This window comes from Vigna umbellata, chromosome 8 (genome assembly GCF_029865625.1).
Source record: "Vigna umbellata cultivar VRB3 chromosome 8, Vumbellata_1.0, whole genome shotgun sequence".
NCBI classification, from domain to species: domain Eukaryota; kingdom Viridiplantae; phylum Streptophyta; class Magnoliopsida; order Fabales; family Fabaceae; genus Vigna; species Vigna umbellata.
This window is the reverse complement of record NC_142172.1, coordinates 4,249,708-4,321,796: the sequence shown is the minus strand read 5'-3', so window position 1 is coordinate 4,321,796 and position 72,089 is coordinate 4,249,708. Positions and strand designations below refer to the sequence as shown.

Here is a 72,089-nt window from a genome sequence, read left to right as displayed (position 1 = left end):
AATTAAAATTAATTATTAAAATTAATTTTAAAAATTTATAATTTAGTAAAATGAAATATTTTTTTTAAATATAAAATTGTTGTAATATAACTTATCACGAATTAGTATTTTTTTATTTGTTACGAAAAAATAGTTTATAATCCTAACAAATAACCGTCATAACATATCTTTCCCCGCCTTAGAATGTTTTTTCTCAAACTATGAACATGTAATAAAATTATAACTTTTCTTTGAGAAAAATCTCATTAGATAATTGAATACAAGTGTGTAATAAAGAACAATAATATATTAACAAGTTCTAGAATATTGTAGAAAAACATAAGACAAAAAGAAAAATAAAAAATATTTACATAGGTAAAAAGCCTAGAACTTTCTACATAAGCTCTAGCTACAATTTTCTAGAATAGTCATGAAAGAGAGATGAGTCTATAAATATCCATGTGTATTATCATTCAAAGCATGTAAGTCAATATCTACAACAACTATAACACTTCTTCCAACTACTACTTCCACATTCCACTATCTTGATATTTTCTCTATATTTTACTATCTTTACATTTTCTCTACCCATCAGCTATTTCTTTCACAACCTCAAAATACTCACATTAAGCTTCAAACACTAACACTCTAGTTTATCTACTTTCTTCTTCATCTTCATATGCTCATCAACTTTATTATTCGTGATAGCACATTGTAGGAGAACTATGTAAAACTGTGTAATTGATTAGTGTAACATGCATGCTTCTTGGGATCGATCATGAGTGTTTAGAATCGAATAATATTAATATTATCATGTTCTTTTACAAACAGTTGAGGACACGTATGATATTTCGTTTTAATTAACTGTAAATCCCAACAATACAGCGAGATGAATAAAATCAGAGTAGCTCGTAAATCAACGCAATTTACTATTCGGAAATCAACCCAAACAAATAGAAATAATCTGGTAAATCATTCCTCCCATTTTTTTCTTCAACGGTGTTTTCCTCTCATGAACACGACTTTAAGAATCTTGAAGCTGTAAATCCTTCATTAAAACAAAAGCTGTTTGTGATCTTAAAGCAAAAGGACAAAAAAAGGAATCTCTATTAAAATAGTATGAATAAACACTAGTGCTACATTATTAGAATTTATATGAATATTTTTTATTTGCGATGTTGAGGGCGTGAGAAAAAGAGCATAAGGCAGGTACTTCCGTATTGTGCCACGTAAATCCAGGAAGGATACAAGGTTCCCACTTCGCGAAGTGTTGTGTCCCACCTTATTCTATGTGTTGGTTCCTCCCCACTTTAACCCTTCCTTCAACATCTTCTTCACAACATCACATAATGTTTCTTAACTGGCTTCTAGCCTCATGAAATCATCTCATGCCAAAAACCAGACAAGAGGGTCTTTGCTTTGCATGCCTCAAATCATCCTTTTTCCAGGTTTTACACTTTGTTTTGCATAGTTCATTGTCAGATTCTGTGTCACTGTCACTCGCATCTGTGACATCAGTTCCATGGAATCAAAGTCCTCCAAATTTCACTCTCTCACCGGTTCCTTAGCCCGTCACGTCTTCTTTCGCGCTTTGTTTCTGGCTTCTGCTGTTTCCCTTGTTTCCCTCGTTCGCTTCCTACCCACCCTCCAGTTGGGATCTTTAACCCCCAAGACCTACGTTAACTGCGTCGATCACTCAGATTTGCCTACCCAAAACACGACTTTGACCGCTGGTTCCTACTTGTTCCAGAGCCGCATCCTCAACACCTTCTGGGGTTCCTTTGACTCCATCAGATGTCAAAACCACACCGCTTTAACTTCCACTGTCATCGCCATTCTCAAGGCTAAACGTCTCTTGAACTATCGCGCCAAAACCCTCTGCACTGGACAAGGCTCTAACATCCTTGTCTCTACAATGCAACGCTTCGGATTCTCCACCGTCGTCGGTCTCAACAACAGTAAGAACTTTGCGTCCCACTTTGAGTACCAAGACTCGTCCTTTGACTTCGTTTTCTCCAAGGATGTTGACAAGGTTTCTGTCCCTGCGTTGCTGGTTCTTGAGGTCGAGCGCATTCTTAAGCCTGGTGGAATCGGGGTCTTGCTTGTTGGTTCCTCTTCTTCATCCTCGGTCTCTTCATTGATCACATCTTCCACTGTGGTGCATGTGGGTTTTGTTAATGAACTCGGCCTTCTGGTTTTCAAGAAAAGATCTGAAAACACAAACACGAACTCAACCTCCCTTTTCTATAACCGTGCACTTCCGGAAGATTGCGCTAGCGTTGCATCAACCAAGCCTTTGGTGGAGTTGATGGAGCCTCTGGCGGAGGAAAGAGCGAGGAAAGATGTGAAGTATGAGAGAAGTGTCTCCTATTTGCCAAACTTAGTGAACGTTTCTAGTAGGAAGAGGATGGTGTATATTGATATTGGGGTGAGGGAGTTGGTTAATGGAGATGTCGATGTCAGTGATTGGTTCCCACCTTCTTATCCCATTCAGCTTAAGGCTTTCAGTGTGTATTTTGTTCATTACAATGTTTCTGTGTTGTCCCATGTGAAACGGCCTCGTGTCACCTTTGTTTATCATCCGGGGTTGGCTGGGAGGGTTGCACACAATGTTGATATGGATCCGTTTTTGGGAGAGGAGGAGTTTGATTTCCTTAAGTGGTTTAAAGAAACAGTTCAGTATGCTGATTTTGTGGTTCTGAAGATGAATGTTGGAGATGTTGAAATGAAGTTCCTTGCGGACATATTTGAGAGTGGAACCATATGCTTTGTTGATGAGTTGTTTCTTGGATGCTCAGAGAGTGAAGATGGTAAAGATGGAACTTTGAGCAGCAGGGAACACTGCATGGATATTTACAAGGGTCTTAGAAGCAATGGTGTTTATGTTCATCAATGGTGGGATACCAAGTCGCATCAGGGGCCTCAAATGTCATATGTACAGTGATTGTGGCGTGAGAAATTGTATCTGCTTTGTGTGTTTAAGTTCCAAAAAGCTTTATAAATGACCTCACTTTACCATTCTCCTCTGCAAATAAAGTGTGTGTGCTGCTTGGTTTTTCTTTTTATAAGTTTTATGGAACTTTAATTGAAGCATTGCATACTTGATTCATCAGAGGTTGTAATTTGTAATTCTGTGTTTCTGTTTGGCTTTTGGTGTTCAGCTGATCGGTAATGTGGCAAAGTAATGTTATATTCTCTTGCAGATTTGGTTTAATATATTTTTATAAAGAAAATATTACATAGGAGTACCGTTTTCTATTTTAAACAAAAAGATGAGTAAGAAAAAGTTACAGAAACATTTAAAACTATTCATCTGACAAGTCATGTGCATATGATTATTGTTGGGTTATGCGACGCATGCAAAGTAGTTTAAGTAATTTAAGGAGTGCTTATGCTTAACCAATTGTTAAGGAAACATGTGAGGAGTTACCCTCATAAATCCTTAACAGACGACATTAGAAAATTGGTGGCCAGAGATGTTATCCAATGCTTTGCATAAAAAGCAATTGAGGTGAATGGTGGGTTTGAGGATAAAAGCAATTCAATAATCATTTTCTTAACAAAGGTATGATTAAAAGTGGCTAATAAAACCTTTGGCCGAAACTAGAAAAATCATACAGGAAAAGAAAAAAGTGGTTGAGAAAGTTAAAAACCATTATTGTGCCAAACTGAAAACATGGCCAGATGCATAGGGAATGCATTTCATTTTTTAGTGTCATTGATTTTCATTCCATCTCAATAATCTAAAGGTCGTTTGATGGATTTTCACCGAACTATGTCTGATTTGCATTTTATTTCCTTGTCACTTTCCTTGGGAGCTGATATCCATTTCCTTTGAGTTATTAAAACCTTCTCTTTCTCATTATGAACAGTAAAAATTTAAGCAATTTCATAATCAGATGAAAAAGTTGATGATGATGGTGGGTGCATCATTTGGTGTTTCTCCATTGATTGAAAAAGTTAATAAAGACCAATTAGCACTAGCTTTGAAGCTATATGGCAAAAAAGTGATTTGTTGTAAGTGTATATACACACCTAAATTGGAAAAAGGTGACGAGAATGCATGCATTTTTAGAAGAAAAAATGAGGGCGACATTGAAGTCAATATTGAATGTCTGGAAAGAAACTATACATGTATATGGCACCAGCACTAGATAAATTAATTGATAAGTAGAAGCCAATTGTGGAATCCATTTCCTACTGTTTGATGAAAATGCCTCCATTGAGTCAGCTTGAGTTGTTAGTCAAAATTGTTCGAGAAGTTTGTTATGTATAGGTTATGACATTGTCATTGAGAGAATTGGTGGTGATTTTTGCAACTTGCCGCGGTAATGACCTCTGAAACACAAACAAGAATAGGGACATACATTAAAAAAATGTTAAAATGTTTTGCTTCCCTTAATTACAAAGAAAATTTGAATTGTTTATTATTGAAATTTTAATTCGGTTTGTTCTACTAATTTTAGAAAAGTAATAGATTTAGTCTCTCTTTACTTAACGGGTTAAAGTGTTATTGACATGACAAACAACATTTTATGAAAGTGTGACAAATGTTGTCCATGTGACAAAATTTAATTTTGTGAATTAAACTAAAATATTTTAGAAAAATGTGTGTTGATGGGTACTTTTTTTCTTCCTCTTCATCATCTCCTCTATTCCACATATCAACCACCACTTTCATCTTCTTCACACATATTGTGTCGTATGCCCATATAAGCTAACCTCCAACAGACCAAATTCCTTCGACTAGATTATCTATCTCAAACTCCTTTATTCATCCGAGCTCTCTAGGTTGAGCTCCTTCTACCAACTTCTTCAATCAAGTTCTCCATGTTAAGCTTTCTCAATTGAGCTCTTTAAGCTGATCGCCCTAGGTCAAACTCCTTTAGTTGAGCTCTCCATGTCGAGCTCCCTTAGTCAAGTTCTTCAGGCTGAGCTCCTTAGCCAAGGTCCTTCAGCCGAGGTTCTACAAGGCAAAGCTCCTTCAACCGAGCTATTTAGATCGAGTGGTCACGACATGGCTAAAACAACATGGTCGAGCGAGATTAAAGCATGGTAAGAGCAAAATGGTCAATCGGTCTTAGCATGGTCATAATCAAACATGGTCAACAAAACAGAACATGGTTAGAATAACAACGCTAACGACGAATTAACCTCTTAATGCAGATTAAGGTATGATTGGATTGTTATTAGGCCGACAAAAGCTAAAGTGTCAGAACAATCGGTACCGTTAAGGAGTCGCGCAGCGGAATAAAATATTCGAAAAGCGTGTTACGGTCACAAATCAAGTTTTGATGGTCCGTTTTAGAAAAAACAATTTTCTTAGAGAAAATTTATCAAACAGTTGATGTGCATAAAACAAAAAAGAGTATAGGGAGTAAAAAAAAATTGACACACTGGATTTTTATCCTGGTTCGATTCAAAAGAATATACGTCCAGTTGTTAATCACTATAAAAAGTGATTAACGATTTCACTAAAATGAGTTTCAACAAATTGCAATAAAAGTGAATAAAAACAAAGAGATAAAACCTTCCTTCGACCAACGAACTGGAAGCAAGCAATCTACACTTTCCTTCGACTGACGAACCGGAACAGTGCAAAATAGTTCTTCCTTCGACCAACGAACTGGAAGAACAGTAGCGTTGCCAACTCGAAGAGAATAGCTCTGACCTTTGACCCACAAAGTGCGAGCTTCTCCTTTTCACGAGACTAGGCAGTGCAATGAACTAGCTTATGGAACTTCCTCAGATCACACTGTATTCTCAAAAGCTCAGGGTTCCTTTCTAAGAGTTTTGGAACTAACTTATATAGCCAACTGGTCTAAGTTCGCAGAGATGAATTATAACTACCACAGATAATCGATTATTGTTAGTGATAATCGATTATCGTTAGTGATAATCGATTATTTGAGTCCGTTACAGGGTTTTTCAAAAAGTAATAATCGATTATCCTAAGGAATAATCGATTATTCCAGAGACTTTGGCAGTTCTCATTAGAACTAGTGATAATCGATTATTTGGAGTAATAATCGATTATTCCAGAGCAACGAGGTTTTTCAGAAGGGCTCAGGATAATCGATTATAGCTTCTAATAATCGATTAAATGCGTAGCAGTTCTAGAAATATGAATTTTTCTAAGTATTACATGTTTAAGGCTTTTCCTAATACATTTATAATCTACAAAGTGCTTTTAAAACAACTATAACAATCTATCATCTTTCAACATCATCAAAATCATTTATCTTCAATTTTACCAATGCTCCTCATTGGTAACATAAAGACCTATCACAACTACTATATATAAAAGTCTTAGGTATGACTTTAAGATAACATGCATTGATTGTTAAACGAACGATCATCTATTAATTTTAACACCGGAAAATCTTTTATAGGTACGATCTGAGAAAAGAGTGGATAGCGTGCAAACCGAGCATTTTGGACAACATGAAAATTGAGCATTGTGGACAACATGAAAACTGAGCATTGTGGATAGCAAGGAAACCAAGCGACGCAAAAAAAAAACAATAACCTGGGAGTGACTCAACCCTTCCAATCTACAACATAACCAATCCATTCAAGGATCTCCAAAAACATTTTGGCACCCACCGTGGGTTAATCGAGTGTTTCTCATTGCAACCACAAGGAACCAGATGAGCGGTGTTGTGGAAGATGTCAATCACCTAGTCATTTAGCCCCAACCTGCTAGTTTAGTTCAACTTCAACTACATGACTTGCTTTAAGATTGGACATCTTCGCTTTGCTCATCCCCAACGTTCTAACTTCAATCAGCTTGAACTGCATGACTTGCTTCAAGACTAAACATATTTTATTTATCATAGCCTAGTGGCCTCAACTAGTTTCGACTACATGGCCTGTTGTGACACCAAAATCCTAGTTTCGTTCAGCCCAACATGCTGGCCTTGATGAACTTCAACTGCATAGCCTACTTTAGCCCCCTTTGCCTCACGTCTTGGCTTTCTCCAAGCATAAACCATTTGGCCACTTTGGCCTCAAATTCTTGACTTTGTTCAAGCATCAATCATTCAACCACCTCTACCTCAAGTCTTGGCTTTTTAGAGTGTCCACCGTTTGGCCACCTATGGCCTCAAAGTCCTGACTTTCTTAAACCTCAACAACACGGTCACATATATGGCCTCGTTCATGGATTTATTCAAGGTTTAACCATTTAGATAGTTCTTATTTTCGGTGATTTTTCTCAAATAGGTCTCTCACTTTTTATTTTGTCTCAATTAGGTCCTTATTTTTGAAAAATTAAAGCAATTAAGTCATTATGGTTAGTTCCGCACTAACACCGTTAAAGAAGGTGTCACGTGTCAACTTATGATTTTTTGGAATACTTTTTAATTTTTAATTTTTTTATATTTTTTAAAATAAAAAAATTTCATGTGTCAAGTTGATATTATGCCATGTGTCAAGGTGATATTGTGCCACGTGTTAAGATGATATTGTGCCACGTGTCAAGCTGATATTATGTCACGTGACAATACTAGTGTGACGTGACATTGATAGTGCCACATGTCACTATCAAGCCATTTGTCATTGTATTTGCCCCAAGTTATTCCTATATTTTTATTTTATCTCAAATAGGTCACTCTAGTTTTATTTTTATCTTAATTTAGCTCTATTTTTTTAAAAATTAAAGAATTTTATTCTTCTCCAAATTGAAGCAAAATTTAATTTGTATATAAATCTTTACAAAAAAATTATACAAATTGATATTTTTTTATTAGAAAAATAAAAAAATTACGAACTAACATATCACATTTTTATTTTTGTAATACTATGGAAAATAACTTAATTGCATTAAAGTTTTGAAAACAAAAACTAAATTGAGACAAATAAAAATAAAGAAACTCTTTTAAAAATTTTCTACAAAATTAAACAATAAATGAAATCATTTGACCTAAATAATAAAAATGAGCAAACTATAAAAGTTATTATTTCAATGGAAAACGTTTCTTCGACAACGCCCATTTGACTACAATTTAACAACGACACGTGGGTTGCTCTGATTTGCTGTTTTAATTGGAATTTTGAAATGGAGAACACCTGATTTGGACGGCATTTTTGGAATAACCTGTTCGCGCCTAGGAGACCCATTCTCTTTCCCGAAACTCTGTCTGTCCAAGTTATTCATTGGATTCTGTCGGTCCACCATATGAACTCCCAAACTCTGCCTCTACCATTCTGAACTCTGGCTACAGCACCGAGATCGTGTTTCTTGACCTTCGAAATCGTGTTTGCAACTATTGAAGTCCGGCATTGAAGTCCTTTGTCTCCGTCGGCCATTGAAGTGTTGGGAGGAAGTGTATTGAAGGGGCAAGCGTTGTCACATTTTCTCGAAAGGAGTGGTTTTTTGGCTGTCGCCGTAATGTACAAAGTTGGTTGGGTTGACTGTTAATCGCAAGGTATTTTGTATGCCCTTGTTCTTTTTCGTTTTTTGGAGATTTGACCATGGTTTTTTGTTGGCAAAGCCGTGTTTTCCTATTTATTCGTTTCGCCATTTATGTATGTGCTTGTTTCGTTTTCCCGTTTTTATTGTGAGTTAGATTGTGTAATCTATGTTTTAAAGCTGAGTTCAGGATTCCTGAGTCCATGGTATGGCTACTTGCGTTTTGGAAGGAGTTTGAGTAATAGTAAGTTTATCAGCCTTTGCTATTGTAGGTGAATATTTGACAGACGCTATTATTAGAGTTGAAAATGGAATCCTCTAATAATAATGTAAGTAGACAATAAACATGGATGTTTTCTTTGTTGTTTTGGAGAAGTGAATTGATTGTTATAATTTTGAACTGTTTTATAGTGGCGCCTTCGAGCTTGGATAGATACATCGTACATTGCCAACATGAATTCCTTACTGCCAGCGAGACATAACATGCGCATTTTACAAACCCCGTTTAAGTGGTGTTTAGAAATTGTAGATCCTTTAGAGGTGAACCTAAAATTGTTGAAAAAGATGGTTCGTCGATGGGTTCCCCACCATCAATCGTTTAGAGTTAGCCAACATTTGGTGCCTTTCAATGTGCAGGATGTGTTCATGAGTTTAGGGTTAGGAGTAGGGGGTTTGGATGTTCCTTTTGATGAATCAGTTGTGGGTAAAGTTTGTGAATCCTTTAATTCAAAATCTACGAAATTGAAAGACCTCATAGATATGTTCAATGTGCTTGTAGCTAATGATGATAGTGAGGTAGATGTGGTGTGTCGGTTGTATGTATTAGTTTGTTATGTGGTGTTCTTTTTTCCTAGGAAGGCAAGATATGTTTCGAACATGCCTTGTTTAGTCTTAGATGACTTAGATAGTTTGTCTAGTTATGATTGGAGTAGAGCTGTACATACATATCTTGTACATAGTCTAAATAGATGTAATAAGAAACTACTTTCTGGATCGATTGCTGATTCTTTGAGCATAAGTAGGAATGTTGTTGTTTTGCAGGTATGATTTATTGTGGTTGTTTGTTGTATTAAGTCAATCCATAGTAATAACTGTTTTGATTAGTTTCATTGGTTTAACTGTAGCTTTGGGCGTATGAACGGCTTGGTTTGCATGATGATTGTTCTCGCAAGGAATTTCCGCGCGTTAGGCGATTTTGTTCGTTAAATTATACAACCAAACAAATAGATGTTATGTTTAGGACTAGCGAGATAAGTAACTTTGTTATGAATTTATGTTGTTATTTTTTATGATTTTTGCTGTTGTTATGTGATTGTTGTATATTTATTGTTATTGTCAAAGGTACAATTTGATTGGTACCTCAGTGACAATGATTGTCTAAATCCCATCATACGTCGTGCTTTCAATTTGGATGAGGGATTGAGGCCTCAAGGTTCCAAGCGTGAAGAAGTACGACCTGAAAATGAATATGATGAAAATTGGCTATCAGCCGCTGAGGAAAAACTGAGAACAAACAACCTCAAGATAAGAAAACTCAGAGATGAAATTGCGGCTGTTAGGAAGGTACTTGGTGATCATCTCAAGTTTCGAAAGGTGGAACAATCTCCTTCAGGCCATGAACAACATGAACAACCTGCAGATGAACAACATGAACAACCTACAGATGACAAACCTGCTTCTAAAACTGTTGTAGAAGAAGAACGAGTACCCCTTGAGCATCCCCACTTTTGACTGACATTGGCGATGGTGTTCATGATGGCGAAGGAGATGTCATTGTAGAACCATTTCGTTCAGGTCCTGAAGCTGTTGGTGATGTTGAAGGTGAGGGTAATGAAGGAGGTGCACATGCAGATGAAGAAAATGAAGAACCAGCTTGTACAACGGTTGTAGAAGAAGAAGGAGTAGCCGGTGACCATCCAATACTTGTCATTGACGTTGGCGATGGTGTTGATGATGGTGAAGGAGATGTGGATGTAGAACCCTTGAATGTAGTGCCTTTGTGTTCTTTTGTTGGTGATCCAAGAACAGTGGTCCATTTGGATATGTTATACCATGCAGTTACGCGAAGAGACATTCCACGGAGGTTAGAACACAATAATTTTTTATAATTTGTTGTTATTGGTACCTGAATTTATGGTCAATGATATTGGTACCTGATTTAATAATGTTGTTTTTTCAGCTACGTGTCTGAAATTATGTCTCAACTCTTGACCATAAGTGAATGTAGCTCTTTAGGGCCAAGGTAATGTGTAGACAACATGGTAATTATACAGTTGACTTTAATTACTGTTGTCATTCAATTTAGAAAGTTCATAAATTTGATGTTGAAGTTGTTGATTGTTATGTAGGCTTTAATTTTTGCAGCAACAATGTTCATGTACTTTGAGAGAAGGTTGAGTGGAGTCATAAAGAGGATTGTATTTAGTCCTATGTTTGGGGTAAATGCTTTAATTAGATGTTGTTGGTTTTTTGTAGGGTAGAATTTAACATTGACATGGTTGTTTATTGATGGTTTAATTTTATATTGAAGACCCATGTGCTGCACGACTATAGGAAACGACCAGCGAATCAACATGTGTGGCAACTTCTTGACTACCAGCCATATTTCCGATACGATCTGGTTCGACTTGAGGCCTTATCGTCTGCTGATTGGGTGAGTAAGATGTACTTTGTAAGCAGATACTTGTTTTTTAATGTGGGTTACTATTTTGACATATTCCAAAAAATGTGTAGGTGTTCATCCCAATTGTAAGTGATGGTCATTGGTGGTGTTATGCACAGAAGGTCTGCACTTTTCAGTTTTATGTCATAGACTCACTGGCCAATGGTATCAAAGGACGTTGTCGGATTGATATAAGCATTGTAAGCTTTACCATGATTACAAATTTTTTTGGAAAATGACTAGTTAAATCGTAGTTAGTTTAAAGTGACTGTTTTGGTTATTGTAACCATACAGGCTCAAAATATTCAAAGGTTTTGGGGTTTGTTGACGGATAAACTTGAAGTTTCGAAGTGTCCTTTGTTAGTTGAGAAAGCCAACATCCCAGTCCAACCAAACACATAATTTGATATTACCAATGTGTTAAAAAATTTTGTGTTTCCATTAACAAAAGTAATGTATGTATTTTTTAATTTCAACAGATACGATTGTGGTGTAATCATGATGAAAGCTATTGAAATTTGGGATGGAGAGGAGAAATATGATTGAAAAAGCATGCCTGATTATACAAATGTATGTTAAAGTATGAATTTGTCAATATTACATTATTAGACCCTTGACATTGGTTTTGAATTCCAATATGTTAATTTCAGGAAGACTTGGCTGCGTTTAGGAAAAAGTATATATGTGACTGGATCCTGGACCAGGACAACGTCCGAAGATTGGACACGCTACAACATTTTGGATTACTATAGCATTAGAAATGTGTCCTTGGTTTAGATTCTTCATTTATAGTAAAAGAATATACATTGTAGAGAATTATACTATTGGAAGTCTATTAGTTGGATTTATGTACATGTGAACTTGTTCGACTAATAATGAATACAACTAAAGTATTCGTAATATTGATTTTCGTTGTGTTTTTTTTTGTTGGAGTGAGTTTATTGATTACCGTAATTGCATGGCTGTTCCCCTATTTTAATTGAACAACTCCCCATTTAGTACGTCGGACTAATTTATTCCATTTGATTGAGACAGCATGACCTGGTAGGTGGTTTTGTTGGGAACTTGTAGGTGTGGCTGTAGTTATAAGGCAATTGGACAGGATTAGGATGCCCCCAACAGTGTGTTTTGATGATTGCTTCCAGGTGCTTGCTGAGGCAGGGGTGGGAAGGCAGTATTGGGCTGCTGTAATCGATTACAGGCACGCTGTAATCGCTTACGAGTGAAATGTACCGAAAGTGCATGGCTGCTCCACTGTTATCACTGAGTTGCTCCCCACTTATGGGCTGCTACTAAGTACTTGCGGTTGATTGACACAGCATGACCTGGTAGGTGGTTTTGTTGGGAACTTGTACGTGTCGATGTAGTTATAAGGCAATTGGACACGATTAGGGTGCCCCCAACAGTGTGTTTTGATGATTGCTTCCAGGTGCTTGCTGAGGCAGGGGTGGGAAGGCAGTATTGGGCTGCTGTAATCGATTACAGGCACGCTGTAATCACTTACGAGTGACATGTACCGAAAGTGCATGGTTGCTCCACTGTTATCACTGAGTTGCTCCCCACTTATGGGCTGCTATTGAGTACTTGCGGTTGATTGACACAGCATGACCTGGTAGGTGGTTTTGTTGGGAACTTGTATGTGTCGCTGTAGTTATAAAATACAAGAATGCATGTTGAGGAATCATACTAATGACCAAAATGTAAGAGTGGTACAAATTTTAAACAAACCAAATCAAGAAACATTACTTGGAGAATTAAAACCAAATAGTTGATTCGAATGAATGTGATAATCATTTTGTGCAATACAAAGTAAGGTCTTATATAAACACGAATAAAAGATTTAGGATGAATTTTTAATAATTATTTGAATTTATTAAAAATTATTAATTCATTATCATTTAATGTTGTTCTGACTTTGAAGACTCATAATGAAGCAGTGTGGTGTATACTTTTTTCCACTCTCCCATGCAATTTCAAATCTTTTATCTTAATTAATCAGAGTTGCATTTAATGTGGGGAAATGGGAAGTGACTGCAACACTCCACGTCTTGCCACCTTCTACCTACTTTATGACAATGCATTAAATGCTCCTTCCTTAAACACTATAATTCGTACCTTGTGCATAACTTCTGCTCCATCTACTTTGCATTAAATGATCGTACCTTAAAGAAATGAATCCCTACCATGTGCATTACTGGTGTTTTTTCTTCCCCATTTGGACGTCGACTTTCATTTGTTTTTCTCTGAACTTTCTTAAACTACACATTAAAGGCATTCTTTCCAGGTTGGTAAGAAGCACAACAAGATCATTAAAGGAGGAGTAAATTTCTTCCAACACCTTGTCTGTAAGTATACATGGTTATAACGTCGTTTAAAGATTTCTTCATTCCTCCTTTTGAGTAGGGGTAACCCTCATTATAGGTCCTCTTTCTTACATAACCATTTATATAACACGTCTTAGTTAAATAAAACAACATGAGACAGTTCATTAACACTGTTAGTGATGTCTATAGTGTAATAAGTTTGTTTATTTATTGTAACAAAACTGATTTATTATTATAAATTTTATTGATTAACCAATGTTTCCAGGGAATAAATTATTTTGATGGCCACTTATCCCAACAACGTCAATGTGGTTGGAAAAAGCATTGACGATGATGACAATTGTAATGAGTTGGTTCCTACTTTAAACATGTGTTTTGACACAATGGAAGAAGCAAAGAAATTTTATTCGGTGTACGGGAGAAGATGTCGTTTTGGCGTCCGAACCAGAACTTCTAAAAAGGATGACAACAACGAATTGTACTACTTGAGATTGGTTTGTTCTAGGGAAGGTAAATATGTTTCCACCATTCGTCCAGAGGTGAAAACTCTGCCTAGTCAGACTAATCAATGTCCTACTGGAATAACCATTGCACGAAAAGAGGACAAATGGTTTTTAAGGACTGTGGTTGTAGAGCACAGTCATGACCTGTGTCCACAAACCTCCAATCTAATCCGTTCTAATAGACAATTAAACATGCATGCCAAACACACTTTGGGGGTGAATGATGATGCCGATGTACGTATTAATAAGAGTTTCCTTAGCATAGTTAGTGAAGCTGGTGGATATGAAAACATGGAATTTGTGGAGTGGGATGTTAGGAACTTCATTGGTCAACATAGAAGGTCACTGTGTAAGGAGGGTGATGGACAAGCATTGCTACATCACTTTTCAAAAATGAGAGAGCTCAATAATGATTTCTTCTACGACATATAAATGGATGAATATAATAGAATTACTAGTGTATTTTGGGCAGATCCTCATAGCCGAGCTGCATGTGAGGAATTTGGTGATGTCGTCTCTTTTGACACCACCTACTTGACAAACAAGTACGACATGTCATTTGCTCCATTTGTAGGAGTTAACCATCATGGACAATCCATTCTACTTGGTTGTGGATTGCTCTCATCTGAGGACACTTTGTCATTTGTATGGTTATTCAAATGTTGGCTAAGATGCATGGGAAACAAGGCGCCTTATAGTATTGTAACCGATCAATGTAAGGCGATGGCAAATGCAATTGAAGATGTCTTCTCTAAAACAAAACATAGGTGGTGTTTGTGGCACATCATGAAAAAGATACCTGAAAAATTTCAAGGGTATAACAATTATGTTGGGATCAAGTGTGATATAAAATCGCTTGTCTGTGACTCTGGTAATGCAACAGACTTTCACATTGGCTGGAAACGACTACTTACCACACATGGGTTAGAAAATAATGAATGGCTATGTAATTTGTATGAAGAGAGACAAAAATGGGTCCCTTGTTACTTGAAGAATCATTTTTGGGCTAGTATGTACACAACTCAAAGAAGTGAGGGAATGAATGCTTTCTTTGATGGATTTATCAATTCCAGTACCACACTTCAACAGTTTGTGGTTCAGTATGATAATGCTCTTAAATTCAAGGCCCAAAAAGAAATTGAAGCTGACTTCTCCTCTTTTAATACCAATGTTGCATGTGGGTCTCAATCACTAATTAAGAGACAATTTCAAGTTGAGTACACACATGCAAAATTTGAGGAAGTACAAATTGAGTTTCGGTCCAGGATGAATTGTTTCATCAAGAACACGGTCAAGGACTGTATTTTGAACAACTACACAATAAAAGAAGAGTACATGTGGGATGAGAAATGTGAGGCAAAATATTACCATGTTGAATTTGATCCTCTTACAAACGATACAAGGTGCTCTTGCCTATTGTTTGAGTTTAGAGGCATCATATGTCGCCATTCCTTATTGGTTCTCGGACAGGAAGATGTACATAATGTCCCCTCCAAATATGTTCTTCGTCGTTGGAGCAAAAATGTTCGAAGAAAGCACACACTTATTAGAGCATCTTATAGTCATTTGCAGCAGGAACCCAAGATGCAAAGATACCAATCGTTGTGTAAGTGGTTCTATGACATAGCTGAGGCTGCATGTGAATCTGAATGTGCTTCTAATGAGTTGGAAAAAGAATTGGAATGTGTAGGTAAAAAATTCGGTTTAACTTCATCACTGAAAAATAACATCATAAGTGAGGGAGGACAACTAAGGTATCAGAATCCTGTGACCGATACTCCATCGTACAATACATGTGGAAGCAGTGATGTACTTGTTTGCAGTCTAGTCGCGGTTAAGCGAAAAGGCAGACCGAGAACTAGCAGATTGAAGTCAGCCGTTGAAACTATAACTAAAAATGGAAATCGACTCCAAGGAAAAATTCCTCAACAACAACTGTTCAACCAGCGGTAAGTACTTCAAATGTTGTAATACTAATATTATTCATTACTTTTGTTACATGTTGGTAATATGTGTTCCTTTGTGCAATCAGGAAACCACAAGAACTACTGTTGCACAACTGCAAGAGCGCGTGGAATATTCAACCCAAACCCATGAAGTTTCCCAACTATCTAAAGTTGCTCCAATTGGATATATGTCATTGTTATCTGCCGTTCATAACAATTTAGATAATACACAATGTTGATATATATGGGTTTGGGATGATATGGTTCTACATTATCTGTTACTGGAATGATGTCCATAACCTCTATAGGTAAAACCTTCAATATAAAACACAGCACATGCAATGCAGTGGTAATCGATTACATATTTTCTGTAATCGATTACATCACTATGTTTGACAATTTTTTTTGCTCAAGACGGTTCATATCCTTTTTTTTTCTGTTATAGAGCACAATGCGCTGACAGTTACTGCTGTCACCTGACTGTTACTGCTGTCACCTGACTGTTACTGCTGTCACCTGACTGTTACTGCTGTCACCCACTACCACACTGCAATTAAATACAATTGTAACCTACTTCACTCCTTTCATAACCCTCTACCACAAACCATTTAAACTCCTACCCCCTTTGGAAATCGTAATAACCCAAATGGCAGATCGAGCTCACGAGAAAATCAGGGCTTCATCTTCGAGAAGGGGGCCTCCAGATCGGACACCGCCATCCCCACCACTCTCTCCACCAGTTACGAGTAATGAACTGTTCTCCAACGACGACCAATATGAAAGGTTCTCTACACATTTCTTTGAGCGTCCAATCCTGCAAGGGAAGTATCTTGATGATGAATTTTTTCGTGATGGTACATTCGAATTCTTCGAGATCTTGACAAAAGCTGGGCTAAATGATTTTGTCGCTTATAGACGCCACTACTACCCTGAATTAGTGCGTGTATTCTATAGCAATATGCGGGTTTCCGATTCGGGAGTTATTCGAACCGAGATCAAAAAGGTGAAAATCACAATCAAACCTTCACTTTTTCATAAACTAACTTCCATCCCTTGTGTTGGTGCTCGTTTTGAAGGAAATCTTGTTGACGAGTAGAAAGATGAATACAATTTTGTTAGTGTTAGGCAATTGATCTGCAAACCAGGTTCAAACATACAAGGTAGAATACTGACCGGGACTATGAAGTTTCAAACTAGGATACTACATTATGTACTTTGTCGTATATTAGTTCCTCGATCAACGAATGTTGCACATGCAACAGAGGAGGACATTATGTTGCTGTGGGCACTCATCAATTCTCTTCAGATTAATTAGGGGCATCTCATTCGAAATAAGATGAAAAGGGCTACCAGGGACAACGCCCAACTACCATATCCCCATCTAATTACCACATTCATGGAACACTTTGGTGTGCCTACAGAAACTGATCCTTTTACCCAAGTTAAGAACAAACAGAGGATTGGTTTGGAAGTTCTATCATCATTTGATTATCACAAAAATCATGAAGGAATTTGGGTTCCCAAAGTTGATGTTGGGAATATACAAGAACAAGTAGGGATTGAAGAAGATGTGGAAGTTGGTAATCAAGAACATGAAGTCCGAGAACCCTCTCAAAATCCACAACAAACCTCTTCTCAAACATTGAGTGAAGTCATCAAACAAATACAAGAACTCCACACTTTCGTGGGCCATAGATTTGACACAATTGAAAATCGTGTTGGAGTCCTTCAGGAAGAAGTCGTTAAATTCCGCAATCAATTTGAGAGACAACCACCTGCTTAGATTACATTTCTTTCTATAATGTTATGTCCCTTTTAATTTCAAAACTTGTTCTTTGATGTAATGTTCTTAAGTCATTCTATTAATGTACGTGGTTTTTATTATTGTTATAAAGTACTCCAACAAGTTCTTACGTTATTGAATACGTTATTTATTTATTTAATATTCAAGTATTCGAAGTTGAAGTTATTACTATAAAGATCCTTCCAGGAAACCTCAGAACTTTGGTAGAGAATGACATTTGTGTAATAGTAATCGATTACAAGTCCCTAGTAATCGATTACAGGATCGTTAATTTGTCCCAGGTTTCCCTGCCATGAACTCTGAACCTGGGAACACTGAAAAATACACTACCAAACACTATTGGGGAGTTATTCAACCATGTCTGGGTAGAGCAGACATACTTTTGCTACAGAATGAGACTTTTGTAATATTAATCGATTACGAGTCCCCTGTAACCGATTACAACACCCTTAATTTGTCCCAGGTTTCCCTGCCATGAACTCTGAACCTGGGAACACTGAAAAAGCACTACCAAACACTACTGCGGAGTTATTCAACCATGTCTAGGTAGAGCAGACATACTTTTGGTACAAAATGAGATTTTTGTAATATTAATCGATTACGAGTCCATTGTAATCGATTACAGCACCCTTAATTTGTACCAGGTTTCCCTGCCATGAACTTTGAACCTGGGAACACTGAAAAAACACTACCAAACACTACTGGGGAGTTATTCAACCATGTCTGGGTATAGCAGACATACTTTTGGTACCGAATGAGATTTTTGTAATATTAATCGATTATGAGTCCCCTATAATCGATTACAACACCCTTAATTTGTCCCAGGTTTCCCTGCCATGAACTCTGAACCTAGGAACACTGAAAAAACACTACCAAACACTACTGGGGAGTTATTCAACCATGTCTAGGTAGAACAGACATGCTTTTGGTACAGAATGAGATTTTTGTAATATTAATCGATTATGAGTCCCCTGTAATCGATTACAGCACCCTTAATTTGTCCCAGGTTTCCCTGCCATGAACTCTGAACCTGGGAACACTGAAAAAACACTACCAAACACTACTGGGAGTTATTCAACCATGTCTAGGTAGAGCAGACATACTTTTGGTACAGAATGAGATTTTTGTAATATTAATCGATTACGAGTCCCCTGTAATCGATTACAGTACCCTTAATTTGTCCCAGGTTTCCCTACCATGAACTCTGAACCTGGGAACACTAAAAAAACACTACCAAACACTACTGGGGAGTTATTCAACCATGTATTGGTAGCGCAGATATATTTGGTACAGAATGAGATTTTTGTTATATTAATAGATTACGAGTCCCTAGTAATCGATTACAACACCGTTAATTTGTCCCAAGTTTCCCTGCCATGATCTATGAATGTGGGAACACTGAAAAAACACTACCAAACACTATTGGGGAGTTATTCAACCATGTCTGGGTAGCGCAGACATACTTTTTGTACAGAATGAGATTTTTGTTATATTAATCGATTACGACTCCCCTATAATCGATTACAACACCCTTAATATGTCTCAGGTTTCCCTCCCATGAACTTTGAACCTAGGAACACTGAAAAAACACTACTGGGGAGTTATTCAACCATGTCTGGGTAGCGCAGACATACTTATCGTACATAATGATATATTTGTCATATTAATCGATTACGAGTCCCCTGTAATCGATTACAACACCCTTAATTTGTCCCAGGTTTCCTTGCCATAAACTCTGAACCTGGGAACACCTTGGTTTCCTCTTCCAAACGCATACACCTCGGACTATTTGAAATATGGTTCACAACATTTTGCACAATGACCAACAGGGTGCGCCCCTATTCAGAACACTGAAAAAACACTACCAAACACTACTAGGGAGTTATTTAACCATCTCTGGGTAGCGCAAACATACTTTTGGTACATAATGACATTTATGTAATAGTAATCGATTACAAGTCCCTTGTAATCGATTACAGCATCCTCACACCTGGACATTTCATATAACTACCACAATTAAAACTTCCCACTACTACCAAACAACAAATGGAATTAATATAACATTCAAAACTGAAACAACCACTTTCTTTATCACCAATACAAAAGAAAATTGTTCGAAATACAACTATCCATAATTAAACATCAACCTAATACTGGAATAATCACAAATTACATTAATCAATCCAGTGTAGGGAGTTCTACAAACTTGGCTTTTGTAACGTTTTCAACGTACTCTTTCCTTCATAACGGTTTCATGGCTGTAAACTCCTCCCTCACAGTCAAACTTATTGTAAAAATCATGTTGGTTACAGGGTGTACTGTAACCACCTTCATCTTTATTATTCTCTTGAAGCAGCTTAGCCTACAATCCAGATAACTCTTCTTCAAGTTCTTCAATTACAGCATCTTGTTCCTCTAGAGCATCATTAATAACTTTTATGAGTTTCGTATTGATTGTTGATTTTTCTTGTTTATTCAATTCCTCGCCATTTGAATTAACTGATGCTTTCACACATGTTTGACTATTTTCTGTCCTTGATGCACCATAATCATCAAGCATCTGCAATTTCATCCAATTACCATTACATAACACATTCATTCAAACAAATGTAATAAAACAATTAAGTACATACCACACCCGTCTCCATTGCACGTTTAATGAACTTGTCACCAACATTTATATTCATCCAATGCAAAAATCTTGGGTATTTATGTACACAAACATTCGAAGGAATGAAACGATCATAAAACCAAACCTGAAATACATCATATACGTCATAATTAGTCATCTCAATTCACAAACAACAAATAATCCATGTAAAAAATTTACCTGGAACACGTATTAAAAACCATCCACATAAACAGTGGTTGCACCTTTACCTCTATTCCACGCTGTACAAGCTTTGCATAGACTGCTAAGTAGATAATGGTACACTATACGACTGATGGACAAATTTATGAACACCAAAATATGATGTCACAAACTTGTTTTTCAATCGGCAAGTATGACCGAATCGTTCAAGTAATAAACTTGGTAAGACCAAGTATCGTTCTTCCCAAAGGACTCACGGCCTAGTTTAGTTGTGTGATTCGTTGATTACCTAAGACTTAAAGACGAAGTATTTGGATTTTATATGCAAAAGACGAAAATTAAATATGTATGCATGAAGTTTTGATCAATGGCAAAAATCAAAAGATAAACACTTTCAATGAAATATATGTATGAATATGTTGTTGGGGTTCAATTTCATCTTTTCCACTCTCATATTTTAGGAATTCAACATTCAAATCATCATTGTTAATGCCACTCTCTAAAGTACCTTTCAAGAAGGCTTCTCACTAATCACGAGTTCATACAATTCCTAGCATTCCTAATGATTAGTTCATAAGTGCAGGAGCTTAACGACAACCAATATGATATTGGGAGAAATTCCCCGGATCTAGACTTCCCAGTACGCGCCCGTATCGACAAAACCAATAATCATGCATCGAATGAGTTAAACAATGCAAGCATTAAGCAAAGAGGAAAAACCCTAACTAATGATGAAAGAAACCATAGATCATAAATAAAAGATGTAAAAACAAATTCCATATATGAGAGCTTCAAAAGATTACATTGATTCCCCAACAAACATACAGAGTTTAGTTCACCATATTCATGGTGAACCTAGATGAATAACAATGAAAGAATGAAAGATAAAACCCTAAAAAGGTGAAGAGGAAGCCTCAGCATCCAAGATCCTCCTTCAAAGGGGTGGAAGAGAGAGTGTTTGCTTCGTTCCAGCCAAAGATACCTAACCCTAGGAAACCCTAAAGCTTATATATTATTCATAAATTACAGAAAATTAGGTCCAAGCCCATAAAAGTGCCGCTCAACGGTAAAGTACCGCTCAGCGGTAAGTGCGTGAGACGTTTCTTCCCCTCAGCGGCCATTTTGCCCCTCAGCGGACCTCCCGTAAGCTCCTGATTGCCGCTCAGCGGTAAACTGCCGCTGAGCGGTGACTTCGGCTTCTCCTTTTGCACTTTTTGATGTCTTTTCTGATTTCATCTCTCTCCTTCTTCACTTCTTTCACTAAATTCACCTTAAAACCTGCACAAAAACACTGAAATCAAGCATAAACCTGTCCAGCTCTCTTATTTATGAAAATATAAAGAAAAGCATGATTTCAAGCTAGTTTCTAAGTGTAAAGGTTGCTTTTAGTGTCAATTTTAATCATGAAAATAACAGTTTTTCAACTGTTATCACAACCCCAAACTTAGAACTTTGCTTGTCCTCAAGCAAACAAGATGTAACTCAATCTTCAACCAATTCATATGATGGTTCACTCATTCAAAAATCCTCTTTTTAGATAAGTAAAAACTTCAATCAAACTTATGACCAAGAGTTCAATCAAGATGTGCACATGCTTTAGTGTTTCACAAAGTCAGTTAATACCCAACAAATGCTCTTTTTTCATGAATGACCAATCAATTAAGCATGGATGTTCATGTGCTAATGGAATATTTCCTCACTAGGTAAAGTATTTCACTCAACACACAAGTGTATAAAAGGTGATCACTCATTCACTCTACTATCACAATGTCACATGAATCAACTTTGCCTTTCATTTTACCACAATCAAAAACATTCACAAGCATGCATCATCACAAGGACTTTTCAATGGCTTATAATGTGGCTGGGCTAACAAGAAAATTGGTTTTTCTGGATCGCAAAATCCTTGAGTTAAGAGAATCATAACACACAATTATTCTTATTTTTCCCAACTTGCCTTTGCATTTGCATTGAGCTCTACTTCTTTTTCTTTTCTTCTTTTTTTTTTCTTTGCCTATACTTCCTTTTTGGCTCTTAGCTCAATGCTTTTCCTTTTTCATGTTTTCCCAACAACCCCAAACTTGAACATTTAACAATACCACACAAGATCTTCTACTTAACTCAAGGTAAAGATTTTCAATCAAGGGTTTCAGTGTATGTTCAAAGCTAAGGGTTCAAAGGATAGAACAATAAGTGTTCTCTTTTAGTGGGCTAACTTTATGAATTTGGCCAATAAAAAGGGTTCCAACAAACGGCCTTGATCATATGATGCAAAACAAGCAATTGATTCAATCATAGAAAACCTGGGCAAAGTCATTCATGCTTTCAAAGTAATAGTATTTAACAATAACAACTCTGGAGCTCAAAACCTCACATATAAGCTCATTCACATTTGACATACACATCCTGCTTAATTTCACAATCAAAATCATAATATCATGCATTTGTTCACAAAGTTTGTGAATCACCTGTATAAGCATTTTAATGTGCACATCATCTCAACATCAATCAATCAATAAGCATCATTCAGCATTACTTATCACACAATCACAGTTAATAGCAAACCATCATAACAAACCAGGTGTTCAATAGAGTACATCAAACCCTAATCTAAAAACAAAAACAAATAAGTTCAGAAAACTTAAACCACAAAAGCATAATCATATGATAGCATTTATCAGTAAATGCTATCTCAGCTCCTCATCAGTCTGAGCTGTCCTCTGTATCTTCTTCTTCTTCCTCATCTTCATCATCTTCAAATGCATCATCATCATCAGCTTCATCTTCTTCCATCTCTCTAGCTGAAGCTTCAGCTGCTCCAGCTCCTCCTCCATGCACTGGTTCCTCTGGCCAAGCTACCACATTATGGAATTCATCCATAGTTCACCTGTGGGCTGGAGGTGTATCATACATCCCCACAATCATCTCAGCAGTGGCCACCTGCCCTCTGTGAATGGACTGCAACTGAGCACCTATAAGAGACATATACATGTCCCTCATCTGGAATGGTTCTGCTTCATGTGTCTCAGCAGATGTTTGGCTCTGTGGTGGCCCTCTCTCTCTACGAGCACGGCGTGGTGGAACTGGCTGAGCTGCTTCCTCACCTCCATAGTACTACTTGTAATAAGCCTCATCAATAGCTTTTCTTGGCCTCTCAAATGGTGGAGCAGAAGTGTCCACCCCAGCTATCTTGCAAAGATGCGTGATCAAAGAGGGATGTCCTAGTGGTGCTTTGTTGTTTGAGGTATTAGCACACACACTAATCTCATCAGCTATCACCTGCCCAATATTAACGTTCAAGTTTCTGATAGCACAGTAGATGAAGAATGCCCTGCTGAGAGTAATATCTGACACATGTGAACATGGCTGAATGTTGGCATGAGAAAACGCCATCCAATACTTTGCAAGAGGAGTCAAATCCGTCCTCCTAATGTTAACCACTGAGCCAGATCGATTCCTTTGGAAGTGTCCTCCAGGTATACACAGTACTCTCTCCACATCCTCATAATCAGCACCTTCCTCCATGCAAAGAGCAAACTGGCACTGCTCACCAGCCCATACAGTGTCCAGGAAGTTATTAATAGAATCAGGATCATACCTGATAGCATGGCCTCTGACATAGCCCAAATAATTCTCAGCTGGATAATCACCAATCTTCTTTGCATTGGTGTAAAATTCCTTTACCACAACTATGTTGGCAGGTGCAGGATAGGTGGCTAGATTTCCCCAGTCATTCCCTAACACTTGCTCTCCAAATTGAGGAGCAAAGTTAGGTATCATTCCAACCTTTCTCTCCATCAGAAGTCTCCTGTCCTGAACCACCCTAAAGTGCTTCTCATGTTTCCTAGAGAGGAACCTGCTAGAGTGGGGTTGCTCTGGTTCCTTTTCCTTTCTCTTGGTTGCCATGGTTTTCAATCTTTTTCCTGAAGAGGATGCCATTCCTACATTCAAACACAAATACAAAACCACAGAACATGGTGTTAATCATTAGTAAAACATAGAACACAACTCCTTTCGAAGCTAAACCACCGCTGAGGGCCAGAATTTCCCCTCAGCGCCACCAGTGCCACATTCCAACACGCAAAAATTAAGAAAAACCAAATCTGGCAGAGTGCCGCTCAGCGGCAGTTTACCCCTCAGCGGTAACTCTGCAGATTTTTGAAATTCTTGTTTTAAAGCTGTCCTAACTCCACCCAAATGCAATTTTCAGTTTTCCAGTTCATAATCATGCAGTTTAATCGGTTCAATCATCAAATATATCATCAAATCATGCATAGAAATCAAAACCCCTAAATATTCATGCTTTGACAATCACATTCCAAATCAAAAACCCTAGAATGAACAAAATGCATTTTACTTACTTGGGTGGAGATACTAGATGCATTGAGAATGTTTCCAACCTAAGATACTCTCTTCCAACCCCAAACTTGAATGGAACACTAGTGAAAAAGTGAGTGGAAGAGAAATTTTCTTAAGAGGAAAGAGTGAAAAGATGTGGAAAACCTTGGAGAAGGTATGTGGAAATGTTTGTGCAGAGAAAAGCCTGAAAGTATGAGAACTTGCGCAGCTTAGGGTTTAAAAATACCCTAATGGGCTCGGGTCCCGCTAAGGGGAACTAAAGCCCATTCTGCGAGAGTACCGCTCAGCGGTAAATTACCGCTCATCGGCACTTTCGTGATGTGCTCTTCTCCTTCTTTTCTTAACCTACGTGCCTCCCATACTTGTCCCTCATTGGTTCCCTGCAATTCAATGTTTAAAATGCTTATGCAAACTCTAACTAAAATAAACAAACAGAAATATTCAATCAACTGGGTTGCTTCCCATGTAGCGCTTGTTTAACGTCACGAGCCTGACCCAAAATCCACCAACACCCATCAGTAGGTGCAAAATTTTCTTACCAACACCCATCAGTAGGTGTTACAAACATAGTATCCTTCAGTAGATACTTAACCACCTAGCATCCTTCAGTAGATGCTATCTTCAACAAAATAATTACAAAAATAATGTTTACAAATTAAAAATTACAAAACCAAATCAAAAGTCTTTAAATCCACTGGGTTGCCTCCCAGCAAGTGTAAGACCCATGAAAAAAAAAATATTTAAATTTAATAAATAGTTATTTTTTTTATTTTTTATTTTTATTTTTATAAAGTTAATAAAAGTATGGTAAAAAAAAAATAAAATTAAAATTTATGATAGGTAACAATAATAATAATTTCAAAGGAAGGAGTTTAAAAATTTGAGAATTTATTTTAAAAGTTAAAAAAAAAAAATGAATGAATAGTAAATAGTAAAATAGTGAATAGTGAATAGTGAATAGTGAATAGTTAAAAAAAAATATTAAAATAAATTGTGGAAGAGGACACTCCACGTAGAATCAATTATTCAGAGATAAGAATGGTGAATAAAAAAATAATTTTTGAATAGTAAAAATGAATAGTAAAAGTGAATAGTAAAAATGAATAGTAAAAATGAATAGTAAAATTTTTTGGCTATAAATAGCCAAGGGGGGAGGATGAAGATTTGCACCAAAATTCTAGGGAAATTGTGAGAGGAGAGAGTTGGAGGAAATTCTAGTTGAAGAGGGGAAATTCTGGAAGTTTCTGGAGAACGGTTTGAGAAGAGGAACCTAAGTCTGGAATAGAGGTAAGGGGAGTTACATTTTGTTTGATATTATTTTGAGTCTTGTATATGTTGCTTTTAGTTTATCTTAAATCTTGAATGTGAAGTATTTTGTTTCTGTATGATTTTGAATTTTGGATGAGAACATGCTTCTTTGTTTAGATCCAAGTGTGATAGTTGTAAAATGTGATGTTGATTATGTTATGCCATATGTATGCTATTAATTGTTTATTGTTGTATTTTTGGATGGATTAGAAGTTGTCTAACCGGCTCTGCCAGATTCAACTTCTTGTTTCCCCATACTTTATATTGTTTTCCTTATTCGTTTTTATTTTTGGAAGGATTAGAAGTTGTCTAACCGGCTCTGCCAGATTCAACTTCTTATTTCCCCAAACCTGTTATTATTGTTATTATTTAATTACATTGTATTCCTGGAAGGATGAGAAGTTGTCTAACCGGCTTTGCCAGATTCAACTTCTTGTTTCCCCATAACTTTTATTGTTCTATTTAATTTTTTTTGCATCTTCCTGAAAGGATGAGAAGTTGTCTAACCGGCTCTGCCAGATTCAACTTCTTGTTTCCCCAAGAAATTTTATTAAGATTATTTTAATGATCTTCAAACAATTGATTCTTCTCCGGTGACAATTTATAGTAATATTTTATTATTGTTAATTTGTTTGTAATATATTTATCTTGTATGATTTCTGTGATGAATGTATTTTATGATGTTGATATGAAATTATGCATCTGAACATGATATGAGTAGTATGAGAAGATTTTGTAATGGTATGGTATGAGTTGATAAATATGAACATGATATGAGTCTCGCGGAGAGATTTTGTAGTAGCATGGTATTGTGTACACGTTGATGTTGAGGGTCCTGTATGGAAGGTCATCCTGGATACTCTAATAACTCTCCAATCTCAAGTAGAGAAGGATGAGTTAGGTGGTGAGAGGGGCAGGAGGTCCTTGTCTATGTCCCAATTTTGGACATAGTGTTAACGGACTAACCTTGTGGTTGACAAGTTGTATCTGGCCATGATTTTTAGTATGAGGAGTGGAGGTCATCACAAGTGCACGACCATCCGAGACTTCCATCAACGTTAGCTCCGGATAATTGAGTCTAGCAAAAAAAATCATTTTCATAAATATGAGTTAGGCGTAGTAGTAGTATCATGCCTCATTTTAATAATTGGTTGCATGGTAGCTCACCCTTATTTATTTGTGCATGTACCGGAAAAATCATATTTTTGCGATGATCGTATAACGTATTTGTTATACGGGAGCAGATGAAGGAGCGTCGTCTAATCCAATACAAGTGAAGACGGAGGAGGAAGGATAGTAAAGAAAAACTCGGGTTATCTTTAAGTTGAAATCTGAGTTTAAATTTATGTAATTAATGTGAGATATTTTATATTTTCAAATGAATGACTGTAGAAATGTTACAGTTTTCATATTATTTATGTAATATCAAGTATGAGAATTTGGGATGTTACATTAGTGGTATCAGAGCAGTTCGTCCTTAGAACTTGCGGGTTGTGTGCCTTTCCGTGAAGAGTTGAGTATAAATGACATGAATTGTCATGTCTTTCGAAGTTTAAAACATAGAATGAGTGCAACCGACTTAAGGTTTTAAGAATAGAAAAGCATCTTGATAAAGAGAAATGAGGGTGCACACTCATGACTTTATCAAAGAGGAATTTCCTTTCTTAATTCTGAAGGTTTGAAGTAAGAAAGAGTTAGAGTTTTAGTGTTGTTTCCTGTAGTAATTCATGTCTTGTTCTTGCCTTTGTGGTGGTGTAATGTGCTCTATAATAGTAGAGGAATGCAGATTCAAGGACAACTTGAATTGTATACCTTTATTAGAATTAGTTTAAGCCTTTGAGACAAATTCTTGCCTCGAAGATAAGGTGTTAGAAGACTAAAAATTTAGGCTTCAAAGGAAGAGTAAAGATGTTGGTGTTTAGAAGTAATGTTTTAAGAAGTTTTCCAGAACCAAATCAGGAGATTAGATATCTTACGAAGAGTTGAGTTCAAAGGCTAGATTAAGAGAAGCTCTGGATAAGCATGAATGTAGCAAGGTTTGAGAAATCAGTTTCGTTTACTATATCAGTAACATTAAAAGTCATAAGAGAAGGAAGTGTTGGTGAGAAACGGAGTGGCATTGTGTGAGATTGGTAACATGGATCGATGTATCAGTAATGGTTGGAATCTCAATAAGATAGTGGTTAAAAAAAATAAATAAATAAATAAGTAGAAGAAGAAGATTTTGAGAAGCAGTCAGATAAGGCATAGAGTATAGAAGAAATGAAGTATTTTAAGATCTTAGTCTAAGTGAATAATTGTCATTCTTTCATAGATTTAAGGCGTGATCATAAGAGAGGTTTGATAGTTTCAATTCGATTTTAGGTGGTTATGGTTTTAAGAAGTGTTGAGTTTAAGGAAAACAAACGATTATATATATCAGAAGTTGATCAAGTTAAAAATGGGTTTAACGAAGATAAGTGGTGAAGAAAAGACAAATCTTTATGGTGTATGAATCCTTGGTTGGTGTTGTGAAGTAGGTATTAGAATTTTCACATGATATTATCTTGGATTATTAGTCTGTGTGTAATTTACATATATTATGTCTAGTATAGGGTTGTTGTAGTACCGTTCAGTTAGGTGCTGATTTAGTACTGTTTGGTTTGTTACCGTTCGGTCAAATGATTATTGGGAATCGTTCGGTCAAGTGTTGAGTTGTTACCGTTCGTTCAAATGATTATTAGGTTCCATTCGATTAAACTCGTTTTAAGATGGTCAGTTTTAGGAAATTAATTTTCTTAGATAAAATTCATCAAACAGTGGGTATGCGTAAAATGTAAAAAGTATAGAGAGCAAGAAAATTCAACACAGAATTTTTATCCTGGTTCGATTCAAAAGAATCTACATCCAGTTGATAATCACAATAAAGAGTGATTAACGTTTTCACTAAATTTTTTTAAAGATTTACAATAGAGTGAATAAAAAGAATGATAAAAACTCTCCTTCGGCAAACGAACCAGAACAGCGCAGATTAAAATCTTCCTTCGATAGACGAACCGGTAGTTGACCGTCTTGACAACTCAAAGAGAACCGCTTCGATTTTCCACACACTGTATTCTCAAAAAGCTCATAGCTATTTCCTTAGAGTTTTAGAAGAACCTTATATAGCCAACTATTCTGAAATCACAGAGATGAATTATAATTGTCATAGATAAACGATTAACCATTACCCCGAAGATGGTCTTACCCTTGTAATAAATAAAATCTATCTTACACTACTTAAACAAATTAATGCTACTAGAAAAAAAAAAAAAACTGATAGATCTGACTTACCTTACCGTGAATCAAGAGAAAGAAAAAAAAATGATAGTTAGTTAGTTTACGTTAGATTTAATTAATAATACTAATAATACTACTACTACTAATAATAAAGATGTTCTAGAGTCGATCAGAAGTGATCGTTAATTATTACACTCCAACAAAAATAAAATAAAATAAAATCATAAAGACTATTCATCGGTAGAAGGCGGTCGTAAGGAAAGCCCCGTGGAAGGAGCTTTGATGCGAAACGGCATGGGTGGAGTAACTTTCTCTTCTTCTTCATGTATAGCGGGGATGGGAAAGAGATCTAGGAGCCTTGGAGTCTGTGGAATTACCCATGAAGGATCTTCGGTAGTGAAAAAAAAAAAATTTATAATAATAATAATAGTAGTAGTCAGAGATAAATAAAGAAAATTAGAAAAAAAAAAAAAAAAAGGTTTACCATACATAAACGGCGGAAGGAGGGCATATGAAGGTTCAGATGTACCAGGGACGTTTTGCGGCAAGCGTCGATGTTTCACCCGATTTCCATGGTTTTGAAACCAACAATAGACGCTATATTCTCCAACTTCTCCGTACTCCTTGAGTCGTCCTGTAATCTCGCGAATTTGATCTCGACTAGGATTAATGATCCCATGATTGAAGATGTTCAGCAAGATTCCAACTTGTTCCGGGGTAGATCGCCATCGTTTATGAACTGTCTTGGCTTCCATATCCATTTTCTAAGTTTTTGTGCATAAAGTAAAGTAAAAGTAAAAAGATTTATTACAGTGAAGTCAGGTTCCAATTTAAGTTAAGTTTTTCATTTTGCTTCTTCTTGTTAGTTCAATTTTCATTGTCCAATTTTTGAAGTCTCAATGTCCAAAAATAGATCTGTTTCACGGTCCTCGCAAATGTTCCTAAACGGATCTACGTTCGTGTCCATTTTGTGCATACATATAAAGTTTTTTTTTCTAAAGTTTCATTTTTACGGGGTACGTGGCGTTGTTCTACCCGATTGTCTCTACCATACCTTCAAACGAAGGGAGATTAACGTCTGGTTTCCAGCCGATATACCCTTATCTTTGTTAAGACAGTGTATTCTTAGTTTTAGTTAATAAAAAATGAAAAATAGTAGAAGAAGAAAGCAAGTAAAGGAGCAGAAGTAATATAACGAGCGGAAAGTAAAGAAGAGAGTAGAATATAATTGCGAGTAATAAAAGCTCAGAAAAGAAAAAGTGCATGAAAGGAAGCAAGAAGAAGAAAGGAAAGAAAAGAAGCAAGAAGTAAAGAAGAAGGAGAAGCTGGGTAAAGGAAAGGAAAAGATAAGAGAAAAGAAGTACTTACTCGAGGCGGAGCAAAGCCCTGGAACATAAAGATTGAAGCTTGTCGAAAGGCTCTCCGATCTATCACACTCAGTCGTTCTAATCCCACAAGCTCTCACACTCAGAACTCTCAGCGCTCAGATCTCACTCACACCCAGAGGATCGCTCGAAAGCTCTCTCACTTAGAAGACCTCACACTCTCTCACACACTCAAAAATCGCAACGCCTCAAAGTGTCGCTCAACGCGGTTCGCTCCTCCTTATATAGCCAAAATCTCACTGTGCCCACAGTTCCGGTCAGGCATACCGGAGGCTTCAATAGTATCGGTTAAAAAAAAATAATAATAATAAATAAATGGTAGTAGTATCTAATCTTTTCTGCATTTTGGAAGTATAAAATATTCAAATTAGAAAGGATCTTCTAGTAAAATAATTTAACCATTCGGTATAGAAGGTCATATGATAAAATGGTTTGGAGAAATATCAACTTAGTCAGAGTGGTTTGGAATAGGAAAACAGGTGACTATACATGGGAATTAGAAGATGATGTAAAACATTCTTATCCCCATCTTTTTTTGTGAAGTGTCGAATTTTCGAGGTCGAAAATTTTTGTTGTTGGGGAGAATGTAAGACCCATGAAAAAAAAAATATTTAAATTTAATAAATAGTTATTTTTTTTATTTTTTATTTTTATTTTTATAAAGTTAATAAAAGTATGGTAAAAAAAAAAATAAAATTAAAATTTATGATAGGTAACAATAATAATAATTTCAAAGGAAGGAGTTTAAAAATTTGAGAATTTATTTTAAAAGTTAAAAAAAAAAAAAATGAATGAATAGTAAATAGTAAAATAGTGAATAGTGAATAGTGAATAGTGAATAGTTAAAAAAAAAAATATTAAAATAAATTGTGGAAGAGGACACTCCACGTAGAATCAATTATTCAGAGATAAGAATGGTGAATAAAAAAATAGTTTTTGAATAGTAAAAATGAATAGTAAAAGTGAATAGTAAAAATGAATAGTAAAAATTTTTGGCTATAAATAGCCAAGGGGGGAGGATGAAGATTTGCACCAAAATTCTAGGGAAATTGTGAGAGGAGAGAGTTGGAGGAAATTCTAGTTGAAGAGGGGAAATTCTGGAAGTTTCTGGAGAACGGTTTGAGAAGAGGAACCTAAGTCTGGAATAGAGGTAAGGGGAGTTACATTTTGTTTGATATTATTTTGAGTCTTGTATATGTTGCTTTTAGTTTATCTTAAATCTTGAATGTGAAGTATTTTGTTTCTGTATGATTTTGAATTTTGGATGAGAACATGCTTCTTTGTTTAGATCCAAGTGTGATAGTTGTAAAATGTGATGTTGATTATGTTATGCCATATGTATGCTATTAATTGTTTATTGTTGTATTTTTGGATGGATTAGAAGTTGTCTAACCGGCTCTGCCAGATTCAACTTCTTGTTTCCCCATACTTTATATTGTTTTCCTTATTCGTTTTTATTTTTGGATGGATTAGAAGTTGTCTAACCGGCTCTGCCAGATTCAACTTCTTGTTTCCCCATACTTTATATTGTTTTCCTTATTCGTTTTTATTTTTGGAAGGATTAGAAGTTGTCTAACCGGCTCTGCCAGATTCAACTTCTTATTTCCCCAAACCTGTTATTATTGTTATTATTTAATTACATTGTATTCCTGGAAGGATGAGAAGTTGTCTAACCGGCTCTGCCAGATTCAACTTCTTGTTTCCCCATAACTTTTATTGTTCTATTTAATTTTTATTGCATCTTCCTGAAAGGATGAGAAGTTGTCTAACCGGCTCTGCCAGATTCAACTTCTTGTTTCCCCAAGAAATTTTATTAAGATTATTTTAATGATCTTCAAACAATTGATTCTTCTCCGGTGACAATTTATAGTAATATTTTATTATTGTTAATTTGTTTGTAATATATTTATCTTGTATGATTTCTGTGATGAATGTATTTTATGATGTTGATATGAAATTATGCATCTGAACATGATATGAGTAGTATGAGAAGATTTTGTAATGGTATGGTATGAGTTGATAAATATGAACATGATATGAGTCTCGCGGAGAGATTTTGTAGTAGCATGGTATTGTGTACACGTTGATGTTGAGGGTCCTGTATGGAAGGTCATCCTGGATACTCTAATAACTCTCCAATCTCAAGTAGAGAAGGATGAGTTAGGTGGTGAGAGGGGCAGGAGGTCCTTGTCTATGTCCCAATTTTGGACATAGTGTTAACGGACTAACCTTGTGGTTGACAAGTTGTATCTGGCCATGATTTTTAGTATGAGGAGTGGAGGTCATCACAAGTGCACGACCATCCGAGACTTCCATCAACGTTAGATCCGGATAATTGAGTCTAGCAAAAAAAATCATTTTCATAAATATGAGTTAGGCGTAGTAGTAGTATCATGCCTCATTTTAATAATTGGTTGCATGGTAGCTCACCCTTATTTATTTGTGCATGTACCGGAAAAATCATATTTTTGCGATGATCGTATAACGTATTTGTTATACGGGAGCAGATGAAGGAGCGTCGTCTAATCCAATACAAGTGAAGACGGAGGAGGAAGGATAGTAAAGAAAAACTCGGGTTATCTTTAAGTTGAAATCTGAGTTTAAATTTATGTAATTAATGTGAGATATTTTATATTTTCAAATGAATGACTGTAGAAATGTTACAGTTTTCATATTATTTATGTAATATCAAGTATGAGAATTTGGGATGTTACAGCAAGCGCTCTTTTAACGTCATTAGCTTGACCCAATAAAGTTCAAGTTCCCTCTTCTTTATAGTTGATGTTGTCATTCCACCAACTCCTCAGCTGTTTCCTCTGAACTGTCTTGGTTCTTCTAGAATATGGAGACTCTATCTCTATCATCTCCTTCTCTTTAAAGCCCTTCACAACCCACAACTTGTTCTTGATTCTTACAGGTGAGCCAAGTTGGAGTTTTCTTTTCTCCCAGTCACTAGGAATTTCTCCTCCTCTTCCAATATTTTCTTCCTTGGGTACCTGAAACAACAAACAATGGTTACCTGAAATCTTGAGATTTTCATCTTTATGGCTAGTCATGGGTGCATCTCGAAATGCAGCTTTATAACTAGCTTCTTCCTCCCTTGCTTGCGTCTCATCTTTGAAGACGTCTACCACCACTCTCTCCTCTCTGTCCTGGAGCACCACTATACCTTCATTTACATGAATAATAGCTCTGGCCGTTTTCATAAACGGTCTTCTAAGTATGATAGGTATCTTCTCTGTCTCCATCTTCATCACCACAAAGTATGCCAAGAACTGAAATTTGCCAACACAAACTATAATGTCCTCTGCAATCCCACATGGCTCCTTTGAAGATCCATCAGCCATTACTAGGTTAACCTTTATAGGTTTCACATTAACATTGCCGATTTGCTCCAGTAAAGAGTAAGGTATCAAGTTAACACTTGAACCTAAATCAAGAAGAGCTTTCTTCACCCTTTTCTTCCCTATGGTACAAGGGATAGAAAAACTGCCTGGGTCTGTTGCTTTAGGAGGGAGTGACTCTTTTTTAACAGTTATACACTCCTTTGCTTCATCATCTCTACGTCTTTTCTTTGTAGAGATGTTTTCATCAGATTTTGTGTAAACTGTGATTTGCTGTAGAATCTGCTCCCAAGGTGCATCATTATCCACCATTCTGAATAATTCTGTGAAGTCCAGTTGTTTCCCTTGATGGATTGGAAAAGGAAAAGTACTTTTGCTCTCTATTTCTCTTCTCTCTTCTGTATCTAACTCAACTTTCTCATTATTAACACTCTCTACCACCTTGCACTCTTCTCTGGGGTTAACCTCAGTATTAGCCCCAAAATTTCTATTTGGCCTTTCTTCCACCTGTTTGGTGATCTGCCCCATCTGAGTCTCCAAATTTTTGATAGCAGCTTCAGTGCTCTTTTGGGTAGACTCAGTTTTCTGTATGAAATTGCTAAGATTTTCCTCCATCCTCATGGATTTTTCATTAAGCATAGATAACTGTTGCCATAAGGTGGGTTGCTGCTACTGCTTATTATATTGACCAGCTTGCCCAGTTTGCCCTTGACCAATACTTGGGTGTGGTTTCCACCCCTGATTGTAGCTCCCTTGACGATACTGATTGGTCATGTAGTTTACATCCTCTACGACTTCAACTGGAAAGGCACATTGACCATTGATATGGTCGCCTCCACACAATTCGCACAACTGGGTTTGTACCTGTGCAGCAGTTTTCAACTCTTTGGGTAATTGTGCAAGAGTTTTGGTCAGAGTCTCCAGCTGTTGAGTTAGAATTTTGTTTTGAGCTAGCATGGCATCATGTGTCTGTATTTGGAGAACTCCTTTTTGCATAGGAGCTCCTCTCTCACTGTGTAGCTCATTATCACTAGTAGCCATGTTTTCTATAATCTCTGTTGCTTCCTCTAGAGTTTTCCATTTAATATTGCCTCCTGCTGAGGCGTCCAGCATCATCTTGGTTTGTGAACCAAGCCCTCCAGGGAAAGTTAAGACTACTTCCTGATCTTCAAAGCCATGCGTGGGTGTTTTTCTTAGCAAGCTTTTGTATCTGTCCCATGCATGCCCCAGTGATTCTTCCATACCCTGCTTAAATGAAGAAATCTCTTGCTTGCCTTTTGTCACCTTAGATTGTGGGAAGTACTTGTTTAAAAATTTTGTGACCACTGCTTCCCACTCTGTGAAACTTTCTTCTGGGAAAGAATTCAACCAAAGCTTAGCATTGCCTCCCAATGAAGAAAGGAAACAAGCTAAGTTTGATGGCTTCATCTGGCACCCCATTAATTTTAACTGTGTTGCAAATCTCATTGAAGGTTGTGAGGTGCTCATATGGGCTTTCATGAGATGACCCATTGAATTGATTGCTTTTTACCAGTTGGATTAGTGCTGGTTTGACCTCCATGTTAGCTGCATTGACTCTAGGTTTAGCTATACTGTTAAAGTGCTGAGGTCCAGCTATATTGGTGTAGTCAGCAAGAGTTCTTCTGATATTATTGTTCTCCATATTTTCTGTGCTATGAACAGAACCTTGTGGTGATGGTTGTAACAGAGTTTCCGGAGGAAGGAAAAGTTCTCTAGATGTTCGGATTCTTCTCCTCCGTCTACTCTCGTCTAGACCTTCAAGAAGAGGTTCTGCTGTTTTCTTGCTCCTAGTTCGAATTGCCTCCTGCATACACAAGAACACAAAACCCTAGAATATTTGGTTAGCACAAAAAGATATAGGAGAAGATAAAAACAGAAAACAGAAAATAAAATAAAATAAAATAAAAACCAAAAAAATAAAAACAGAAAATAAAAACAGAAATTCAAAATTAAAGTCAAAGATAATTATTAATCACACAAATTAACCAGTTAAACCACGAGTCCCCGGCAGCGGCGCCAAAAACTTGATGAACAAATTTATGATCACCAAAATATGATGTCACAAACTTGTTGAACAATCGGCAAGTATGACCGAATCGTTTCAAGTAATAAACTCGGTAAGACCAAGTATCGTTCTCCCAAAGGACTCACGGCCTAGTTTAGTTGTGTGGTTCGTTGATTAGCTAAGACTTAAGAACGAAATATTTGAAGTTTAATATGCAAAACAGAAAATAAACATGTATGCATGAGATTTTGATCAATGGCAAAAGCAAAAGACAAGCACTTTCAATGAAATATATATATATATATATATATATGAATATGTTGTTGGGGGTCAATTTCATCTTATCCACTCTCATATATTTTAGGAATTCAACATTCAAATCATCATTGTTAATGCCACTCTCTAAAGTACCTTTCAAGAAGGCTTCTCACTAATCACGAGTTCATACAATTCCTAGCATTCCCAATGATTAGTTCATAAGTGCAGGAGCTTAACGACAACCAATATGATATTGGGAGAAATTCCCCGGATCTAGACTTCCCCGTACGCGCCCGTATCGACAAAACCAATAATCATGCATCGAATGAGTTAAACAATGCAAGCATTAAGCAAAGAGGAAAAACCCTAACTAATGATGAAAGAAAGCATAGATCTTAAATAAAAGATGTAAAAACAAATTCCATATATGAGAGCTTCAAAAGATTACATTGATTCCCCAACAAACATACAGAGTTTAGTTCACCATATTCATGGTGAACCTAGATGAATAACAATGAAAGAATGAAAGATAAAACCCTAAAAAGGTGAAGAGGAAGCCTCAGCATCCAAGATCCTCCTTCAAAGGGGTGGAAGAGAGAGTGTTTGCTTCGTTCCAGCCAAAGATACCTAACCCTAGGAAACCCTAAAGCTTATATATTATTCATAAATTACAGAAAATTAGGTCCAAGCCCATAAAAGTGCCGCTCAACGGTAAAGTACCGCTCAGCGGTAAGTGCGTGAGACGTTTCTTCCCCTCAGCGGCCATTTTGCCCCTCAGCGGACCTCCCGTAAGCTCCTGATTGCCGCTCAGCGGTAAACTGCCGCTGAGCGGTGACTTCGGCTTCTCCTTTTGCACTTTTTGATGTCTTTTCTGATTTCATCTCTCTCCTTCTTCACTTCTTTCACTAAATTCACCTTAAAACCTGCACAAAAACACTGAAATCAAGCATAAACCTGTCCAGCTCTCTTATTTATGAAAATATAAAGAAAAGCATGATTTCAAGCTAGTTTCTAAGTGTAAAGGTTGCTTTTAGTGTCAATTTTAATCATGAAAATAACAGTTTTTCAACTGTTATCAACGACCCCAACAAAAAGTTCCCAAATCACTTATTTTATCAACAATTTCAAACAAAATTGGGAATATTGTTCTACTGCGATTAGGAAACAATACCTCAATAATTGCTACCAAAATGTACAACCTACAAATATCTATTGAAGGCAACTTTTTGTGTTGCTTCAAAATAAATTCATATACCAAATCCAATTCATATTTTCCATCACCAAAGTACTTCCGACAATGACTTTCACTAAGTTTGTTTTCATTCAATTTAATCTGCTCACCGACCAAACCCAACCCTAGGCTTAAGCTAACATCTATTTCCTTGAATTCAACAAATTTATCTCCAAAACTAAAACCACCTCTGTCATCATCCCATCTAATCAATAAATCGCTAAAACATTCCTTCCAATCTTAATATTATCACGTAATTCTAAAAGCCATTGAAAGTGAGTCTTCGAGATTATGGACTTCTGCTCCTCACTCAAAATGTCATTCAAAGAAGCAATACGTTTCGTTTTCAATGAGTGACGAACAAACAACTGCAAAAAAAAATGTATTTTGGTACAAATAACCAACGTAAGTCACAACCCAAAAGCAAGACACCAAAAAAATTACCAACACCAAAAAAATTACCAACACATGCAACACCAAAATCCCCTCCCCAAAATACGAATACGGAGACACGAAAAAGTTCATACCTTGTTCGAACAACCATTGTCACCGGACGAACCCATTGCATAAAAAGGTAACAACTTCCACCAAATCCACACCGAACGACACAACGTTAATCTCTAACTCAAACAAAGAAGACGAGTTCACAGAGACACCGAAGGAGACAACCATAATCTACAAGTCAAAGAAACAAACCCAATGTCCACAGAGATTCAAACGAAAACAATGGTGACAGGGAAGCAGGAGAGAGAGATGTTGAAAACAAACGAAACCCTCAAAATGGAGGAGGAACAACACTGCTATGAAGAGAGAAGTTGAAATGAAATTCAAATCCCTAAAATGGAGAGAGAAGAGGTTGATAAGGACAGAAGATAGAGTTCGAAAATGAAGAGGGCAGTTTCAGAATCCTAACTTCTGGCCCCTCCAAATCAGATTTTTAATTACAAAAAACATTCAAATTCGACCAATTAAAAGTTGACACGTGGCGTTGTCAAATTTTTGTCAAATTGGCGTTCTTAGAATATCGCGATCCTATTTCAATAATACTTAAAAAAGTAAACTACTCACATTTATGACCATTTTATTATAAAACACAATAATATTAGTTATTTTGTTAGTTATTTCTTTACAAATTCTACATTAGTTGGGATTTTCAAAAAAAAATTTCAATTTGTTAAAAATATTTAATAAAAATATTTGTATATATTTATATACAAATTAAATTTTGTCTGAATTTGGGGAGGAACAAAACTGTATAATTTTTAAAAAAAGTTAGAACTAATACAAAATAAAAATACAGGGACCAAATTGAAACAAAATAAAAATACAAGGACTAAATTGAGACAAATGCAATGACATATGTCTTGACATTGACACATGGCACTGCCAATGTCATGTCACACTGTCATTGCCACGTGGTACAATATTAGCTTGACACGTGACATCTTTTTAAAATTAAAATAAAAATAAAAAAAATAAAAAAATATTTAAAAAATTCAAAAAAACTACGAGTTGATATGTGGCACATCTTTAACGGTATTAGTATAAAACTAACGACAATGATCTAATTACTTCAATTTTTCAAAAATAGAGTCTCGTGAGACAAAAAACAAATAAGGGACTTATTTTAGAAAAATCACCAAAAATAGAGACTACCTGAATGATTAAACCTTTATTCAACATAAACCAAACATCTCAGCTTCTCAACCCCATTTGGCTCCATAACTGATCGTTCATCCTATCCTGAACGATCTCAGTCAATATAAGCCTCATTTGGCTTCTTCTCAACCTTCTTTGGCTTCATCATCATAGAATCTTTATGCTTCATCATGTTGGCCAATCAGCCTCTCCAGTACGACTACATCCAACCTTAGTAAAATAGCTGAATTTGTTTGGACGTATAGCTTCATTTCAACCTAATTTGGCTTCAACACATATTGTGCACACTTGGCTCTCGCTTAGACTATTGAAATGTGCGACCATGTTTGGGCTCAAGTCATGGCTCTTGATTCAACCTCAATTGAATGGCCACATACAACTTCTTTGTGAATGAATGTTCGACCTCTCTTAAAAGGGCTTGGTCAATCAGTACCGTAGCCTAATTTGGGTTCTTCCGAGCCTTACTCGACTTTATCATCAACCTAATAATATGGTTTGTTTTAACCATGCAATTTGACCATTCAGTTTCCTCTTTTTAGGTTTCAAGAACAAGTATAGCTCGGTCAGGTTTGTGAAGAAAGATTTCACCCAAATGAACCCTTGTCACACCTCCAACAACTCGGGGAAGGAAGAGTTCACCTAGGTGAACCCCTATCAATCACACGCCGAGTTGGTGAAGGAAGAGTTATGCAAAAAACCCTTGCCACTTGGTCCAAATCACCATAGGTCGATGAAGTAAGAGTTCACCCAAGTGAACTCTTGCCACACCTTCAACAACTCGGTGAGAAAAGAGTTCACATAGGTGAATCCCTACCGATCAAATGTCGATTTGGTGAAAGAAGAGTTCTACAAAGAACCTATACCGCTTGGTCCAAATTGCCGTAGCTCGATCGAATGAGCTTTTGTTCAAAACTAAAGGCCTCTACTGCACGGTCTCGGTCAAAGATCGCCAACTTCGGCATATTGACAGATTGACCTCTGTTGCACGGTCTTAGCAAACATTCATCTTCAACATGTTGGCAGACTGACCTCTACCGCACAATCTCAACCAACATCTGTCAATCTAACTTCAACACGTTGGTCGTCCATCCTTTAATGTATGGTTTCAATCAATGACCATTAGTATTTGGCAATTTGAGCTCTACGGCACGACCTCAACCAACGCTCGTCAAGCCTACTTCCCCATGTTGGCAGATCAACTACCATACGGTCTCGGCCAACGTTCATCACCTTCAGCACATTGGGAAACCGACCTCTATCACATAATCTTAGCCAATGTCCATTATTCTCTTTTGGCTTCAAACGCGTTGACCGATAGCCTGTTATCCCCATATACAACGCCAAACCTGAATAGGCAGAGAAAGTTTTGAAACATGTTTACAATGTTTCTAGGAGCAAAACCAAAGGAAAGGAACTGAAATTTGTGCAATGTATGATATAATTAATTAATTTATGCTTTATTATTATGCAATTTAGTTAATTATTACCAAATAATAATTATATACTAATTTAAATATATAAAATAATTATTAATTCAATTTTTTCCAAAAAGAAATAAAAAAACTATTAAACAAAAATCAATTTGTATTAGAAGGAAAAAATAAAATAACAAATATAATAATGGATAGGTATATATATTAATTCAAACAATAATTAGTTAAAAGTAAACTAAACAAAAAATATTCTAATGTTGATTACACTCTACGGACCAATGGTTTGATAGTCTCAAAACAGAGGAGTGTGATTAGGGATGACAAATAAATTCGTCCTTGTGAGTATTGTCCAAACTCATCCTCATTTTGATAGGTGATATCTGCATTGATTGTGTATGGATATTGATATGTACATATCTCCTTGTCCCGTCCCATACCTACCCAAATAGTCATCCTATTCTCATTTCTGTCTCCCTTTAAATTACTAAAATTCTCATAATTTATTAATATATATATATATATATATATATATATATATATATATATATATATATATATATATATATATAATTCTTAGTCTTTAATTTTTTAAGTTTTGCTTTCTTTTAACTACACACATTCTTTTTCTTTTTATTCTAATTATTTGGCTTACTATAAAATCAATTCAGACTCATATTTAATTATTTCTATTCCTTTTTAATATATTTTTTTCATGAGAATGTTTAACTTTCAATTTAAGTGTTGAGTTGCATAAACCTTTCAGTTACTAGGTAATTTAAAAAAATCATCTTCTTTATTCTCTTATTCTTAATTTTTGTTTCATTTGAATAATTCTTTTTGTTTTGCCAAAACAATTTTCATTATGTTGAAAGAGAAAAAAACTTTATTGTGTTGGAAGAAAAAGTACATAAAAAAGGAGAAAAAAAACTTTCATAGAAGAGTGTTGCTTAGTATATACGCATCACACTTAGAAACTAACTAATAAATGAAACTAAAAGCACAAACTAACTGAAATATTTTAACACCCCCTTCCAAGATGAACATGAATATCATGAAGACTCAACTTGGAAATATAATAGTCTTTAAAGTGGTTAGGTGAAGGAGTTTGGTGAACACATCAAGTGGTTGATTGGTAGAAGGAGCATGAAGAAACTAATGAGATCGTCTTGAAATTTTTGTTTGATAATGTGACAATTAATCTCTATATGCTTTTATTCACTTATGACAAGTGAGATTTTTAGCAATTTGAATTGTTGAATTACTATCGCAAAAGATAAAAGTAGGGAGTGAAAATAGAAAAATACAGATCGTGAAACAAGTATTTAAGCCACTGGAGTTCATAAGAAAGAGAGACTAAAGCCATGTATTCAATCTCAAAAGGAAGATCTAGAGATCGTATTTGTTTCTTCTATTTTCAAGTGACTACAGATTTTCCAAAGAAAACACAATAACTTGTAGATGGATTTACTGGTAGTATCACAAGTTGTCCAATCATAATTTGAAAAAACTTTATATTTCAAAGGGAATATTTGAAGGATACAAAAGATCAGTCCCTAGATAATTCTTCAAATATTTCACAATCCTTATGACTTGCTGGATATGAGATTCTCTTAAACCAGAAATGAATTAACTGAGGTATTGGACAATAAAACTAATGTCGAGCCTGATCTTAATTAAGTTGAATAGTGTACCAATAAGTCTTTGAAAATGACAAAGTAATGTCTTGATCAACATGAAATTTGACACAGATTTGAAAGAATAATTATGGAATGTTGAAATTTGAATTGAAAAATAGTTGGTTAAATTGATTCACAAGGTGATTAAATAGATTATAAAATTGATTGAATGGTTATGACAATGTACAAACATTTAGACTTTAAAAGCAATCTTTAAAATCAATGTTTATTAAAATCAATGTTATTAAGTCTTATTCCTAAATTATGAATCTCTCATGATTATATACACAAGCGTGTTACCGTATTACAATATAAAAGTCAATTTTAATTTAATTATCTTTTCATAATATTTTATAAATTATAAATTTATTCGTTTTAGAGTATATATATTTGATGTTCTTTTCAAACAAAATAATTGAAATCACTTGTAAAATTGGTTTTAAACCTTTATCTCAAGTTTTTGCATTGTTACATGAAACAAGCACACAAGGAAATTTGTTTTTTAAAAAAAGTCACAGAGTTGGTCTTATTAAATGTTATACTTCAATAATTTTAGAGGTTAAGAAAATAAGAAACCTACTTAAAAACAGAAAACTACATTATAATTAGTTATTAATTAGCCATAATACTTTGTTATACAAATAAACATAAACGTTAGACACAACTGAATTCACTGTCAGAAAACTTATGCATTTGAAAAGCATCCAACAAGCAAACACAAATTCGTGCCGTTGTCATTCCTGGGAAGGTAATCGATCCACCGCCACTCCTCTTTTTCGACGGCACAACGGTCCCAAAGAGCGAGCTTCCGATTCCTCTCAGCGGAGAAGCAATCCCTACTGCTGCCTCCGACGAGCGCGGAACATCTCCAGCGGCATGCGGCATGCGCACCGCATCATCCCGCCACTGTGAGTCCTATTCTTTTTTCAACCGGTTCCTTATTTTCTTTTTCTTCTTTTCCACTTCCACTATCAAATCGTGCGAGTTTGCGATTCTACTTTCGAGTTTCACTGCATTGGATAGGATAGTCATAGAAGATACATATAGTAATTCTAAGTTGGACAATTAGTTTTGGGTGGGAGAACCTAGGGACATATTGAATAGAATTAGTATTTGTTGTCACTTGCAGAATTGGCAATAGGTAATAGTGAATGAACATTCATAGCCAGAATTTGAGATTCTACATCTAGCGTAGAGATCTACTTTTCTAGCTTTGATATTTATGTAAAAAGGTTTGTGGGATGTAACTGGCTTCTGTGAAGAACTGAAAATTTATCAAACAAAGGATGAATATCAAAAAGGTTATGATGCCACCTACAGGTAATAAAGATAAAGATGGGGGTTTCTAGATTGCCAAGAGGCCTAACAGTCAGTAACACGCTCTGTAACTACCAAGAAACACAGTGATGAGATGAAAGCCCAGGACTTGGGGTGTGGCGGGGATTTTAAACCATTGATTTTCTACTGCAAGTCAATGCTTTCCTCCTATTTTTATTTTGATATATCAAAACACCAGACTTCGTCCGAAGAATTTATTTTTCACAGATTTTTTCTTTTTTAAATGAATTTATATTATTGAAGCTGTCCTGTCAGGAAGCTTAAGTGAAATAAATGGAAATTAATAAAGTGCTAGGGTACTAACTTTTCATTTCCCAGTTACCAGAAATCAAAAGCCGACATACATGGCACCATATACACAAATCATGCTGGTTTAGGAGGGCATTGCTTTTTATGTATAGAGCGGACATATATTTAAGTTAGTTTAGAGTTTTTCATCATAGACTATTTGATTTTTCTTTTTCTGGCAGTTGAATTTGATTGTTACTGAGTATAAGTCAAAGGAGAAGTTAATGACTTGATACATCAGTGAACCAACTTCGGCTGTTTGCTAACATTAGTAGACAACTCCTTCCACATTTTTCTTCAAAAACCCAATCTTGCATATTGGAGATGAAGACACCTCTATAAAAATCCTAGAAAGGTGTAGTGTTATTAGGATATGTGAATTAAGCATCTTTCTTTGTAATAAAAGAATTTTCAGAAAGTACTCGATTGGTGGGAAGTTTTTTTTTTTTTTTTTTCTGAATCCCAGAGAAAGTCAAGTGGAGGTTGAAAAATTGGGGTTACAATAAATGTAGGTATTTAGTAGAAGATAATTATCCAAAGTTCATATGATTTAAGGATGACGACCGTAAGACCCTAGAAAGTAAGACCCTAGAAAATTAGTTATTAGAACATCTTTGAGATAAGGTTTAATTTTAGTACCATGTGGTTAATTAATTAGAATTTATGATGGAGAGGTAAAAGTCTTTTGTGCAAGTAATATATGAGGAGTATATATAAATGGTTTGCATTAAAATGATATATGCAAAATAGGAATAAGTTAAAAGGATATTAAATGGTTATATAATTAGTGAATTAGGCTTAATCTAGTGGTTATGTGTTGGATGTGCTGATGAGTGAAGCGTGAGGATGTGAGTAATGGAGAAAGGGGAATCCAAAGTGGGTTTTAGGGTTCGAGTTGAGCGAGAGAAAGATGTTGCGAGGAGAGGAGCACGAGATTTTTTTTAAGCTCAGTAGAAGTTGTGCAGTGAGGAAGGTTAATTTTCCAGGTATGGAGAGCTAACCCTGTTTTGTGATTGTATGATTCTTGAAATGCAGTGTGTTGATTACATTCGTTAAATTTTGGACTTTGTTTATTGATGTAGTGAAATGTTCAAGGATAACATGTTTAATTCTGTTTAAGCTAATCTGTTTTAAATGTTATGATATCTGGAAAATATATGACAATATTATTGGATTATGAATTGCGCATATCATTTGAATGTAGAAACTTGTTCAATTGACAAAAATGTGGTACTCTGTAATTTAAGTTAATTCCCATAAAATTCGGTGATTATGAAACTTGTATGTGGTTTGTGTTGGGTTCTGGGATTGTTAATATATGCTCTAATAAACCAAACTGTGAAAAAGGACATCCTTCAACGTCTGAATCAATTGGTGGCTAATTACGGGGTGCTAATATATGTAGTTGTGGGTGATTATAAATTGGATTTAAGTCTGAACAAATTTGCAGGAATATGATAGATTATGTTCCTTTCTTTACATGTATAGTTAATAGAAGCTGACTATGAAGGGTCTGGTTATGTGTGTTTTGTCTGATTATGAATGTTGCGTGTACTGTAATATGATATAAAATGTTAAACCTTAGGTCTGTAGTGAACTAGCTCATTTGTAATATATGTCTAAGGGGGACTTGGACATTGTTGGGATAAAAAATGGGCTGTTGGGTTTTATAGTATATGTTATGCATCAACTATTGTGATTGTGTAAATGTGGTTACGACACATGAGGCTAGCTGCTGAAAATAGTTAGGGGTTAAGTTTCAGGAGATAAGGGAAAATGGGTATATAATTGCATAATATATTCTGTCTAGAATTAAGAAATTACTATTTCTGATTTTGCTGCAACGTGAATTTCCTTGCTTATATCTGTGAAAATGGTATAAAATTATATGTGACTATGTTTCTGAATCTGTTTGTGAATATTTAGAATTCGGGTATGATGTTATGGGGGCATGGATGATATGGTATGGGTTAAAAGTGATTGAACTTAGTAAAGCAGCATATATCTTATGGTCTTTACTTTAAATATAGAATGTGCTAGGATGTTTAAATGATTTGCTAGATAGATGATGAGTACTGATGTCTATGCATGTCAAAGAGTTTGGTAGAATATATAAATAATGCTTTCACGCATTTGAGTTTACATATAATTGCTAAGGATTAATTTCTGGACTGTTTAAACTTGTTTGACTTTGGTTTAAATCATACTAAACTATGATAAATGGTTGAATCTATGAGTAATAATTAGAAATTGGTTTCAAGTCCCGGAGCTCTATATTGTCTACCTTAGGCTGAGTTTTCCCAAAAAGCTGCAGAAGATTTCACCTAAGCTTTCTTAAATGCCTAAATTCATTTTGCATTAGATTTAAAAAGAACTTGAAGTAGTCTTATCTTCCTAATGATTAGAATAAAGTGCTGTATAACATAAAATAAAACATGAGTAGTTTATGTATGATATATGTGGTTAAAGTACTGTAGAGGCATGCTTAAACTTGTGCATAATATGACACTACTTAGTACCATGTACTGAATCTAGTACAGTCATTTTAGAATTATGAATTGTTTTTCTATGGGATGGAATGATACGGTAATGATATTGTGTTCTGTTATGACGTTGATTGGATAATGATTTTACATGCATTGGTGTTACACACTGGATTAAACTATGAGTGGTGAAGGAATAGAGTTTGTGTGGTGTTTATACATTCGTGTTGCTGTGAATATTACGTCCTGATGTTGGTTTAATGGGATATAGTCAAACTGAATTACTAATGCTGGATAGTTAGGTGGAATGGATATTTTAAGATTTTATATTATTGAAGCATAAAATAAATGTGTATTGGACTTGGGTGATTACGTGCGATGATATATATGGTAGTTATGGACATTATAGTTTTTGTTTAACTAACTCTAGAATTATTGATATCTTATAATTCTAGAGCGTTGTAGGTTATATCGGAAGTAATGGGTGCAGTGAAATGTTATGTTTAGTAATTTTCTTGGGGAATAATTAATTGGGGGCATAAGTAAGATATTTGAAATGAGTGAACATATGAATGGATACATGTTTGATTGACTAGTTTAGGTTTTTCTATACTTGTTAAACATGGGGACAATCTTAATTGCACTTGGTTTGATAAGAGTTAACAGATTTAAGGTTTTAATAGACGCATTTAGGTTCTGGAAATTTATGTTTTAGATTTAAGGTAAATAGGTTAATGGTTGCATTGAAATTGGTGATATAATGTAAATAGAGTCAGACATGTAAATTCATGAATATTATATGCTTTTAGTCATTGTTTTAAATGTAGATTTAATAAAATTAAGAAATTAAACTATATGATTGACGAGAGAGGGATTTGACGATGGTAGCTTTATTAAAGTTTATCTATTTATGTAAAGGATTGTATTAATTTTTTTTTTTACGTTATGGTTGGATTTGGATAATTCCTATTTTCAATTCATAAACATTTTTTAATTTTGTTGTGATTTTAAACGAATATATTTATTGAACTATAAAATTGATAAATTTCACTTGTTGAGGAATGTGAAAGAATTTTAATACGGATTTCTAATAGATTAAAATAGAATGATTCTATTTATGATTGTGAAAATTTTAAATTCTACACATTTTCGGGACTCTCAGAATTGGGATGTTACACCGACACTACTTCTTGGTTATATTGAGTAGCAATAGGTAGGAAGCTTAAAAATCTTTTGAAGGAGTTGGAGTCCGATTGTTTGATCCACATCTTCTACTGGTAAATAATGGCCTGTTTGCTTTTACATTTCCATTCAATTACTTATGTATGGATAGTTTGTTTACTTGTCTTGGTGGAACTTTGGGCGGGTGGTACCACTTTTTAAATGTTTTTATAACTTCATTTTATGATTTTGTTAAGGATAAGGAAGCTAAAATCATCAACTGAAAGTTTTACACTTCTATGGTGAATATGGTTTGAGATTTCCTAGGAAACCTATTTGCCCTTTTGATCTATTTGTTGGACTGGATGATTTTATTTGTGCCTATTGGTGGTGTTTTATTTGTACCTCTATAAAAATTTATGAGCATATCGAATTGGTGGTATGCTCATGAATTTTTATGGAGGCATCTTCATCTCCAATATGGTATTTGTTGTTATGTAAGTTTCTAAATTAGATTTTCTGGATGGAGGATTTGTTATCCTTCCTACCAATTCTTTGTTTTTCTTCTCTCTAATAATAGTCCTTATTTTCTGAAAGAATAAACACTTGTCATGGATTGTATATTTGTTTCCATGTCTACTTCAATTGTTTTACCTTCTATAAATGCTACAAAATCTAATAATCAGTCTGTACCTGTTACTAATAGATATGTCCATGGAAAAGTTGACTAAAGATTCCTAAAAGTTTTGTGCAAATACTCTTTGTTCATCTTTCAATCATACTGGCAGTCAACGGTACTCCCATAAGTTTTCTCGGTGACCGTGCTTACTTTCATGCAGGAAGTTCTTAAGGTCACAATTTCCATTAGCAGTCTCCATGTTGGGTTGAAAACCGAGCAAGTTCTATTTGAGTAGTCAAAAACAGCATTGTTTGGTTTCTGCATTAAATACAACGTCTATATTCCTCTTTCCATTTTGCACTCCCAACTTCAGGCATGGGAAAAGAGAAACTAAGCTTCAAAGAACTTCATCATTCTCATAGCCCCAAAACAACTCTCTGGTGGTTCTTTCTTGTAGCTACCTGCATTAAAGTTCTACTTTTCCCATCCTACCGTAGTACAGATTTTGAGGTGCATCGCAACTGGCTGGCTTTGACCCACTCTCTCCCTCTTTCCCAGTGGTACTTTGATGAGACAAGTCCATGGACCCTTGATTACCCACCATTCTTTGCCTATTTTGAACGCTTTCTATCTATTTTTGCTCACCTCATTGATCCCCAAATTGTGCACCTTCAAGAGGGCCTGAATTATAGCTCAAACAAGGTGGTTTATTTCCAAAGAGTTACTGCAATACTTTCTGATTTGTCTCTTCTTTACGGGGTTTACAGACTTACTCGAAATTTGGATTTAAAAAAGCAGAAGTTGGTCTGGTTATTGATTATTTGGTCACCAGTGCTTTTTATAGTGGACCATGTGCATTTTCAGTACAATGGATTTCTCATTGGGATTTTGTTGATATCACTTTCATATTTGGAGGAAGGAAGGGATTTGTTAGGTGGGTGTATCTTTGCTGTTCTCTTGTGCTTTAAACATTTATTTGCAGTGGCAGCACCAGTCTATTTTATTTATTTGTTGAGACACTATGTTTGGGGTGGAATGATAAGAGGCTTCAGTCGACTTTTGATTATGGGAGGAGTGGTTACAGCAGTGTTTGCATCTGCTTTTGGACCATTTTTCTACCTTGGGCAGGTAAATATAACGTTTATATATTGAAATTATATATTGTCATTATGTTCACCATATGTCATGCTGTTTTCCCCTTGCTTCTGATAAATCAATGTGTTTAACTAATTTGAAATTGATTACTATTTGTTCAACTAGTTTAAGAATTTTGTATTTGTTAATTTTTCAGAAATATGGAATGGTAAATTGATATTTTTTTTTGCTTTCAACTTATTAAATGGAGCAAAAATTGGATGCTTGGTATAGCCATGAAAATTATATTTAAAGGATAGCATTTTGTTTATATATATATATATATATATATATTTAGGTTTTGGTGTGATGCATACCTTCTAACTCAGACGTACTGAGTTTTGATCAGGTTGTATAAAGAGCATTTTTTTTTCATTATTATAATCTTTTCATGCTACCAATTATGCGACTACTACATAAATAGAATAATCCAATTACGAATGACCAACTTTGCATGTCCAAGTAAGTGGGAACAAGTTTAGTAGCCTTCTGTTAAGTTCTTGTATTACTTAATTTTCCTGTGTAAAAGTGAGGATATTTCATTTGCACCCTTTGCATTTTGATGTACTTATCGTTTGTTCAAATTATAAATTGTAGATAGAACAAGTCATTCGACGATTGTTTCCATTTGGCAGGGGGCTTTGCCATGCATACTGGGCCCCAAATTTTTGGGTATTCTATATTATGTCAGATAAAGGGCTTGCTTTCATATTAAGAAAACTTGGGTTCAATATCCAGATGCCAGCAGCTTCATTCACTGCTGGTCTAGTAGGGGATTCCTCACCATTTTCTGTACTACCTCAGGTAAGACTTGTGAGTTTTTAATTCTTTGAATAAGCTTGTTTGCTATTAAATAAAAAGAAAACAACAACAAAGAACATATAGGGATTTTATGACCTTGGTTAAGCTGATCACATGCTTATATGGCTATACCTAAACAAATTATTGAAATGCCTTATTACTGTATGCATTTCATTAGTACAAAGAGAGGGAGGATAATGTCTTATCATTTCTTGAAACCTGTAATCATGCAATGTGGCCTAACCACTGATAGATTAGAAATTCACTTTGAACCTTTGTTGGACGTCTCGCATCAACTATAGATATAACCATATTATAATGAGTGAGTGTAAACTTCATTTTATAAACCAGTTTTGTAGGGTTGATTAGATCTAAATCCAGTTTTTAAGATGGTTAGAGATGAAGTGTGTTGGGATATCATGTCACCCGATTCATGATTATTTATTCCCATGCTTGATATGTTCAGGGTTAAGTTAGGTCTAAATTCACTTTCTAAAAATCTTGTTGAAAATACATTATAGATTCACTGCTTGGTCCTTATCCATTATCTAAGAATAAAAATATAGAATCTGAATAGATTGTTCATATGGAAAATTGGTAACCACAAGTTGATAACGTAAAATCAGCACCTGTTTGGCATCGGGAATGATATTTGTGAAAAGTTATAATTGACGAGATAATGCATAATATTAGCTTTACATTTGACTCCTTCTAGTGTAGCTAATTCAATTTCGCAGGCTCTGTTGTTCAATTGAATCTGCAACTTAGCCTGGTAATTGGTCATTTGAAATTTACGACTATGATATAACTTTATACTGCTTTACTTTTAATTATTCAAAAAGTTCGTCAAAGCATTCATTTTTTTCTATTTATTATAATGCAGATCAAACCATATGTGACCTTTATAATGGTTCTTCTTGCCTTATCTCCTTGCCTTTTCAAGGCTTGGAAGAATCCACAGCCACAGATGATTAGTAGATGGATAGCCTATGCTTATACCTGTGGTTTTCTTTTCGGATGGCATGTGCATGAGAAGGCATCTCTCCATTTTGTAATTCCACTTGCCATTGTTGCACCTCAAACTCCGGAGGATGCAAGGCATTACTTTTTGCTGTCAATAGGTATGCTTTTAATGCTCATTTGTTTGTTCACCTGCATCCAATGCTTTTATTTTTTTTTCTTTTATTTTTTCAGATGATAGGAGAAATTGGAAATGAAATATAAGTACAATGAAATAAAATTTATGAAAAGTTTGTGCATGGTGTGTATCACATGTACGATTTATATAACTAGTGGAAAGAAAGCACAAGTGATGCTTGTGTTCCATTGAAGACAATACTTCACTAATTTTTTTCACAATAGTTGGGCAATTGCTAATAATCTTGCAAATATTGCCGTTTTCTATTCTATTGGCATAGTTTTCTGTCAGTAATGCTCCATCTATTTATCTGTGCCCTAAGCATTTATAGATTTGTCAGATTCTAGATTCAAAAATCTTGTTCCACCTTCCAATTAATCAAAAGAAAAAAGAAAAAGGAAAACATTTTTAGAATCAGAAAATGAAACTGAGAACCTTCAAATTTCAAATAAACAAGAACATAGTCATATTAACTCGTTGCTAGAGAATTGGTTCTATTATGTCCCCTATCGTCAGTGAACCTCGTACAAATTACCATCCAAAACTCTGGTATCTGCCTGCTGAAGACAGCAATGTTTGTATGAAGCAGTGATTTGTTGCAGGTTGTAGACCTGTATAGGGTCTGGATAGGATCGTTTGATTGGGAGAGAATGGGAGTGAGCTCGGAGGGATATGCAAACTTTGATGTGTTTGGATGGGGAAACATGAGGGATGAATGCAAAATGTTATGGTAATCTATATAAAGTAATCAAGCAACTATTCCAACCTTGCACAACATGAACCAAGCAGAATAAAAGATAAAAGCAAATATATATAAACAGTTATACTGTCTCTAGTTCCTTTAACGTGGCAATATATGTTTGCCAAAATCATTGCTTATAATGACTGAATGCTTTTAGATGCCAACAAAATAAACTTGCAAGTTGCATAATTTTTTTCAGTGCTGTTTCCGTATTTTTGCTTTCAAATTTCACACATTACTTGTACGTGCAGTATCTTGCTATTCAAATTTTCCGCTACTATTCGAGGCACAAGAGTGTCCGATCAAAGTTTTGTTGCTGCTTCTACACTCTATTTTGATGTGGTCAGGCTTTTCAGCACAATTTTATGTTGGGGCTGAAACAGCGAGAGCGCCAAGTACTAATTCAAAGAAAAAGGCTGATGAATTTGGATCTGAAGATAGTTGGGGTGAAACTGTGAAGAAGAAAGGTTTTGTTATTGGGTGGAGTGAGAGGATTTATCTGATAGGTCTTGTAGTTGTGGAGATATGGGGCCAAATTTTACACCCTCTAATTTTGGGTGATAAGTTTGCATTTGCACCACTCATGTTGATCTCCGTATACTGTGCTTTTGGGATCATGTACTCTTGGATTTGGCAGTTGATATCCATAGTTAAATATCTTTAAATTTAGGACTGTCTGCACTGGATACTGAATTTTATTAGCCATATTTTAAGAATCAACATTTGGTTTAATTTTTTAATTAAATGAAGTCACTGTTTGATCCGAGTATTAGTTAAAGAATTACTATTTGATCTTGCCTCAGCCGTCTCCATAGGCACACCAACAGTGATCCTATTAGCAAAATGTATATTATACAGTCTTAGAGTGAATTTTATACTGTATTTCTTTTTTTGAAAAAGACAGTCGGACAACGATCGAGGAATAAACGTTGAGATGTCTGAAAAGTGTGTAATTACTTCTTTCCAAATATTGAAAATTAAGTAACAACTCGAAATAGACAAAAAAGAAAGAAAGAATAATAGAAATAATAATAATAATAATAATAATAATAATAATAATAATAATAATATGAATAATAAAATTGCATAAAGGGCATCAAATGTCATACGTACAGTGATTGTCGGTGAGAAATTGTATCTGCTTTGTGTGTTTAAAGTTCCAAAATACTTTACAAATGACCTTACTTTACCATTCTCCTTATAAAGTGTGTGCTGCTTGGTTTTTCTTTTTATAAGTTTTAAGGATTGATGTCAAGTTAAATTTGTCCGAACCAATTTTCAACAACAAATTCAAGACGAAGGAACCATTTCAATGATGAAACTTTAATTGAACCTATGCATACTGATTCATCAGAGGTTGTAAACATCCTCGTAATTTGCAATTCTGTGTTTCTGTTTGGCTTTTGATCGGTAATGTGGCAAAGTAATGTTATATTCTCCCGTAGATTTGGTTTAATATATTTTATAAAGAAAATATTACATGGGAGTATCATTTTCTATTTTAAACAAAAAGATGAGTAAGAAAAAGTTACAGAAACATTTAAAACTATTCATTAGACGAGTCATGCGCATATGGTTATAGTTGGGTTATGCAACGCATGCAAAGTAGTTTAAGTAATTTAAGAGTGCTTAACCAATTGTTAAGGAAACATGTGCACACTTACTCTCATAAATCCTTAGAGACATTAAAAAATTGGTGACGAGAGATGTTAGCCAACACTTTGCATAAAAGTAATTGAGGAGAATGGTGGGTTTGATAATAAAAGCTATTCAATAATCATTTTACTAACAAAGGTATTGATTAAAAGTGGCTTATTATTTCTTTGGCCGAAACTAGAAAAATTCTACAAGAAAAGAAAAAAGTGGTTGAGAAAGTTAAATACCATTATTATGCCAACCAGAAAACATGGCCAGATACATAGACAATGCAGCATAAAACTAAATTTCCTCGTGTCCTTGTGAAAACCGAAATGAATCACCATCCTTTAACGACTGGCCAAAAGGTCCAAGTGCATAAAAGCAGTATTCAAAACACAGCAACTCAAACTGCTTCATCTCATCACATCACACATACCCTTATCCTTAGAACGTTTTTATTTTCTATTTTTTTTTATTTAAGTGTACAAAAGTTCAGATTGACACTAATTGATAAATCTAGGGTGTACCAAGTTGCTGAATTATTGTTAACTTTTTTTACAACTGACCTAACGTTGAAAGGAGTTATGAGCAATTTTTTACTAGAACAAGAATAATGTAATTCAAAGAGAAGAGGAGAATCCAATTATGTTCAGAAGATAAAACCACTTAAGAATTAGGAGTAAAACCAAACAAGCATGGTGGAGGCATTGTCTTATACAATAATACAAGTCAGGTTCAATGCCAGCCTGTTGTACATGTCAAACATAATGTCATGCATAAATTCCAATTTCTATATTTTTGGGATTATTAGAAAAACCTGATAAAATAAGTTAAAGTATTAACTATAACATTTGGACTGTACAGGAAGCTTTTGTCACTAACATTGTATCTTCATTCCTCAGTTTCAGGCCCCACTTTGATCTCCAAAAGCCTCTCAACTGGTTGTCTGCAGATTGGACATCTATTTGTTTGGAACCTCAAAACCTTTGCACATCCGCTACACATACACTACATGGAAACAAATCCAAAACTAATCAACACTTAAAATTCAGAAAAGTAATAATCAGTTAGCTAAGAATGATAACTTATCAGTGACACAGTAACATGTTGGTATGAATTATTGAGAAAATAATCATTTATGAGAGTGATCAATGGTGCAACAGTGAAGGTGCATGTTGGTGACCAATTTGGAAACAACCTCTTTACATATGCAAGGATAAGACTACACACAGTACCCTTCTCCATACCTTTGGACACCAAGGTGCACAAGTTTTTAATTATTCATTTTTATGTACTTGTTTCATGAAGCTGACAAAACTAAGCAATTGTTATTCAAAAATAAGTTGAACTTAAAGACACACCATGTGGCGACACGGAAGGACGGTTGTGTCACGAGGCTCTGACAAACATATAACACACTCTTTTCCTGGGTCATTACCATCCAAGTCACTCTCCACTGAATTACCAATACCATATATCTCCTGCAGTTCATACCTCATTTCATTTACCCATAAAATCTGTTTAACAACCTTCACCTGAAACTCTCCTTTCTCCTTCTCAAACACTGCTTGAGTTATCTGAGAGTTTGTGTTACCATATGATGAAGTTTCATTTGATTTTGATTCATCAGGGTCACCAGAGGATGCATCTGCTTTAATTGCAACAGGATAAATATCGTCGTCCCCCACATTCAATAACTCAGACTCCTCAAATATCGAAAAATCAATACCAGTTCCAGCTGGTTGTTTAAACCTCTGGCCAAGACCTTGCTGGAAATTTACAGTCATGGGTGGAAGATCATTTTCCTTCATTGGGGTTAGGATGCAACCTTCCCCTTCTTTTGCAAAGAAAAGTATCGTGATGCTGTTATGGAGGTAAAAGGAAACAAACCATTTAGATCAAACAAATAAAAGAACTATCCCACAAAATTCATATCCATAGTCTTTAACCAACACACACAATTTTAATCTTAAAGAGCACTAACTATTGAATGCATGATTAAACTGGATGTGCATTAACTCAACCCAAGGTAAGTTGAGGATGAGGGACATCTTTGGTTTTAATGCCTTAGAGGCAAGATCCACCAAAAACACACGTCTCAGTAAACAAAGACATTAATATCAGAAAAAGAAAACAGTATAATATTTGACCATTTTGCATTGTTTCTCCATATGAATAAGCTTCTTAAGCATAACATTTCTTAAAAGTAAAAGATTACCTTTTTAGATGTACAAAACCTTAAGCTGTTTGCTGCTAAGAGTTCAAAAGTCCAAAAACCAGTTATTCTTTTAACATTCTCACTATATTACCACGCTTAGCATCATATAAGTCTTTCAAACACTATTTTAATGACATTTAAAACAGCACTCCTAAAGTGCAAAGGAAACATTGACCATTTCTAATGCCTTGCAGACACTGAGTCAATCACCTTTCATGTATTGGTATTGCTTGCAAAAATGATATATAGAACGGGGAAGCAACAAGAACTTACAATACTGAGTAATTTATTGCCTTCAAAAGTGCCAAAAATTTAATTTTGTTATGCAGCTTTGGAAAATTGAAATTGGACAAGTATGCATTGAACCAACCATTCAGATCCTAGGTAATAGAAAAGTAGGTATAATATCCATATATCTTGCCGTAGAAATATGTCATTTTCGTAAATTGCTTCTAACTTTGACCACGAAGTAGACGGAATTAGCACCAGAGTCCAGTTTCAAATATTCTATTTCCCAAAATATAAGTCTAAATCAGAGTAGATAAAATAGATTAATTCTACTTAAAAAAGACCTTGACTTTCGTACATGAGAGAGTCATGCACACAAGGAGAATGACTAGTGATGATACAGAAAATAACTTAACATTTAATTCTACAAAATTCAATGTCGTTTCACTTTATCTTAACCAATCCCCCACATAAGAAAAAAAAAATGCACCACAACATCCAACAAATTAATTGAAATAACAACCTCAGTGTCCTTTCACTCCACATATAACCAACAGAAAACCTCAAACAGTGAAACTATTATAGAGTTACCACTTTCTTGTCTAATATGCTCCCCTTCCATTCTTAGCAATCAGTTATTGTACATAAAACTACAGTTAAGCTGACACAATTAAAAGCTACTCCAGAAATGGTGACATGAAAGTAATAACAGCTTTTAGCACAAGCGCATCAGGAAACTAAAAATGATCTATAAAGCCGCTGCTTAGGGACAAATAATATCAGCTTTCAAACTAACTGATGTGTACTGAGCTAACTACTTCATTTACCATTAATGTGTACAGAGAAACTTCACTTTGGATTGCTAAAAGGTAACAACACCCTACATAAAATAGAATACGCCATTTCTTCACCCCTCTAAAAAAGGAATAGGATAAAAAAGGAACTCTAGAAAATCTAAGTAGGCATTCCTAAATAATGCAAACTTGGTGACAAATATCTAGTGTGTGACCAGATCAACATCCAGAACATATCAGACGGGGGAAAAATCATGTTGATTATCAAATGATAAATGAACATAATCTGACAAGCAGGATATCTTTAGCAGCAATTAACTTTTCTTTCAATCAGGCTCCCCAGATTTTTAAGGAAATTGACCATATCACAGATGCTTATCAGTTAATCAAAAAACAGACACAGCGCAATAATCGTAGCTATTCTGCCACTGGTCAAGCCAATGAGCCATCTAAACTCCAAACTATCAACTAATTTCGCATATAAATCTGCTTATAACTATACTTCTCATCTGCACAATATTATTTATCCGCAGCTTTGCACTCCCTTAAGTCATGCACCCCTGTGACACCGTTATAAGCTAGTTAGAGTAGCATGTTTTGCCCCTTTACTTATCAGAACACAGCAACAAGCTTATTAACACCCCATCAGAAAAAAAAAAAAAGAAAAAAGAAGCGACCAGAGGATCACAACAACCACCACCTTAAAACCTTGCATCTGACATATAATCACCATTCACATGACACCACACGCCAATTAAATAACCAAACACAATCACCTCATTACAACACAAGCATTAAATAAAAGGAAAAACGGCGTTACCTTCCCGAAACAGTGGCATCAAACGTAAACGTCACGAGGAAACGGTCAGGATTCTCTTCATCAGGCTCAATCCTAAGAGTCTCCTTCTTGATGTTTACATCGTTTTTTATAGTAACAGCCTTCTGGTGCTCCACATACGGCGTCGGCGTCGGAGCCGGCGCAGCCGGGTACCTCCCCCACATCGGGTCCACCGACGGGCGGTGGTGGTGGTCGTAAGGAGCCGGCAACGGCGCCGGCATGGTGGTCGGCGGCGGGTAGTACCCGGGGTAGTTGTGATATGGCGTGGCGGCGGGGGGGTACGCGAATCCGTTCGCCGTGACTTCCGGCGGAGGAATCACCGGCGGATGAGGCGGCGGCGGGTGAATCCGCCTCCCGCTGCCGCCACCGCCGTGTCTCCGACGGCTATTGGAGCCGCTGCTTCCTATGTTACCCATGAAATAAAGAAAGTTACCAAATTAACCCAGAAAAAGATTTCTTGAAAATTTTGTATTATATTTTGTGGGGCGCTGATATTTTTGTGAGAAGGCGAGAAAAATCGAAACTTGGAGGGTTTGGAGAGAAGAAAAGTGGGGTTGTTATTTTAGTTGCGGTGGTTCAAAGAGTACTGGGAGACAGTGACAGAGAAAACCGGTGATGAATGGGTAGTGATTAGAGAATGCAATGAAAAGAAATAGAAAAAAAATATAATAATAATAATAGAGAATAGAAGAAAATGGAAAGAAAGAGAGTGTAATGGGATTGCGTAAAGCTCCACTGATCAAGAGGAACACCATTGATGACGGGATGGGATGTGAAGGATTTGTTGCTAAAGTGACCCACTTTTTTTTTCCTCCTTTTGTTTGGTTTGTCATTTTTCAAATATAATAATATATAATGGAAGGCTATGGTTTGTGAGTTTTCAGAATTTTCTTTATAGATTTGGCAATTGATTATTTCGCGCTTTAACAGAAATCATGTTCACAATTCCAGAATCTCATTGCCATCTTAAGCACGCCATTAGTTTACGACCTAACACATCATCATAGTAGACATGAAAATTTTCAAATAATCTTTTCTACAATATATTTATGTATATATATATATATTTACTGTTACAGTTTGGATAAATACAAAATATTAATTTACAAGTATATTATGCGTAGATTTGGTGAGGGATGGTTGAAGATACGAAATGGGTTCACGAGAAAGTGGAAAAGAAGTTTGAATGGTGTGGAATGATTTGCTATAGCAGCATGTCCAATCAGCTGACCTAACGCGCTGAGTTTTGGACATAACATAATGTAATTACGTAAGAAATAATTAACAACAGAACAGAGAATACATGTGTTTGCTACCTATTTTTGTGTTTTTTTTTTTAATTTATCTGTTTTTTTTAGACAAAGTGCCTCAGAGAATAACTCTGTCATTATTTGAGATTTTCGTCCTTCCAAACAACTCTTCTTTCAACTTTCAAATACCATCATACATTGGTGCATGTAAAAATGTAATATTGGACGCTAGCACTTGACTACAGGAGAATCTTTACAAAACATTTTCAGATTTTATACATCTTTTTCAGAAATATACAAAATTTTGAGAATATTAATATATAAAATATATTAATATTAAAAGTATTTTTATTTATATATTAATTTTTATATATAAAAGAAATTTGGAAAACTGGGTCATCCTCACACGTAAAGAAGCTTGCCAATGAATGTGGACCCGTGTTATTTATATTAGTTATAATCTTTTTCTATAATAAAAATAGTGCAAAACCGTTTCAAGTGAGACTGAGAATTAAGTCTAAATATAAAATTTAGATGGAATAAAAATGAGAAAGTTAAATAATATTGTGATAAATTTATTCTCTTAAAATTTTAAATTAGAAATGATATTAATCTTATATATAAATTAGATTCATGTTTTATTAATATATTTTTTAATAAATCACACTTGGAATTTTGTTAATTGGTTAGTTGAACTTAGTTTTCAATGAATAAAAAAATATTTTGTTAGGAAACCCTATTACTAGTAAAAGTATAAGATCAAATTTTAAATAATTTCTTTTCATATAAATTTCTTTTGACATGAAATGAAAACACATCTTAGAAAAGTTTATTAATTCTATTTTATTATTAGTTATGGAATTGTTATAAGACTATTTACAAATGTGAAATGTATATCTGAAGACATGTGTTGGAAATTTTATACCAAAATTCTTATATTACAAATCAATAATGAATTAGATCTGAATTTAATTTTAATATAATATCATAATCTATTCTGATAAAATTTATTGAATTAGATATCACGTAACTAAGAAATCAGTTGGAAATATTTAATATGATGTATTGTCTCATTTGTCGTTGAAGTTGAAGTTGTTCTTGTAAAATATTATAAATATATTGATGATAATTTCGAATATAAGACCAAAGTTGTTTATTTTATTGACATGATGTAGATAGCTCTATTCACTTTTTGTTTCCCCAAAACTGGTACATCCTGCACACACGTCTCTACCGTAGAAAAAAAAAATGATTATAATTAAGGTGGTGGCGTAGCATAAGAATCAAAGTTTGATAGAATGATTTCATAAATTAATAGAATTTTATACAAATCTTAATGGTAAATTATTCTGATTTATAATTTAATTAAAGATCTATAAAAATGTGTAGTTATTTTAATTTTACCATTGGAATTATATTTTAAAGTGGTTTGAGTTATTGGCAAAAGATTGTGTAAATCAGATTGTGGTGTTCTTTATTATGAAAATGTGGGAATGGCATACACGTGTCTTCCACTAAAAAGAACAACAGCCAGAAGATATATTATAAGAAACAAGCAGTTGTACATTTCTTCAATATTGCTTTTTTTCTTTTATGGAATCTCCATCCAAAAAGTAGCATATTTTTACTTGTATAATATTTTTTTAAAAGAAAATCTCTGTATGGACTCATTGTAAGATTATTTTTTTAAATGAACCTGTTTATATTAGTAACCGAATTTTCAATTGATTTTGGACCCATTTATCATAGTAATATAATTTCAATTAATTTTTTTCCTCTTAGTGTTGGAAACATTATTGATATTTGACTCACTGAATTTTAACGTTTATGGGAAAAGGTGAGAAAAATGAATAAAAAATAAAATAAAATTCATATTTGACAATAATAATTTTAAATACATAAAAATTTAAAATAATTAATTAAAAAGTTTGAGATTAAATTTTAATTATTTGAAAAAATTAAAAAAAAATTTACATATAAATAAATTTTACTTTTGTCATACAACTTGAAATTAATTAGGATGATAAAACGAATTTGGTTCAATGTAAGTATTATTTTGTAATTCTTAAAGTATTTCATCATCCGTAAAGTTTTTATTTGGACAAAATTTTAAATATTACAGTATATTTAAGTGAAGAAGTCGAGTACTTTTTTAATTATTGATTATTTGTTCAATATCAACATCATTTTGTATTTGTATTGAATTATGTACAAGTTTTTTATTAACCACTTTAATTCAACGTCGATAATTGATTTCCATAACTTGTTTTTGGTCATTATATCATAGTAATTCGGATATATTGTCAAATAGTTTATTGAAATGCCAAAAGATGTTTTTTTTTTCTTTTATGGTTGCAACATTTGAAAAGCGTTTATGATTGTATGTTTTTCAAATTTGAAGTTGTGTATGAAGTTATTCATGAAATGCAATATTTTAATAATACTTTAGAGTATGTTTGTCAAATATAAAATTTGTTTATTTGCGTTATTTAAATAAAAATAAAAATAAAAAATAATAATAATAATATATGAATAAAAGAATATTAATCAAATCAAACAATTTTTATAATAAACAATAACAATACATCATAACATTTCAAATGAAGAAAAGACCGGAAAGAGTTTAGGTTGAAACGTAGTTCTTTGTATAAAACACTTTTAAAAAAATAATATATGTTCTTCTCTCAAAATACAATATGTCAGTCACTCAGATGTCAAATTAATAACATATCAAATCAATCAAGTGTATCAAAAGATTTCTAAACATCATGAATACCAATGTTTTAAAATATAATATAAAATAGTAGCACTAAAAAAAACAAATGTTAATTTAGTATAGGTTATTTTGGAAAAGTTATAAATAACTTCTCACAAATTAACATGATTTAAGATGATTATGTTATATTGTCTAAATGACAATAATAGTGTGGTTTTTAATTCCTTTTTCAAAAGGTTTATAATCTCCTCAAATTATAATACATTTTTTCCTTTCCGTCCCATATTTTTTATATTTCTTCTCTCTCAAAATTTTATACTTAAATTTTTTTTGCCTAAAATTCCAAAACCCTCTAACTTAAGTAGAATCCCAAATTTTATAAATTTTCAATACTTCATCGTCCCTCCTAAATTTTCCACTCCCTCCTCCCTCTCAAAATTTTGCACTCCTTCGTCACTCTCGAAATTTCTCAATATCATTCCCTTTCTTCCTTTTTTCCTCTCAAGATTTGAGTTTTTATAACAAGGTTTTACAGAGAACACCTCTCAAATGTAATCTCCTCTCTAACTTACCAATCTAATATAGCAAAAACACACCCTGTAGAAAGAACAATCTTCTTCTCTCTAGTACCCGTTTGAGACCCTTCTCAAAGTCACAAGAACCACACGTTCTTCTTCCTGGAAACACGCAAGAGGAAACCACAATCTCTTGATTGCAAACAAAGTTTTGATCAGGAAAGAAAACACCTTAATGTGCAGTAGTGATAAGCCAATAAACGTCCCATGCTATCCTTCAAGAATCCTTCAAAATCTGCAAATCTTTTGTTCTTGATTCTTGGAGAACCTGTGCACCTGCAAAAACTCTTTTTCTACTCATAGATATCATATATGAAATTTCAAAATGATAAAAAATTGTTAATGCAAACAACTACGATTTCCTTATATCTGACACTTTTAATCGATTACAAAAATAATGTAATCGGTTACACTTCTAACAGAGTTACCCCAGGATTACATTACAACAAATTTAACTGATTAAGCAAATAATGTAATCGATAGTGACTGTTATTACAATTAGGACTTATCATTAAAATAGTTTTCAAAGTATACTAGACTTAACTGATTACGTAAACAATGTAATCGGTTAAGTTATACACTTAGACAATTTTTGAAAACTTTTTCTTCTTAAAACTCATCACTGCACATAGAAAACATGTGTTAGCAAAGAAACGAGTTTTAATCAATTTTACATATAATGTAATCGGTTAAAACTTGTAGTTTTGCCATAGTTTAAGCACTAGTTATCTGATGGGCTTAATTGATTACATAACCACTGTAATCGATTACTTCATACAGACTTACTCTATGCAAGTGGTTTTAACATATGAAAACATGAGCATACATACAACATATGTAAACATAAGGCAGATTGTGACCATGATTAATTCTAGCTTCAATCATATGATCGCTGATGATAGCAACCCAGTTGGTTGGTATCCTTGTCTTTATGGCATTGAGTAGAAACACATCTTCAGTTGTCATTCAATCACGTATATATCTCCCTGGCAGTAACACTCAAGTAAGGACAAATGCACACATTTTTTCTTTCCTATTCAATCCATTATGCAGATACAACTTGTTCATCTTATACCTTCCTGAATATCTTAGACAATCCTTATATATTTTCTTCTTGGTTGTCCACTTGTTAAGATCAGAATCACGCATATGACACATGTACCCTTCAACCTTAAGACCAGTAAAGAATAGCCAAACATCATCATCAATTTTGATATTAACACCCTTTACCCGAGAGTGTATAACTCCATTGATAACTTTTAGATTAGTATAGAAAACTTCTACTAAGTCAGGATAACAATCACCTTTCATTTGAAAAAATTTGGCAAGTCCCTGGTGGCAATCCATTCCTGGAAGAGAAACCCTTCGTTTTTGATTAGTTGCAAATCCAATGACTTATGAGGAACCACAGATTTGAGTTCTCTCCAACACGAGAATCTGTTTCGAACTTAGTCATTACTAATCCATTTCGTTCCTTGCAGCTTGGGTAACCTTCTTCTCCCATCTTGATGATGAAGAAGAAGCCATTTATGAGCAGGATTTTACAGAGTATTTTTCCCAATTTAGGGTTTAAAGTTTCAGGTTTAGACAAAATGATTGCATTACTAGATTTGCTAATCTTATTTATGTAGACACAAATCTACTAGGTTTAGCAAAATGCCCATTTGAAATTGTTTGAAAATCTAGACAGCTCAATACAACAATTTAATCAATTTTATTAGTTATTGAATCGATTAAGCTTAAACCAGTCTCAGACTTTTGAAAACAGAGATATACTGAGAACAATTTAATCGATTACATTACTAATACAATCGGTTAAAAGACGTGAAAACAATTTTCATCCAATTTCAATGCAGATATGAACATATCACTCACATACATCAATACACATCACAGATTAAGAATGATGCATGAATTTTAGAATTAAACAACAATTACCGCTTATGATACTCAAGAGATTTATGATGTATCCCTTTGTAATCCTTTCTTAAGTCCTTGTCTATTACCAGCTCAATTTAGTTTCCTACAAAATCATCAAATGGTTTGGAAGCAGGTACTCAAATATACTTGGGGCCTTTTGTGTTAGTCACAGTAGTTGGTTCTTTGGGAATTCATTTAAACTTTTCCTTTGGAACACCAACTTTCTTATAATAACAGGATTTAACAGTGTGACCAATTGAATTGCAATAGAAGCAGGTAACATTTGAAGGTTTACTCAAATCAGAAAATTTCTTTAAGTTAATTCTTTCACTCTTAACATTGTAACCTATTCCTTGCTTATTTATTACCCTTCTTTGAGATCCTAGAACAACTTCTAAGTTAGATATACCAAGAGTAAATTTTGCCAATGTACTTGTTAGATAATTAATTTTTTCCAGATAAGCAGGACAATCTTTGCAATCTTGCTCAACAATTCTAGTTTCAGATTTAGAATTCATAGCATATTGTAAAGCATTATCAAGATCAGTTTTCAGTTTATCATTATCTTCAACAAGGTTATTGATTCTGTATTCATAATCCTTCGTTTCACTATTTAATCGATTAACCTTATATTTAAGCTTCATTGCCTCTGCATGGATTTCCCGAAAAGCATCCAACAACTAATAGTATTTGTCCGCTATAGGCTTATCACCAAAATTGCTGCTGCTGCTTTCTGAACTGAAAAATCTTGCCATGAGACACAAGTTTGTCTCCTCCTCCAGGCTTTGACTATCTTCATCACTTGAAGATCCTCCTGTATCACAATCTTCCCATGCAATATAAGCCTTCTTTTGCTTGCCCTTCCTCTTGTCTTGATTAAACCTTTCTTCACTTCTTTGCTTCTGCTTCAAGGTTGGACAATCAGGTTTGATATGACCATCTTTTCCACATTCATAACAGGTGAGAGTAGCAGCCTTTCCTTTCCTTTTGCCTCCTATTGAATTAACTACAAAATCAGATGCAACATTTCTAGATTTCATAAACTTGGTAAATTTCCTTACCATCATGTTAAGCACTTCCTTTTCTGGTACTTCTACATCAGAATCAACATCATAATCATTGCTTTTTGAGGCTTTCTTGTTGGATATCTTGAGAGCTATGGAGTGTTTTTGTTCAGTTTCCTCTTCCTCTCTTAGTCTTCCAAGATCTAACTCATGCTCCCTGAGTTTGCAAAAGAGTTTAGCCATATTCATAGTAGTCAGATCCCTTGATTCTGATATGACTATCACCTTAGGTTGCTAGCTTCTGTTCAAGCTCTTTAGGATCTTTATGTTGATCTCCTCTTTCTCAAATGATTTTCCAAGTGCAATAAGAACTATGTGTGTGAACCTCTTCTGCACGTCATAGATATTCTCTCCAGGCTTCATCCGAAACATTTCATACTCTTGAATGAGAGCATTCTTTCTAGCCCTCTTTACCTTATCAGTTCCTTCATGAGTCACCTCAAGAACTCCCATATTTCTTTTGCACTCTTGCACGTTGATACCCTGAAAAACTCGTCAATAGTAAGTGTAGAGAAAATAATATTTCTAGCCTTAATATCATACTGTGCTCTTTTATTTTCATCTTGGTTCCATTCGAAAAAAAATTTCAAAACAGTTTTTCCATCAACAATTTTAGTAGGCTCAAAAAGTCCATTAATTACAGCATCCCAAATACCTTTATCAATAGATTCTAAGAAAATTTTCATTCTAATTTTTCAAAAGGGATAGTTTTCTCCTACAAACAGAAGGGGTCTGTTTGTAGAAGCTCCTTCTCCAAAGGTCTGAGAAACTGAGGCCATCAGGATCAATTAATCGATTTCACTGAAAACGTAGTCGATTATGTTTTGAGCAATTTTCAAAAAACTAGCTCTGGTGCCAATTGTAAGAAATATTATGCCTTGTTTTTCAACACTAAGAAGGGGGGTGAATTGGTTTTCAATAAAAATGATTTATTTTGCTATCCTTTTGGAATCTTTAGAATTATCTTTAGCACACAATACATTTAGGATAATGCAGTAAAGAGTTAAAGGATAGAAACCAAACACAGTCCTTTTATCCTAGTTCGGCCTCAATGCTACATCCAGTCTCTTCTAATCAACCTTAAATTGAAAGACCTTCCACTATAAAGATTTGACTTTTTACAACAAGGATTTACAGAGAACACCTCTCAAATGTAATCTCTGATCTAATTCACTAATCTAATATAGCAAAAACACACCCTACAGAAAGAACAATCCTCTTCTCTGTAGTACCTCTTTGAGACCCTTCTCAAAGTCACAAGAACCACACATTCTTCTTCCTGGAAACATGCACAGGGAAGCCACAATCTCTTTATTGTAAACAAAGTTCTGACTAGGAAAGAAAAGACCTTATTGTGCAGTAGTGATAAGCCAATAAACGTCCAATGCTATCCTTTAAGAATCCTTCAAAATCTGCAAATCTTTTGTTCTTGATTCTTGGAGAACCTGTGCACCTGCAACAACTCTTTTTCTACTCAAAGATATCTTATATGAGAATTTAAAATGATCAAAAGTTGTTAATGCAAGCAGCTACGCGTCAATATATAGATTTTCTTATGTTTGACGCTTTTAATCAATTACGAAAATAATGTAATTGGTTAAACTTCTAACTGAGTTACCCCAAGATTACATTACAACAGATTTAACTGATTAAGCAAATAATGTAATCGATTGCACATGAATGATAAGTCAAGATATTTGAAAAAGTGACCTTATTACAGTTAGGACTTATCATTAAAACAATTTTCAAAGTATACCAGACTTAACTGATTACGTAAACAATGTAATCGGTTAAGTTATACACTTAGACAATTTTTGAAAACTTTTTCTTCTTAAAACTCATCACTGCACATAGCAAACAAGTGTTAGTAAAGACACGAGTTTTAATCGATTTTACATATAATGTAATCGGTTAAAACTTATAGTTTTGCCACAGTTTAAGCATTAGCTAGCTGATGAACTTAATTGATTACTTCATACAGATTTGTTATGTGCAAGTGGTTTTAACATATGAAAACATGAGCATGCATACAACAGATTTAAACACATGTATAACCATAGAAAGTATGTAACCCAAACACTTTAGGCAATATATGTCATAAACACAAAGAAACATTTCTGTTTGTCATGGAAACATATATGTGTAACCTCTTTGTTTCATAACTTTTCTATTAATATTACGTCGAGTAGCTTTACTAATCGACGTACTATTGGTGTTCTAAAGGAATAAAAAAACAAACAGAGTGCAATGGTATATTCAATGTAATGTTGTAACATTAAAAATTTCAATTACAATCGTACAAGTGATTTAATCAATTTAAACAATTCAATCACCATTCACTAATGTTATTGCCCAAAGAGAATTTTATTAATATTCAAAAGATGATTACAACCAACAAAACAAAAGATGGTTTAAGAAGCCACTGATTACAAAATTAAAATCAAACAACAAAAATCCATATTCTTCTGTTGTAGAATTATTGTTGATGCCTTTCTGGTTGTTCACATCACCTTCCTTTCCATTTTGTCGGTGATTTTTCAATCCTTAGAGTCTTTTGTCAATGACTGTGTCAACTTTCAATTTACTTGAGCCCCAAGAATCTTTTTAGCGATGCTGACATACAAAAGATGATTACAACCAGCAAAACAAAATATGGCTTAAGAAGTCACTGATTACAAAATTAAAATCAAAGAACAAAAATCCATATTCTTTTGTTGCAGTCAGCTTTCAATTTTCTTGAGCCCCAAGAATCTTTTTGAGCGATTCTGACATACAATCTATTTTCACCACATAACCATCTAGCCCACTCATCTTCTTCAGTTTTTGTCGAATCTATTTTGTTTGCACTCCAAGAATCAGATATGGGATATACTTGCTGATGATCATAATTTTTTATCTTGGTGAATCCAATGAGTTCCTTGATGACCAATCCAAATTTGAAAGAGAAAGCCTTCTTTGCTGATCGATTGATAAACGACAATCCCAATCCAAACCTCTTTGATCAGCTTCATATCAACCCCCTTGACTTTGTTACAAAATGTTTCATCACTCATCTTTAAGTTGGAGTAGAACACGCTCACCAGTTTTAGATATCTGTGAGAAACCACGGTTTTAATCTTCCTTAGACTAAAAAGCTTCCGTCGAATGTCTTCATCACTAATCCAACCTGTAGGATTAACATTCCTTGCAATCCGAGCAACCTTCCATTTTCTTCTTAATGATGATGAAGGAGCCATTTCTGATCAGATTCTGGAACGTCTTTCACATTTCTAGGGTTTGTAACTCTTCAGTTTAGAAAACACTGAGTGCGTTTTCAAATCTAGTATTTATAAAGTTGTGAATCAAATCTTATCAGTTTCAGGCCCAACTAAAATTTTCAATCTTATATATCCCAATAAAATAATTTTAGCAATGACGAATTTCAAAAGGGTTCAACGTTTTATTATGCGGTTGAAGATGAACTCTGACAATATAAGGATTGACTTGATGGGCGACGAATTTCTAAAGGGTTCGACGTTTTATTATGCAGAACTCTAACAATATAATTTTCAATCTTATTATATATCCCAATAAAATAATTTCAGCAACGACAAATTTCTAAAGGGTTTGACGTTTTATTATGCGGAACTCTGACAATATAATTTTCAATCTTATATATCCCAATAAAATAATTTCAGCAACGACGATTTTCTACAGGGTTCGACATTTTATTCTCTGACAATGTAAGGATTGACTTGGTGGGCACTAGAGTAGTTGGGCGCATTAGTGGCTCCCAGCATTTTCTTTAAATACGGTTTCGGATCCTTTGAAACTACCCTTTGAAAACCTACACTATAGAGCTTCCGTAATCAAATTCATGTTAACTTTTTCCTTAGGATCGCCATTAGTTCCTCTACTAAACGAAGACATTTCTTTGTTAACGATGAAGGCACGGTGGAAATCCTAAGGAAAATGTTAGCACTTATGAATTTCAAAAACATTCTCCATTGTTTTTCTATTTTTTATTTATTTAATTCCTGTGTCTTTTTAATGTAGTTTCTTGTTCATGTAAAATCCTGAAGAAAATGTTAACAGTTATGAATTTCAAAAACATTCTCCATTATTTTCTGGTTTTTTATTTAATTCATGTGTTTTTTAACAGTTATGTAGTTTTTTAACAGTTATGTAGTTTGATTAAATCTATCATGTATCATAGTCAGAAACAAAATTCTTAAACCCTTCCTGTAAATGTCTAAATCCTATTCTTAGATGCTTCTTCATCTTCACGGCGTGGAAAGAAGGCTGCACACCTTCTAAGAAATGCTAGTCCAAATGGGTGGATCAGTGATGACGAAGAACGATACAAATTTGGATGTTATAGAAAACTCTTCAAGGTGGTCCCTCACAAGTTCTTGGATGTGGAATTATTCAAAAGGGAGGGGTTTATCTTTCAAGAATGGCTTGTAGATGTTGGTCTTCTAAAATTTGTAGAAATGACTGGTGATTACTATCCTGACCTGGTACAGGTCTTCTACCACAATATGAAGGTTGTTGATGGTGTTAAATGCTCTCGGGTGAAAGGTGTCGATATTAAAATTTATGACGAAATATGACTATCTTTTACTAGTCTTAAAGCAGAAGGCTTCATGTCTCATTAAAGAAATTCTGAACTCAACCAATGGACCAACAAGAAGAAAATTTATAAGGAATATCTGAGAAGTCCAACAAGGCTAAAGGTATAGAAGTCGTATATACTTGATGGTTTGAAAATGGAAGAAAAAATGTGTGCTTTTGTACTTACTTGGGTAATACTACCTAGAAGATGTTTACGTGATCGTCTAACTACTGCAGATTTATTTTTGGTTCATGCCATAAAAACCTGGATACTAACCAACTAGGTTGTTGTCATGAGTCAGCACATGATTGAAATTGCAAGTAGTCATGGACATGTTCTGCCATATGGTGTTTTTATCAGCCTTGTATTGAAGCATCATCAAGTTGATCTTACTGGTGAAAAAAAAATTTGGTGCACCGAATCAAAAGAAATAGGAAAAGCGGCATTGAGACATAATGGTCTAAAGAAAACAAAAGATGGCTGGGTGTTCAAGGATGTTGACGAAACTCTTTCTACCTTCACTCCACATACTGAGTTTGAAAGATTTGTTGTGGATCAATTTCGAATGCTTTCAACAAGAATTTCAAAAGTTGAAAAATCTCTGATCATGATTCACAAGAAATCAGATGAAGACAATGCTCTCATAACTCCCTCAGCAAGTGAATCTGATGCTGAAGACGACACAACAGAAGTTGAGTCTATGGAGACATCTGACTTAGATTAGGAAGAAAAGTCCATTTTAGTTTATTTTTCTTAAATTAAAGTAATATTTTAATATATTTTAGTATATTTTTGTATTTTGAACTCTGTTTGAAATTTTAATATATACTTCTCGTGGTTATATTTTCATATTTTTCCTTTGTTTAGTGTTATTATGTTTTTTTTAAAATAGGAAAAAATGAATGTAACGTCGCATATTGTAAAAGCCGACGTCAAAGATCAAGTCCCTTTCTATAAATACACTTGCGGATCCTTGATCTAGTTCTCCACTTATAAAATTTAGTCGTAACTTGTCACTCTGATATCATATTTTTTATATTTCCTCATAACTCTTCCCAAGCATCACAAAAGTTAGGGTGACACAGGGAAGAGCTATAAAAAACATAAGAAATAAGTTAACAATTTGGATTTCGTTTCAAGTAGTACAATTTCATTCATATTCATAGTGATTACAATCAGATTAGAAGCAAAACAGACACAGAACAGAAACACAAAACCGACTCCATACTAAATTCTAAGCCTCTATTTTAATTCAGAATATTTCCATTGAATCCTCTTCACTAGACTCTTCACTTGAATATTCAGTTGGAGAATGATTTTTATTCTTTTTCTCATGCAGAGCGTCTATCTTCTATTCGAGTCTCCTGAGTTTTTCAACAACAAATCTTTCAAAATTGGTTTCAGGGACGAAGTTGGTGCGGTCTTCATTTAGTGTAGGTGTGCTTCCAGAACTTTGAACCATATTCTCTTCATCCTTGAAGCACCATCCCTTTGTGGTCTTCACAAGGCCAATGGAAGTTAAGGTGTTTCGATTTATCACATTTGAGCAGTTACAAGAGCATTTCTTTTCACCACTAACATCCAAACCTTGAAGGGTCAGGATTTTGCTGATAAACACAGCATATGGTAGATGTCGTGCATGTTTGGTTCCTGCAACAATCATATGATCTTTTATTACTTCCACCCAATTGGTAGGAACATCATTCTTGATGGCATACAATAGAAAAACATCTTTAGTTGTCATTTTGTCTTGTACTTGTACAGGTGTAGCAGGTAAAATCACCCAAGCAAGAATGTGTACTGTTATCTTTTCTTCTTTATTCAGTCCCTCATGCACATATAATCTTTCAATTGTGTATCTCCCAGGAAACCTTAACCAGTTACTGTACACGTCCTTTTTCTTCAACCATATGTTTGTTTCTGAGTACCATAAGTGAGAGAATAACCCTTCGGCTTTTAATCCAGCAAGTTGCAACCAGACATCATTGTCAATGTGAACATTTACTCCTTTTACTCGAGAATGAAGGACACTATCTTTGTTTCTCTTATTGTTGTAGAAGACCCTTACTAAGTCAGGGTACCAATCACCCTTCATTTGAACAAGTGTAGAGAGACCTTGAGTTTCAATCCATTCTTGGAAGTGAAATCCCTCCTTTTCAAATAAGTCGAG

At 34.7% G+C, this 72,089-nt stretch overlaps 5 protein-coding genes across 5 annotated transcripts; 4 read left to right on the top strand and 1 right to left on the bottom strand.

Annotated features, from left to right (window-relative positions):
- Positions 1-1,176: 1,176 nt before the first annotated feature.
- LOC124835476 (uncharacterized) lies at positions 1,177-3,221 on the top strand. Its single transcript, XM_047310398.2, has one exon. It carries the CDS (start codon positions 1,502-1,504, stop codon positions 2,921-2,923), a length of 1,422 nt encoding a protein of 473 aa, XP_047166354.1. The 5' UTR covers positions 1,177-1,501; the 3' UTR covers positions 2,924-3,221.
- Positions 3,222-13,659: 10,438 nt separating this feature from the next.
- LOC124845192 (protein FAR1-RELATED SEQUENCE 4-like) lies at positions 13,660-14,313 on the top strand. Its single transcript, XM_047322257.1, has one exon. It carries the CDS (start codon positions 13,660-13,662, stop codon positions 14,311-14,313), a length of 654 nt encoding a protein of 217 aa, XP_047178213.1.
- Positions 14,314-16,327, top strand: LOC148193884 (protein FAR-RED IMPAIRED RESPONSE 1-like). Its single transcript, XM_088096399.1, has 3 exons — positions 14,314-15,830; positions 15,914-15,979; positions 16,273-16,327. The coding sequence occupies exons 1-3, from the start codon at positions 14,314-14,316 to the stop codon at positions 16,325-16,327; spliced, it is 1,638 nt and encodes a 545-aa protein (XP_087952525.1).
- A 26,713-nt stretch (positions 16,328-43,040) lies between these two features.
- Positions 43,041-52,856, top strand: LOC124822902 (dolichyl pyrophosphate Glc1Man9GlcNAc2 alpha-1,3-glucosyltransferase-like). The gene is made up of 5 exons (XM_047294998.2): positions 43,041-43,288; positions 48,490-49,397; positions 50,001-50,207; positions 51,088-51,325; positions 52,336-52,856. Exons 2-5 carry the CDS (start codon positions 48,645-48,647, stop codon positions 52,746-52,748), a joined length of 1,611 nt encoding a protein of 536 aa, XP_047150954.2. The 5' UTR covers positions 43,041-43,288; positions 48,490-48,644; the 3' UTR covers positions 52,749-52,856.
- A 1,509-nt stretch (positions 52,857-54,365) lies between these two features.
- LOC124822901 (putative E3 ubiquitin-protein ligase LUL2) lies at positions 54,366-58,619 on the bottom strand. The gene is made up of 3 exons (XM_047294997.2): positions 57,783-58,619; positions 55,084-55,585; positions 54,366-54,730 (listed from the first exon to the last, which is right to left on the bottom strand). Exons 1-3 carry the CDS (start codon positions 58,214-58,216, stop codon positions 54,614-54,616), a joined length of 1,053 nt encoding a protein of 350 aa, XP_047150953.1. The 5' UTR covers positions 58,217-58,619; the 3' UTR covers positions 54,366-54,613.
- Positions 58,620-72,089: the final 13,470 nt, after the last annotated feature.

Coding starts and splice junctions, on each gene's coding strand:
- LOC124835476 (XM_047310398.2), top strand. CDS start 1,502: ATGGAATCAAAGTCCTCCAAATTTCACTCTCTCACCGGTTCCTTAGCC.
- LOC124845192 (XM_047322257.1), top strand. CDS start 13,660: ATGGCCACTTATCCCAACAACGTCAATGTGGTTGGAAAAAGCATTGAC.
- LOC148193884 (XM_088096399.1), top strand. CDS start 14,314: ATGGATGAATATAATAGAATTACTAGTGTATTTTGGGCAGATCCTCAT. Junction 15,831..15,913: donor CAACAACTGTTCAACCAGCG/GTAAGTACTTCA, acceptor TTGTGCAATCAG/GAAACCACAAGAACTACTGT. Junction 15,980..16,272: donor ATTCAACCCAAACCCATGAA/GTTTCCCAACTA, acceptor TTTCTGTTATAG/AGCACAATGCGCTGACAGTT.
- LOC124822902 (XM_047294998.2), top strand. CDS start 48,645: ATGGGAAAAGAGAAACTAAGCTTCAAAGAACTTCATCATTCTCATAGC. Junction 50,208..51,087: donor CATTTTCTGTACTACCTCAG/GTAAGACTTGTG, acceptor ATTATAATGCAG/ATCAAACCATATGTGACCTT. Junction 51,326..52,335: donor TTACTTTTTGCTGTCAATAG/GTATGCTTTTAA, acceptor TTGTACGTGCAG/TATCTTGCTATTCAAATTTT.
- LOC124822901 (XM_047294997.2), bottom strand. CDS start 58,216: ATGGGTAACATAGGAAGCAGCGGCTCCAATAGCCGTCGGAGACACGGC. Junction 55,586..57,782: donor GATGCCACTGTTTCGGGAAG/GTAACGCCGTTT, acceptor CCTCCATAACAG/CATCACGATACTTTTCTTTG. Junction 54,731..55,083: donor TCCTTCCGTGTCGCCACATG/GTGTGTCTTTAA, acceptor GTTTCCATGTAG/TGTATGTGTAGCGGATGTGC.